Raw genomic sequence first — 60948 nt, 5'->3', positions numbered from 1 at the left:
CTGCGTCGACGCTCTTGCGAATAGCGCGTGGGCGGAGGCGGCCCACTCCCTGTTGCCAGCTTCGCGAAATAAGCATGCTGTTTCTTTATATACTGTGTACGGTCAACGTAATTTTACTTTCTTTTTCTTCGTGCCGATGTCTTTTCTCTCCTTGACGTCTGCGTTTCGTCAATGATCTCGAACGACAATCTTGAAGAATTTACCCGTCTCAGTCTCGGTTGTTACGACTCGTATGGTTTGCAATGGACGCATTTTCATTTCATAGTGCATTGTCCAGAAGCTGAGGCAAGCTTTTCTCGCCTGATCTTGCGACAAGGAGAGCTCGATGGTGCCTCTCACGGAGGAATATTTTTCAAGCTAGAGACGGCATTATATATATATATATATATATATATATCGAGAGAGAGAGAGAGAGAGAGTTTAGTTACTCTCTTCACGAATCTCTCCGCCTCAAACCCTTTTATCAATGGATGGAACGTTGCGATTGTCAAGCTCTCTCGTCACAAGTGTTTATCTTTAACTTAGCATTGCAAACTTTACGCATACCTGCAAAAGTATAGCTTGTGCTGAACTGACTGGTAGGGAAAAGATCACGCAACAAAACTTAGCGAAACAACCAACTCGAATTGCGCCGACCACCTCGAGCGCAGCACGAACTGTGCGCCCCTCTTGCTAAGTATTGATTGCAACTAAGAACCACGACACGTTTTTTTTTTTTAAGCTGTTACGAAATACCAATTTATACGTGCCATGGTGGCTAAAATCAGAACATGCAACGGTCAGCAGCTGCTAAACTCGAGTCCGATCCGTATGCTGCAACTTCGTTTCTCAAGATCACGGCCCCTGGTAGTTCTTTGTAAGCCACCAGCTGAAAATGCAATCTATTCTCAACCTCCCAGCCTTAGCCGGTGTACACATAGCTTGTCCTGCAGGTTCAAAGTGTGACGGGCAGTGACACCAAAAAAAGAAGACAGGGAAACTAACCACAAAGGACTAGCGCTGAGTACCAGCAACAACTTGTCGAAGTTTCCATTCTTTTGTTTCTGCTGTGCGAAGTCGATGACGTGGCTCCTTTCGCGGACAGAGTGCGGCTATGAATGACTACTTTGCGTGTCTCTTAATTCTCAATTCAAGCGCACGCCAGGGCCGGTTTCGCGTGTACGTCCACGGTCCAGCACACTTACGTAGTGCGCAAAGGCACTGGAGCACAAGCACCCTCCGGGGCCCGCGCTACGCCGGCGATATATCGGCCGCTGGTTCGAGACTTGAAAGGGAGCCGCCCGCACGCGCTGCTTACGCGAACGGCCGGAAACCGACGGAACTCTCGCTCGAAGTGAACGAAGCGCCCGAGTCCACGCTGGGCGCACGTGTTCCTCTTTCCCGGCCACGAGCGACGCGTGCACATAAAAAGATGGAAAGTGGCGTAAACGCGCCGCGCGCGAGTCTCCGCACTGCCGCCTACGCCTCGCTCAAAAGAAGGGGATGCGTTCCGTTTCCAAACAAACTTTCTTTTCTTTTTTTTTTCTTTGCGCGTACTCATCTCGCGCTATACGCACTGTGCGCGGTTCGGCGTTCGGCCAAAGGCGCGTAGGAACAAAGGCGGGGGGGAGGATGAACGGGCATTATCCTCACAAAACGCACGTGGTGCCAGGACAGAGAGCTCAGCGCGGCGTAGCGTGCGGTCGCCATGCATTCATCCGATGAAGGGCTGTGAAGCACACTGCAAGGACGAAAAAAGGATTCCGAAAAGGGAGCCTACAACCCGCGGTGATAGCTGATGAATCGATGGTAGATTCTCTTATCGAGCGGAACGCGATCGATTAATAAATCATTCAATCAGTTGGTCAGTTGGTCAGTTGGTCAGTCAGTCGGTCAACAAACCATTCGGTCAATCTCAAGACTGAGTCAGTCAGTCGGTCAATCAGTCAGTCGGTCGGCCGGTCACTCGGTCATTCATCCCACAGTCAGTCTCTTAGTCGTTCACTCAGTCAGTCACTCAGTCAGTTACTCAGTCAGCCAGTGAGCCATTCATTTAGTCAACGCTCAAGGGTCAGTTGGCCTGAAGTGCGACTCAAAGGTCGGTCAGTCACTCAGTCAGTCACTCAGTCAGTCAGGACTCAAGAGTCAATCAGTCCCTCAGTCAGTTACTGATTCAGCCAGTAAGTCAGTCAAGGCTCGAGAGACAGTCAGTCCGATAACTGACTCAAAAGTTAGTCAGTCACTCGGTAAGTCAGCCAGTGAGTCAGTCACTCAGTAAGTCAGTCAGTCAGTCAACACTCAAGGGTCAGTCAGCTTGAAGACTGACTCAAAGGTCAGTCAGTCACTCAGTCAGTCAGGCCTCAAGAGTCAGTCAGTCTGAAGACTCTCAGCCAGTCAGTCAGTCAGTCAGTCAGTCAGTCAGTCAGTCAGTCAGTCAGTCAGTCAGTCAGTCAGTCAGTCAACACTCAAGGGTCAGTCAGCTTGAAGACTGACTCAAAGGTCAGTCAGTCACTCAGTCAGTCAGGCCTCAAGAGTCAGTCAGTCTGAAGACTCTCAGCCAGTCAGTCAGTCAGTCAATCAGTCAGTCAGTCAGTCAGTCAGTCAGTCAGTCAGTCAGTCAGTCAGTCAGTCAGTCAGGCAGTCAGTCACTCTTAATCACTCAGTCAGTCAATCACTCAGTCACTTAGTCAATGAGTGACTTAATCGCTCACTCAGTCAGTCAGTCGGTCGGTGAGTCACTCATACAATCAATCAGACAGTCACTCAGTTAGTCACTCAGGTACTCAGTCATTCAGTCTGTCAGTCACTCTGTCAGTCAGTCAGTCAATCACTCACTCATTCAGTCGGTCGATCGGTGACTCACTCAGGCACTCAACCAGATAGTCGCTCAGTCAGTCAGTCACTCACTCAGTGAGTCAGTCAGTCAGACAGTAACTCAGTCATTAGACAGTCAGTCAGTAACTTCAGTCAGTCAGTCAGGCAATCACTATGTCAGTTAGTCAATCAGTCATTACTCAGTTTGTCAGTCACTCATTCGGTGAGTCGGGCAGTCAGACAGTCAGTCAGTGAGTCATGCAGTCACTAATTCTGTCTGTCATTCACTCATGCACTCAGTCAGTCATTCATTCAGTTAGTCAGTGAGTCAGTCAGTCACATGCTCACTCAGTTGCTGAGTCGCTCATACAGTAAGTGACTCATTCAGTCAATCAGTCATTCATTCAGTCAGTCAGCGAGTCAGTAAGCCACACACTCACTCACTCAGTTGCTGAGTCGCTCAGTCAGTCCGTCGCTCAGTCAGTTCAGTTCAGTCAGTCAGTCAGTCAGTCAGTCAGTCAGTCAGTCAGTCAGTCAGTCAGTCAGTCAGTCAGTCAGTCAGTCAGTCAGTCAGTCAGTCAATCTAACAAGTCGGTACGTACACTGGCTAACCTCTCTGTCTTCCCTTCCCTTTTGTTTCTCTCTCTCTCTCTTAGTCAGTCAGTCGGTCAGTTAGTGAGTCAGTCAAGACTCAATAGTCAGTCTGGTGATTGACTCAAAAGTTAGTCAGTCAGTCAATTTAGTCAAGTTCAGTTGAATCTGATCCAGTTCAGTAAAGTTAGGTATTTCCCATCACAATCTAGTTAAGCTGAGTCCAACCAACTTCAGCCCAGTTCAGACATTTCTTGTCCTGTTCAGTTGAGTCCAACGCAGTCAATTTGAGAATTTTATTGTCTCTTTTACTTCAGTCTAGGGCCACATAATACATTCGAGTACAATCTTTTCTAATCTGGTGCACTTTAGTCGAGTTCGACTCAGTCGAAATGAGTCCATACAAGCTGCGAGGTTGGCGGTGGTGCGAGATTGTAAATGCGCCTTATTTATTGTATGCGCCTAATTTAAATGTGCATTTATTCTACTCCTTAGCTGTTCGTGGGAAGTACGAATACTTAAGTGCATTTGTTGTGGCGATATAACGTATATCAACATGTATGCGAGGCTTATGGCGTGTTTATGGCCTTGGTTGTGGGCGCCTAAAGAGAGAGAGAAAGAGAGAGAACAATAGGTGAAAGGCAGCTCATGAGCTTTGAAAGCCATTCGAGCGCTTCTTCTGTACTTGAAGGCCACAGACTTGAGTGCCCGTCTGTAGACATGCTGTACCTAGCTTAGTGCATTTGAAAGTGCGATCAAGACTCATGTCTTCTCACTCTTAGTTTAAGTGTCCCGTTGGCTACCATCGCTCAGGTCCCTCCTCAGCTTCCAGGCGAACGGGTGCTTAAAATGTTTGCGTACGGTAACGGCAAAATTCCTATCTTATCACTCGCTATAGAGATTGCAAAAACGTTAAGCTGGCTACTGCGCGTCTCGCTTGATGTGGTTCAATCTGAGTGGCTGACATACGGGCATTCAGTTCTCTTTTATACACAGTAAACCCTCGTTATAATTAAATAGCTTTATTCCAAGCTTTTCTTCTTCCCTCGTTACCATGTCGTTGCCGTAGCTGGTCGTCTTGAAACAAGCTACCGCTTATAACGAAGTCAGTTTCTTGTGATGACCTTGTTACACCGAAGATCTGCTCTCTTAAATCCGAAGTGAACTGCTCGAATGTGAATTTCTTTTTCTTTTGTGCTTGCTGCTCACGTGGACAATTTCTGTGCATATGTGCATATGCATTGCTTCTGAGCATTTGTTACTGCTCCAAGTAGTCCGGCAGAGTTTGACAGCACATTGGGTTTTGTGGAACGCACACTAAATAAGCGTAACAACCTTCTCCAGGGCGACGGTGTGGGGCGCATTTTTATGCGTTATCTATATATAAGCGCTGTGGCGAAATACGCGCATATGTTTTCTGCTCAGCCGGATGGAGCTAGCGCTGATGTGAGTGCGGGACTATTTCCAGGAGCGTCGTCTCGGGCGCGCGTTTTTGGCCTGCCTAGCTTTCTCTCTCTCTCTCGTCATTGCCAGAGAACGTTGTCTGCGAGCGTAGAAACACAAGCGTTAACTCAATTAATGTCGCCATTTAGTCTTTCCTTAAAGCGAGATACGGCTACAAGATTGAGCGTGTCTCCGAGGCACAAACCGCACCTGCTGACTCGACGACAGGTTTACTGCCAGAGACAGAGTTAGTGCCGTCGGCCAGTTACCTGTACGGTGCCACACCGACTGCGAGTGAAAAAAAAAAAAAGAAAAGCGCTGCGCTCCTGCTTTACTGCCGTTAATGACGTAATGCGCACGCGCTGTTTTGGCTTCAAAAGCGCTAAGGAAAGGGAGAGGAGGATTCTAGGGGTGGAAAAGGAGAGACTGCGGACCCCAGAAGCGAATGGGCTAAGAGGGGTGGGTATATATACGACGCCAACGGATGCAACGAGAGAGGTGCGGACTGGGCGACGAACGCAAGCGCGCAGGCAAAACGTGGCGGGAGAGGCACTGTATGATCGACAGCGCCAGCTGCATGCAACGCGCTGGCATAAGGAACTGCCGTCGCTGCTGCCGCCGCCGCCACCGCGCCAGCGTCGGTCGCCGTGCCGGAACGGGACGTCCCAAATGGAGAACGGAGTCACTCGCTGAAGGAAGCGTGCAGCTCGTGCGGTTGCCCGAATGGACTGGTGGTCGCTCTCGGCATGTTGCTTGTATTATTCGTAGGTTTCTACTAAATTTACTTGAGACGTCTCTGGCGCTGGGATCATTCGGCTGTAGTATGGGAACGATGATTAAGGCAATGTTTTTTTTTTCTAGTCTTAGGATGGTTAGCGTGGGAGTTTCTCGTAATATTGTAATGATTAGCGCAAGATCTTTTGTTTTCTTATGATCTTTTTTATTTATGATCTTATCTTGACTTTAAGAATATAATGCCTGGTGTTTGTTGCTAACGATTGTGTAACGTTTTTCTTCAACCGTTGTACTTGCTCTTATGCATTTGCAATTTCCATGTATATTGTCCTACCCACACAATGCCCCCCATAAAAAGGAGCCTGTGGGTTATTTGAATAAATAAATAAATTATGATGCTTAAGATTTATAAATTTCCTGATCTTATGATGGACAGCGCAAGCTTTTATTGTAATCTTCGTGCTTGTGGCTGGAGACATTCTTGTGGCGTTAATTATTTCTCTTTATCTTCACATGTTTTCAAGAAATCACACGCCGTGGTGGTTCAATGCAGATGGCATTGCGCGGGATCGAATGAGGGGCGTGGCGGCCGCAACAAAGAGAGAAAGAAAGAAAGAAAGAAAGAAAGAACGCCCGTGTACTGTGCATCGGGCGTACTTTAAAGAACCTCCACGTGGTCAATGTTAGTCAGGAGTCCTCCACTACGGCTTCATAATCGCCTTATAATTGCCTCATATTGCCTTATAATTGTCTCATAATCGCCTCATAATTGCCTCATAATTGCCTCATAATCGCCTCATAATTGCCTCATAATTGCCTTATAAGCGCCTCATAATTGCCTCATAATTGCCTCATAATTGCCTCATAATCGCCTCATAATTGCCTCATAATTGCCTCATAATCGTACATTGTGGTTTTGGCGCCTGTATCTACCGAATATAGGTTTATATAATTTTTGCAGACAACTTGGTGCTCTAAGCGGCCTGTGTACACGCGTTTATAGCATCGTGCTTCGCGAGAACTAGGAGTACAATTAGTCTACAACGGAGGAAAAGGAAGCAAGATATGAAAGCATACACCTTTTCTTTCCTTTTTTTTATTAGAGTGACGCGAAACATAGCTGCGAAAGTGGGAGGAAAGGAGCAGTTAAGGAAGAGGGAAATGACGAAGTAATCGAATGCAACCCCTCCAGGAGCTTCATGTGCTACTGTGCGTGCCAAGAAAATTCCTCCAAATAAAAAGTACTCATGGAAGTAATGATCTTATACTGGTACATCTTCACACGCGGTTCGTTGCATTCGCGCCCTAAAGCTTTATTAATGCGCTCCAAGCATGTTAGTAAAACGAAATGCAAGAGAGAAATTTGGCACGTTTGTTACGGTGTTATACGTATATAGATGGTTCTCTTTGCGATCTCCACAACTCACACTTCTGGTGTCGATCGCTGTTTTCCTAGCACAATTAAGGGGAAACAGTTCGTCCTACGAAAAAAAAGAAGGCCAGCACTGCAGCAACAGGACAACTGAAAGACGAAACAACACGGGGGCGTTTCGTCTTTTAATGGGCGGTGCTGCTGCGCTGTTCTGGGCATGTTGCAGAACCAACCAGCCCAACTTCACACTCTCACATGGTCTCTATAGTTCCCTCATATATATATATATATATATATATATATATATATATATATATATATATATATAGAGAGAGAGAGAGAGAGAGAGAGAGCGTTCTGTGATTGAGTTCGTCTTTGTGGACGAACAAAATTGGATTAAACATTATGCGTTTGCATGTGTTTACTGTCACTGAGCATATAGAGCAATATGTTACAACCAAGCAACTTTTCAATGGACAGAATTATCGAATAACCAAATGGCGTAGAAACATGGGATTGAAGGTGTTTGAAGCCCGGAACGCAGGGTGGAAATGGTGTTGGTTAAGCATAAATAAATGAGGGAGAGGAGCAAACGGGAACGAGTGCCAAGAATAACCAAAACGCTTCTTTTCTTTCTACTTTCCTTCTTTTTGTCCCTGCAGAGGGAAGGGAGTGGAAATGAGATTAGTGAAAGGGAGCTTCACTGCAGTTTTTTGCCGAAACAGAAGTGATCACGTCTGTAGGGAAGGTGGAGGGAGAGGGTACGAGAAATGAGGCTTGGCGAGGGTCGGGGGCGGCGTTGAAAGCGAGGAGGTTGCAGATAAAGGACTTGTGCAGGAAGAAAGAGATCGAGAACGAGAGAGAGAGAGAACGGAAAAGCAAAGGGAGATGCGCAAAATCGAACGAAAAGCGAACGCGACGCACTCGCCCTCCCGTCGTCTTCATCGCTGCGACAAGAAACTACAAATACTGACAGCGAAGAGAGTTATGCGAGCGCGCGCGCACGGTGACACGCCTGCCAGCCGAGGCCGATACGCGGCGCCTCACTCGCAAGCTTGTGACGAGGACATCGAGCTCCTCCCGACGAGACGTCATATGCGCGAGCTTCGAGGACCCTCGACGTGCACCACGTCTCTCTCTCTCTCTCTCCTTCCCGCGTACGCCTCTCTCTCTCTATCTCTCGCTCGCCGCGCGAACTTGTGGAGGCGGCATTTGAGCGACACAAGGGCCGTCCCTTGTCCCCTAATGACTATTTAGGGCGCGTCATTAACTGCCGCCGGCAGAGACGAAGCGACATCGCGGCCAGATCTGTGCTCTCTCGCGTGCGCGGCACAGCGCAGGCCTCCCAGAGGAACCGAGGACCGACCGACGCGGCTTCGTACATAGAGGCTGGTTGCGCGGCGGCGGTGCGCTTTATTACTACCTTTTTTTTTAAACCGTCTCGCATATCCACACTACAACGCTTGCCCTTCCCGCACCCTGTCGTCCTCTTTACTTTTGTCTTGTACCGTTTCGCGCTCGGTTTCTTCCTTCCCTCTTTCCGCGCGTAGCTCTGCTTGCTCCTTTATAGTTCGTGCCAACGTGCCGCCGTCGTGCCACGAGACGCCGGCGCTTGGCGGCGCGAAGTTTGTTGGTGTGGAGGTGGGCTTGGGGAGCAGGCAGGCAGTGCACGAACTTGCGAGGAACAGAAAGAAAGGAGAGAGAGAGAGAAGAGGGCTGGCGGCAAAAGCTCGTAATTTGAACGTGTGATTCGACGGAGAGAGTGAGTGAGTGAAGGAGAAAGAGAGAGAAGGCAACAGGCGGCGCGAAAGCGAGAGAGACTGGCGCGATCACGCTAGATCAAGATTTTGCTGGGGAGGCTGGAAACGAACGAGGTTGCAGCAGAGACGAACGAGATATCAAAAAGGAACGAACTATAACGGTATATATACGCTATCAGCCTGGGCTCCCCCCCCCCCCCCCCCCAAGTTGCGTGCCTGCTTCTTTTATTTATCGTTTTGTGGGCAGCTGCTTTCGGGGGCTGTCTTTCAGTCGGACTTGTATGCGCAGCATGTCGGAGAAGCAACTGTTGTGGAAGTTTGTGGCGTGTCCCGTGAAAAATGAAGGCGAGGGGTCGCGCTGTACTATGCAGAAACCCCCGTTTGAAAGAATGGTCCTTCTTTGTCTCGGTCCAGGCTACAGGCACAAACTGCTTACGTCATGCGGAGGGCCAGAACCGTTTAAAGCTGTCCTTTTCACCTCTGTAGCTTACGCCCGTAGCTGGGTGCTTGTAGACATTTTGAAACAAGCACATGTGCAAGCCTGTTCGTTTACTTCAACGGCTAAACGATAGCTTGTGCTGACGGTTTCAGAATAGGTTTATTAATGGTTGTAGTTAAATGTGCCAGAAAAATACGCGATCCTAATTAGCTTGCATCCGCAAGGAAACTGGGTGGACCTGAAGGAACGCCGGTGCGTACGTATTTCTTGACTGTTAACCACAGAGCGAGCTGTATGCTCGAAATCGAAGAGAGCATTGCCTTAGTGGTAATACGACTACAACCTGGCATAAACATACAAAATTAAATGTTTTTAAGCAGCCTACAAAATTGAAATGTTCATATGGAAGTACAAATGTCGTCCCTCGTTTGTGGCGAACGTTTATGACGCTCGCGATCACAGTAGGCACCGGACGGCCGTGGTAAGGCCCCAGCGGGGCGTCAGCGACGGCTGGCGCCCCGCTGGTTAGAGCAGAAGTCAGAGCACCGGCATGTGAAGCAGACGACGGGACGAAGGCGTCCACGGCGCTTCCAGTGATTTCGCACTGCGGTTTTTAAGGCCTGACGTACCGGAAAAACGAATTTGCCAGTGTCTGCGTTTGAGAAAGGTCGCCGCTTGCACGAGGGCAGGCCCCATTGATGGCACCGGGTATTACATAAAGTATAAGACTAGCGCAAACTGCGACGCAAATGCATCCCGCTAACAGAGCTCACCGCGGTAAGCTAGGACGTGCCGCTCCAGCATTTATATTCCGGGTGTTATTTCCCTGTGCACGTTAACATTGTCGCGTACTGTAAATAAGTGATGAGCACAAGAAGAAATTCACAGACGATGTATGAAAAGTGTATAAAATACATACCACTGGGTATGTATCATGGGGCCGCTGGATGTGTGATACTGGGTATGTGCCCCAGGAGCCAAGGGGCACGTTCCGATCATCAATGAACCTTTTTTGGCGTCAGCTTGAGTCACTGCAAGTATCGCAACATTCACACCTACACGGTGGCGTTCACGTAATGCGATTCTTCTTGAAAATCAGGGTCGGCGTCGACGTGGCGTTTTCCTTTATTTTTTTTTTTTTTATCTCGAAAGGCACGTTCTTGCCAGCTATGACCTTCAACATCGCGTTTGTGGTCTTTGGGGGCTTTGCATGGGAGACGTTCAGCCAAAGGGCTTTCGCTGCTACCGAAGCGGTGGACGAAGACTGTTCTGATTTTCTCGTTAAGCATACAATGAAGAAGCATTTGTCAGAAGACTACAAAGATTGCTGGAGTGACTGCAGTGGTTATGAGCGGTAAGACGTAGGCTTGCGCGTATATTATTTGGCTGCAATGACAGTGCGAGCACTGTGACCGTGGATTGTTACACGGTGGGTCCGAAACCCCTGACAGAAGACACACAGCAGCGCGATGTTCAAACGGAATGATGCCGTCCCTGTTGTTGTGTGAGCTGTGCGCTGCTCGACCTTTATAATAATGAAGTAAATGAAGGATTTAGGACGCCCCAAGCACTTCGTCATAAAGGCGTTCGAGTGTATTACGCTTCTTTCAAACGACTGGCACGTATATACGCCACGTCCCACATCGCACGAGCTATAGAGCACCAGTGTGCGCTCCATATTCCATTCGGCCACTAGGATCAATGACTTTCTTCCTTGCGTCACTATCGGGAGCGTGTCAGTTGGTCCCATTCTCGCCTCGTAGCAGCTAACGCTTTGGAACAGTGTGCTAAACTGTACCCCCGCCTTAGGGGTCGGCTACCATTCACCAGTCCTTTCCTCGTTGCTAAACGCTTCGAATATGCGGCGAGACATTGTACTTCCTTGGGGTTCGGCAACAGGTTGTACCGATTCTTTCTGGAGTAAAAGAATTAGCCGACTATTACGATACTCCCTATTTCAACATCTATACGCGTTTTCATTTCATGTTATATTGGCTGGCGCGGACAATCATTCTCGTGCGGCGCATTGCAAACGCAGCAAAGTGTGGCGCGATTGCCTCGCCAATCGAGAGATCGCGAGAGGCAGCGCACCTCTCGGTGGGAGCGATTCACAGCAGCCGCCGCAGACAGACCTCCACTCATGCAGTGGTTTGTTTACATTTATGGTAACGGTCGACGCACTCTCCGCATGCCATCGGTGAACAGACAACGGCGCACTACTCTGGCGCCATCTCGCAGCGGTCGTCGCCGCGGAGACCGTCTAGGCTAAAGTATAAACCCCATGCAAGCGATCTTGCACGCGACAGCGACAAGCGACGCGATGGAGATGGCTGTCGCGTTCGCTCGTCGCCTACAAGTTGCACCCCATGCGAGCGATGACTTCGAGCGACGTCTCCCCAATGTTGCCGGTATGGGGGCAGCAATATAGGCGCCGAAACTAGCGTGACGCGTGCTTTATTAACTTAAGTTGATGTATTTTACTGTAAAAAGCAGCATAAAATATTTCTGAAAGTCTTGCAGTAGGTTCTTATCCTTGCACGTATAAAAATTCAATCGTTTGCTCGTTCCCTGCGACAATCGAAAGTACTTGAGTTATGTACATCCAGTTCCGGCTTCGCGCTATTGGCTAGTCGCTCATAGCACTTCCGGGCGACGAGCGACGAATTCTAGATTTGCAGAACCGAGCGATCGCGCGACAAGACCGAGCGATCTGTTCAAGCGACAGCCCGATCCGTCGCGCGAACCCGTCGCTCGTCGCTGTCGCGCACAAAATCGCGCTAATGGGGTTTAGCCTTAAACCCCATGAGCGCGATTTTGTGCGCGACAGCGACGAGCGACGGCTTCGAGCGACGGATCGGGCCGTCGCGTGAACAGATAGCTCGGTCTTGTCGCGCGATCGCTCGGTTCTGCAAATCTAGAATTCGTCGCTCGTCGCCCGGAAGTGCTATGAGCGACTAGCCAATAGCGCGAAGCCGGAACTGGATGTACATAACTCAAGTACTTCTGATTTCCGCAGGGAACGAGCAAACGATTGAATTTTTATACGTGCAAGGATAAGAACCTACTGCAAGACTTTCAGAAATATTTTATGCTGCTTTTTACAGTAAAATACATCAACTTAAGGTAATAAAGCACGCGTCACGCTAGTTTCGGCGCCTATATAGCTGCCCTCATACCGGCAACACCGGGGAGACGTCGCTCGAAGTCATCGCTCGCATGGGGTGCAACTTGTAGGCGACGAGCGAACGCGACAGCCATCTCCATCGCGTCGCTTGTCGCTGTCGCGTGCAAGATCGCTTGCATGGGGTTTATACTTCTTGCGCGGCACCACGCTTTTCTTCTCACGCTTTAACCATACCTTCCTCCTCCGCTTTCCTCCTCGCGCTATCTTCGCTCTCGCCGTTTTTCATCCCCCGCAGCGCTCCGCGTTCGCTCTTTCATCCTTCGCTGAGCTCGTTCGCTATGTTACGCCGACGCCGACGGTCAACGCAGGAACGGGCGCCTAAGCGCTGCGTTCTAAAATTATGGGGAAAAAAAGGAACTCTCCCTTCTTGAGCTGCTTCGCCGATCGCACGTGTGTCGGTAAGTTCTCGTTCTGCGTCCATTGCAATTATTTGCAACTTTGCAATGCTTCGTCGTTCTTAATGTATTAGAATCTAGCCCAATCTTCAGTCATGGTCCATTTCGCACAACTTAGCGCGACGACAGCCGCCGGTAGCGGCAAGTGTGAACACGCCGGTGCGTTTGCTTCCGCCGTCGATGCGTCATGTACGGGACGCAACTGGAGTTGGGAACCGCGAGGAAGGCAAATATACCCCAGGAGGAAGACTGATGCACTGATAAAACGGCAGAATGGCGACTACAAATTTGAGTGTGCGCCTACGTAGCCGAAGTTCGGGAGCCGTCACAGCTGCGAAGACGAAGACAGGCAATTGCCATGGGACACGAAACTCTTGAGTATTTAATAGTTCCAAGACCAGTGGAAAGCAGCGTCGGCAATGCACAGTGCTCAACGGCTGAAACGCAACATCCGGAGCGCGCGGCTGTCACCGTCTGTCTCTCTTTTTTCTTTTTTGCTACGCTACAGGTGAGCTCTAGGTGATCGTCGTGGGACCATGAGCAGTCCCAGTGCTTTACGAAGGTTCTCGCTCTCGCAGTATACCACGATGCACCAGCCCAGTGTCCTCATGCGCGTACACTGTAGTCGGTGCAAAAAGTGCCGGCGACCTGCTGCTTCGAGTATCGCGTCTCAATTGCTGAGCACTGTACGCACGTACCGTTGCCTACAGACCGGGCGCATCCAGTCTTTCCACCGTTCCATCTGGTGATGCCGCGATGAAAAACGATTGAAGTGAATGGACTAACCAGCTTCAGTCATGTTTCAGTAACTGCTCGTGCATCCAAAAACACATGTTTGATCAGAATTGGTTTCACGGGGTATTCCGCCAATGCAAAACTAAAAAAATGGAAACAAATTTGACGACGCCTAAGCTTCGCCTTTAAGAGTGGAATGCGATAGCATTCAAAAATCCCTGAGTGCTTCTCACGCTTCCCGGCAACTGCAGCTTGTGTAAATGTAACGTTTACTGGGAAACGCTGCAGCGAACGCTATGCACGAAGACGAGCTTTGTGGTTCTTTTTCTTTATGTTTTCTTTTTTGATGGTGTGCAAGGAACTAAACAGGCCGCACTGCTCCTGCTAAGACAGACTTCAAACGGCAGCTGGAAAACGCTATGGCGTTAAAAGGGGTTTGTGTTTGAGGTTCCGTGTAATAGAATTATGTTTTTTTCTATATTCAAATTACAACCCAAGGCTATCATGTCTGTAGGTTATGCGTAAGTCATATTTCACGATTTCTATCCGTATTTTACCTTGAGAAATTCAATAAGTTCAGTAATTTCCTTGCGCCACATGGAGGGCCTTCGAGGTTGGGTATGCGTTTCTTTTTGCCGACGCTGGATGCCGGACGCAAACATATTGTTTTTGTTTTTCTACGACCCGGGGCTCTTAAGGGGAAGCTTTAGCTCGGGCCCAACTCTGACGCGGCCTATATTCAAATACATGTAAAACGCAAAAACGTTTTTATGAGATAACCCCTGGACCAACACTAAATAAATTTGCTGCATTTGAGAGAGAAAGTTAAAATCTAGTGACTGTTGGAAGCGGAATTTCGATTTAGAGCTTGAATTTTGTTAAAAAGATTTTAAATATTCGACCATATGAAAACTATAGAAGCACGAAGTTTACAAATTCATAGCTCTGCATCAAGCACAGATATCGCGGTTCTGTAAACGGCATCCATTAGATCATTCGAAGCGGACAAATTTGATATGTCAGTTTACATCTTACGTGAACTTATTACGTTGGTTACAAGAGTTCTGCAATAGTTGTATTTCCATATTACGAAACTTTTTTATATTCATGCGTAACATATAAATTTTGTCCGCTTTAGATGTACTATTAGATGCAATTCATAAAATTGTATTATCTTTTTTCGTTGTTGAGTTGCAGAGCTGTAAACTTGATAGTTTCGTTTTTGGAAAATTTTCAAATTTTGCCCATATTTAATAAAATATTGACGACCTAACTCAAAAATTCGAAACCAATAGTCACTAGATTGTAAGTTTTTCTTTGAAATGCAACAAACCTCGTCAAATTGGGTGCAGTGGTTGCCGAGAAAAACGAATTCTCCTTTTACATGTATTTAGATAGAAGCACCCGAGCTAAAGCTTCCTCTTCACGCTATCACGTTGAAACGACGGAACATATTAAAGCAATGTAGATGGCGCTGCTGCGAGCTACGGTGGTTTAATATGATTGAGCCACTACATTCGTGGCGCCGCCGTGTGATATCGCTACTGGTCCAAACTCATCTCGTGTCCGGTGCCTATATTCACGTGAACATGACAACGAAAGTGATTGCGAAAAATAGGAGTACGTGCAAGTGCTGCAATATATATATATATATATATATATATATACATGTTCCTGTGACTATAGGCACCGGACACGAGATGAGTTTGGACCGGTAGCGATATCACACGGCGGCGCCACGAATGCAGTGGCACAATCATATTAAACCAACGTAGCTCGCAGCAGCGCCATATATATATATATATATATATATATATATATATATATATATATATATATATACATGTTCCCGTGACTATATATAAGTGATTGCAGAAATCTCAGCAAGGAAACATTACATGGTCTAAAAAATATGAGTACACAGATAAACACATTCGAAAGCGGGGAATAATTTAAAATAACTTTAGTTAAGCATTTCACAGCCTCAGTCTCGGTGTTTATTCAGCAGCCCTTATTGAGCCGCCGTCACGATCAAATCAACAATAATTTCGTAAACTTTCGGATATTCTTAATTCTTCAAGAAATTACTGATGGGCGCGCTGCACTACATAGCAAGTGTTCTGATGGCCATGCCCTCAGGATTTTGTCTAGCTTTATCGACTTCGTTTACTAATGTTACCACTGAACTCCGTCACCGAAATCCACGCCACTCTTTCATACCGCGGCAGCAGCGGGCGGTCGTTAACCGCGCCCGAAATAATGCCGAAGGGCCCACGGCTGTGGACGCATACAATGCTGTCGAAGCCGCAGGATCAAGTTAACCGTGGTGAGCGTTCCTGTGTATAGCTATATGATTATTCCTTCTCCTTTTTTTTTCACGCAATGCGGCAAGTGTCGAAGCTTTGAAAACAAAGGAATCGGCAGGACAACGCTACCCTTCGCGGCAGCTCAATGATTGAGGCGTTGCGGTGATGGGCCCAAGGTCAGGGGTTCGACGCCGTCCTCGGCGACCGCAATTCGATGAGTGGAGGGGGAAGGAGGGGGCAATGCAAGAACGTTTTGGTATTTAGATTTAGCTGCACGTTAAAGAACCCCGGGTGGTCGAAATTAATCCGAAGTCCCCCCTCACCGGCGTGCCTTATAATCAGCTCGTGGTTTTTGGCACGTAAAACCCCGGGATTGAGCAGTGAAAGAGGTTAACTAGCAACTGGGGAACATTACTGGGGAAGCGCGCGACGACATTTGTAAGCGCTCAACTCTAGCCACCTGAACAAAATAAAACATAATTGTAAAAGGAGAGGAGATAGAAAGAGCGCAATGACATGCGGCGATAAGGACCTGTGCATAAATGAAGAGCGGGACATGCAGGAAAAGCAATAAAAGAACAGCAAGGAGACATTCAGATGAAGCGAACACGCAGGAATCCGTACGATTGACAGTTTCTGTGATGCGGTTCATTTGCTGTTCAACGAAATACGAATGGGCATGGGCATGGGCATGGGCATGGGCAGCACACGTAATGAGGAGGGAAGATAACCGATGGTCATTAAGAGTTACAGAATGGATTCCAAGGGAAAGGAAGCGTAGCAGAGGGCGGCAGAAAGTTAGGTGGGCGGATGAGATTAAGAAGTTTGCAGGGACAACATGGCCACAATTAGTACATGACCGGGGTAGTTGGAGAAGTATGGGAGAGGCCTTTGCCCTGCAGTGGGTGTAACCAGGCTGATGATGATGATGATGATGATGATGATGATGATGATGATGATGATGATGATGATGATGAAATGCGAAGCGTCCAGTTGCGTTTCCTTCACAGGTGTAGTCTCGTACAATGATGATGATCTTGATACACCACACAGGTCACAACTGTAATATCACGCAACGTTTATGTTTATGCACTACACCGCCCGCAAGCTACGACGAAGCGTAAACACCGAGCCAGGTGTAGTGTGTCGGGTCACGCAACGAGAATCACGAGAGTCAACCGTTGGAGCCAGACGGAGCGCTGCAGCCTCACGATGTCCTGCAACCACGTGACCACCTCCCGCGTCACAGCTTCACGACCTATACACCTTGTGAGAAACGAAACCGAAAGTGATTCGTAGAAGGGTTATTATATATTAAATCGTTTAAATCATCTGGGACGCTGTGAGTCTTGACAGAGTGAGTCTAGATTTTCTAGAGTTTCTGTAGGTGGGACTTTCATTAACGCAAAAGTGAAAGTGATAAATGTCACACGTCGATATATCAATACAAATTTCGCGCTTCTTTATTTTGACCTCTTCCGCGGCCGACAAGGCTACGCCAATTTAGAATCTCGTCATCGAGCAGACGAACGAGGATAAGTAATGATCACCGCGGCCCCGGATTAGGACTTGAGAGTACTATCATTACCTGACCACAAAAAGAGTAAATATAAAAAAAAGAAAGAAAAAGAGAACAGAACATTCGAGTCTTGTAGTAATCTGCCAGTTTTCACGTCGGAGCAAAACAACTCGGATGGTCGAAGTTGGGAGAAAAGAGAAGTGAGGGGAGGGTAAGTTGGGGGCGTTCTATGCGGTGCTCAAGAGAACGCATGGACGCAGTAGTGCGTCACAAGGGTGTTTTAGCGGGGAACGAACAGAGTGGGTACGAATTGAAGGGTGCCGCGCGGCATGTGTTATAAAAGCAGGGTAGGCGCGGGAAACGTGGTGTGCTGAACTAACACGCCTCCACCTTCTTCGCCTCCTCCCCCCCCCCCCCCCCCCCCACACCCCATCCCGCTTTATCCGAGGATGTTTCTCTCGCTTTTCGTATGCCCGGGGTCGCGCGCCCCAACCACAAATCAACGCTGGAAATGATCCGCCGTGCCGCGACCGGGGATGACGTTAATGGCCGCGTATATGCGCCAGAGATAAGCGGGACGCACGCGTGCGATACCGAGGCGATGATTCTTTATTTCCCATTTTTTCACTTTCCCTTAGCTTTTCTTTTTTTCTTGTTCTTCTTTCGATTACCACCTCCCCGACCGAGGGAAACACTTAGGGCAACCGCCTCCGCCGTGCCAGACGAAAAACAACGCTCACGGCGCCGCGAGAATACAAGCAGACGACAGGACAAATAAGCCGCGGCCTTTCGAAGCAGACGAGAACCGCTCGCCGCGTTTTATGGCAGCCGAAGGGAGGATATATCCGTTTCAAGGATGTGAGAAATAGTAGAGCTTCTCGAAGATTTGATAATCGTTATCATCGATCGAATTCGTCAGTGTCTAGACATCGCCTCTTTTTATGAGGCAATGGTTTTACGACTAAGGTCTCTTCAAATGTGGTACAATAGTTCTTTTCTTTAAACACCTAGCCTGTCACACCCTCCAAGGACAATTCGAGCTGTATGTTTACTCATGCTAGGGAGTAATTGCTAATAGCACGTTTTTAAGGTTATTTTGCGTCTAGAGATAAGCTAGGGTCTCACTCACTCACTCACTCACTCACTCACTCACTCACTCACTCACTCACTCACTCACTCACTCACTCACTCACTCACTCACTCACTCACTCAATCAATCAATCAATCAATCAATCAATCAATCAATCAATCAATCAATCAATCAATCAATCAATCAATCAATCAATCAATCAATCAATCAATCAATATCGGGCCGGAACAACAAACTAGTGTGCTCTAGCTAGTGTTAAGCACGAGGTCGAAGGTTCGATTCTCGACCGCAACGGCCGCATTCACATGGGGATGCAAAGGAAATACGCTCCTGTGCCGTGCTTTAGATGCACGTTAAAGAAGTACAGGTGGTCAAAGCTTTTCCATCAGTTTGGAAGCGACCCTCATAACCCACTCTGCAGCTTCATTCAGGGCGTTAATCGTCATAACTGAATTTAGTTTACCATATTACAGAGCCACGTTACTGGCGAAAATCCGTGGCACAAAGAAATGAGTTGCGTATTACAGTGTATTAACTAGGCGTTCAATTTACCACGTGAAATACACAACTGTATGGACGTGGGTAATTTTGGCAGACATAGGATATATAGAGAATTAGACGATACAGGCATGGATAAACAGTGGATGAATGCACCAAACGCAACGATACAGATAGGTGAAACTGAACAAAGACGAAAACAAGGCATCGATGTTTCAAAGGGGTTATAGCTTACCGCATAGCTTTTTGCCAAAGACTCGTCTGGCCTTCAGAGTCGGAGCTGGTCAGTCAGGTCTTCCCGCTGCTCGGTGGTTGGTTCTTTGATGGGCGGTACGTCGGCGCTGATATGAATATACATAAATGATATGAATATATATGAAGCGCCTATATGAATACAACAATCAAACTTGACCGGGGTAGTTGGAGAACTATGGGAGAGGCCTTTGCCCTGCAGTGGGCGTAACCAGGATGAGGATGATGATGGTGATGATGCTGCTGATGATGATGATGACGACGATGACGACTGCTGCTGCTGCTGCTGCTGCTGCTGCTGATGATGATGATGACGACGACGGCGACGGCGTCGGCACTGTCACATTCCCCATACCGTACGGCACACGGTGTTGGGCACCTTGCAATGGTTGCATTCCTTGTAGCTCGCTTGGTACATTCTGTTATAGAAGCATGGGATACATCGAAAGGAGATGGTCTGAAGTCTTCTGAAGTCTACCGGCTTCGTCTCTACTCAGCCTGGCGTGTTGGTGGAGGATTGCGTCTTCTGCGTCGTCCAAAATATATTAAAGGACAAGCATTACAACAGTAACAGTGGGTTGCAGGCGTCGAAGGCAACGAAGATTCACTTCGCAGAGACGATAAGCAGCGACTGCAACCGAAGTAGTTCGCACCCATAGCTGGCGGACCATTTGTTTGTAAACTACGAGCTCACCAGTCGACTCTTCTTCTTTTCTTTCTTTCTTTCTTTCTTTCTTTCTTTCTTTCTTTCTTTCTTTCTTTCTTTCTTTCTTTCTAAGGGCGCGATTTTGTTTAGTATTCAGCACAGAAGACTCAATACGGCCCTGGGTCTTCCCTTTGGCGCCAGCCGACACTCACAAAGAAAAAAAAAGAAATCGCGATGAAAACGGGAGGTCGTAAAACCTATCGCGCAAACAAAGCTTTAGTGCCGCGATCGAAGGGCGCTCTGCAAAGGATACTTTTTGTCAGTGTGAGTGTTGTTCTGAAGGACCAGGCGCGTTCAGGCGATAATGCCATGATTCGGGGGTTTGCCGGTAGCAAATAAAACTGCACCGCTACGGAGGTCCAAGTCGTAAGCTACTACTCTGTCATATACACGAGTTATGGTTTGTGGAAACGCACGAGTGCCTAAAACGAGCGAGGGTATTTGTTTCGGTGCTATCACTTTGCAAGTGTCGGCTGAGATTTAACGTGCTACGACGGCTTGCACCCAACCGAGGTGCAGGCACAGGTAACGATACTTAGATGATCAATTTTTATTATGATAGCGCGAGAAAGCGTTACACATTTATTACAAAATAACCATCAATTAGGCGATTATGATAATGATGATGGTTGTGCTGCTGCTGCTGATGATTTATATTGGCCTCCCATATGAACCAGGGTGGCCACACATCGACGCCTAGCACGAGTGAGTGAGTGGTGTGTTACCACATCGTAAGCTATTACGTTCTGTTTACATCTCCATTTTGTGTCGCTAAGTTCACCTATTCCTGTGGCGATCCCTTATCCATGTGTTCCCTGATATTTTTTCTCCATCATAAACTCAACGAGCCTACTTCAACCGCTGACCAATACACGAACGCTCCCATCACCTTTGAAACCAAGCGCTTCAGGACGGTGGATGTTTCCTATGGTTCTGACTGGGTGAATGTTATGGCATTTCATTATAATGGCAATTACAATGGGACATCAACAACTAGCTTGCCCGAGCTGAAAACAGGCGTATCCTCAGCATGAAAACACATTTTTTTGCAAATATTTTATTAGAGAGACCCTAATGTTAAAGTGCCTAAGGCAAATAAAATCTACACGTCAAGCCACACGACTCAATGAAACCGCATTCTTACTCGTCCTAGAAAACCAGTTCAAATTGCGAATGAAGTCTGAAGTACGGGACTGTATGGAAACCAGATATATTTGGAGTTAATTATACGTGCGCTCGAAGGTGATTTGCGAAGAAGCTCTTCGTGCATTGGAATGTTGCAGAGGACTTAGTAACTTCGACTACTCCCTTATCAGCGCACCATAGCCGCACACTACGAAAGCACAAGTCAATTCCTAAAGTGATCGACGACGACTCCCCTATCAGCTCACCATAGCTGCGCATTGCGAAAGTACATGCCAATTTCTAAAGTGATCGACGAGGACTCCCCTATCAGCTCACCATACCTGCGCATTCCGAAAGTACAAGCCAATTCCTAAAGTGATCGACGATAACTCCCCTATCAGCTCACCATACCTGCGCATTCCGAACATACAAGCCAATTCCTAAAGTGATCGAGGACAACTACCCTGTCAGCTCATCATAGCTGCGCATTCCAAAAGTACAAGTCAGTTCGTCAAGTGATCGACGACGACTACCCTGTCAGCTCATCGTAGCTGCGCATTCCGAAAGTACAAGCCAATTCCTAAAGTGATCGACGATAACTCCCCTATCAGCTCACCATACCTGCGCATTCCGAAAATACAAGCCAATTCCTAAAGTGATCGAGGACAACTACCCTGTCAGCTCATCATAGCTGCGCATTCCAAAAGTACAAGTCAGTTCGTCAAGTGATCGACGACGACTACCCTGTCAGCTCATCATAGCTGCACATTCCAAAAGTACAAGTCAATTCCTAAACTGATAGACGACGACTACACCATGAGCTCACCATAGCTAAGCATCCCGAGAGTACAAGCCAATTCCTAAAGTGGTCGTCGATGACTCCCCTATCAACTCACCATAGCTGCGCATTCCGAAAGGACAATTCCTAAAGTGATCGATGACGACTGCCCTATCAGCTCACTATAGCTACGCATTCCTACAGTACAAGCCAATTTCTTAAGTGATCGACAAAATAAATTGGCACTCCAGTTATTTGTGTGCTTCGACGCATAAGACGCGCTAAAATATATTCCAAATGGGATATACTATCCTAAATCACTGGCTACAATTTGTGCTTTGCAATATGTGTTGTAAAGGAATTAGTAGTAAGCTTAATCAGTTCTGTTTGGCCAATTAGTAAATTATGCCATGACAATGTCTGCTGCACATCTGTTTCTTTCTGCAATTCATCAAGGACTAAAACTTCATCATCTGCCACAGGGGATACTAGACATCTTTTGAAAGGCTTCGCAAAGATACCCGGTGCAGACTATATGTAGAAGGGGTCACATGGGAGAATGCATATCGTGCCGTCTGCTACGCGAGCCAGCGTCGGCCGAATCCCGACGTTGCAGACGATGGAGCGAAGAGCAGACAAGCAACCATATATGATGCGTACGGATCAGGTTTCACGGATCACTCGCAATTTCTTTTTTTCGCTGCTAGCTCTAAGTGAGCGTCTGTCTCTCCAGCGGCAGCGGAATGCCAGCGTCCTTACGGTTCTCGCACGCCATCATACCCAAGGCTCGAGGTCTCTTCGGCGCCGCAGAGAAAACATGCTCGGACGAGCCGCAGGCGCCCCGGGTCGCTCTCTTCGCATGGCTCCGGGACGTCAGACGTCGGCACCCAGTCTAGACAATTCCGCGCAGCAGATATTCACTTCGTACAATCGAGAGCGTATAGTCCGTCGATCGGGGCAGATAGCCGATAGTCTATTAGAGTTAAAGTGAAGAGAAGCGCAGTCGAATGCTGCAGAGAATTGCGCGGTGTGATGAAATACGAAAATCCGCTGGCAGAAGAAGGTTTCAGCTAGCGCAGGCAGGGGTAAGTGGATACCAGCGTGTTCATTTGGGCTGATTGGTACATCTTGCAAACAGCAGCTTTAAACAGTGCGATAGAGCAAAAGAACCACACGACAGAGTGTCCTGTCCTGTTGTTCTTTTGCCGCCTCCTGTGTCGTGCTGTTTAAAATTGGATATTGCTGGGAGAGGTCTTCGTCGTACCCAGTTGACATGAATATGATGGTGATGATGATGGTGGTGGCGGTGGTGGTGATTCTGTCAATCTACAAAACGTTTTCTCGAATTCGCCACAAGAGACACTCTTGTTCCCAAGCACAGTCCGACATTAAGGAAAATTACATCAACCTCTTTGTGGCTGCCTGAGGCCATTCAAGAACACATTTGTGCAAAATATAAGTACATTGTTACTTGAGCAAGAGCATAATCAAGATGGTAATTAACTATAATTAGGTTAACTAATTAACTACTAGTTAATTACTACTACTAATTAACTATTAGTTAATTACCGAATATAATTAACTACCGGCAACTAAGCATTCTCTCAAGTGTGTGAGATACGCTACTATAGGCTGTGCGTTAACTTTCATACGCCGAAAACGGAATTTGGAGTTATCAAACCCTGCGCAGCAAAATGCATACGTTGGGCATTTCAGCGATAAGGATACGTTACCGACGGACGATGGAATCAAGGAAAGCATATAGCATAGGAAAGGCGCCTGAAGGAGGCACCACATAGCGTGGCGCCATCTCTCGAGGCGATGCAAAACCCTCGTCGCGGAACTCGCGGACCGCTGGCGTTCAAAAGAGCACAAGCAAACCTGTCTCAGCAACAAAAGATAACAATGAAGTATATGGTGCCATGTATCTGCCTTTTGAATATCGCTATTGGAAACGACAAATAAAATTTCGGCGTACTATAAGTTACAGCTAGATGACATTATTATTTGTTTGAACACATATATACAATTGACAGGAAAGGGAAAGCGAGGAGCAGGCTGGAAACTGCCACCGGAAGGGGCTCAAAGCCTGCCTACTCTTCAGAAGGGAGGTGACAGCAACACAGAAATGGAAGATAGGAAGGAGGGGAGGAAAGATGAAAGGAAGAGCAACAGGACACTGTGGGTATTGCGAACAAACATCAGGAAAAACTCGGAAGCTATATTTTTTGCAACTCGTTTGGGCAGTAACTAGCGTATGTAATTCGGTCCTGCGCAAAATATTGGGGGCCTGAGGCCAACTGGCTGCCCGTATATCTCGTTTGTTCTCGCAACTTGCCCGGATGTTGTCGTTCGAGTTCCCGGATAACGGCTCTGGCTTTTGACTCAAGGTCACTTGAAGGTCGCCGACAACGCGAGCTAAAAGCATTTCATACTTAAAACAGATAAATGAAAGTGGAATAATATACAAACTTGTAACTTGTAGGAGCAGAACCCACAGCCTCTGGCTATCGGTTACCAATTAAGCTACTGTGGCTGCTATTCTCCCACATTCTACATTCTATTCTACACTCTTTGCTATTTGTGGATGGTCGGGTGTATCAACACTTGCGTGGTAGCGAATTGAGAGATCGTCGTGTCGGTTTTGACTCAGACCGACTGTTAGGGTTCAGTGTATCCTTTATCGACTAGCCTGCCCCTACACATGCTATGCATTTCAACGGTGTCGGGTTGGCCTTTGTAGCGCGACTGTAGGCCCAACCGCCTGGCGTCGAGTATAATTAGCGAAGCTGTTGACTTCCTCAGAAACCAATCAACGCATTTGCGTTATTATGTCGCAGCTCCTTTATTTTTGTGTGTGTGTGTGAAGCATCCGAGTTTTATTTACGGTGGCTGCTGCTGCTGCCGAAGTCTTACTGAATAGCTAACCAACTGAAAAGAAAGGAATGACGTGTCCGGTGATGGGTATTCAACATTCATATTCCAGAGCAACAGCCCTATGCTTTAGCCATTATGCCACACTCTTGCTTTTTCTTTCTTTCAGGGTATCTATCGCAGCGCACAAACGGCTCTTCTGGGGCGGCGCAGACACCTTCGGAGAGCCCCGTAAAGTTACTATTTACACTTGAGGCACGATTTTCCGGCAAAGGTCAAGCTTCCACAAGAAGCTCCAAAATTGTGGCAAGGATAAACACCTTACCGGTATAAAACGGCACTCTGGACCAAATTTAAGTTTCTTCACAAATATCAACACATTCATCTGCATCCTCATTCCCTGCTATATCTGGCGCCAACTAGTTGTGACGATGTGTACCCTTCCACATGTCTTTACTTAAAGCTTATGGATGACATGCATGTTAGAGCGAAACGCAGAAACTATGATTTCCCCAGCAACTAATTTCTAGCCAACTTATTAGTCTATACTCGGACGCGCAAATCTCTCGCGCCAACACGAACTACCTCTCCGAGACGATTTGCGAGTGGGTCACGTCGGGTAGTTCCAGCGAGAGCACGTGCACAGAGAGCACGTGTTCTCTGTGCACGTGCTCTCCGCGACCACAAGTGCTTCACGGGCTTTCCTTCAGGTCGCCAACGCATGAATGGAACTAGCGAATAATAGCCAACCATAGCACTAGCTCTCTTTCGAGTGACTAACGTCGCAAAGCAACAAGTCTCTTATAAAGAAAAAGCGTGAACGCACCAGTTCCTCCCAATCTTCCCTCGGGAGAGTCGTGACGAGAGTACCGCCTTTTGGGGATCGGCCCACATGGACCAGTCTGTTCCTACTATGTACCTAGCGCTAGATAGGGGCTGCGTGACACTGCACCGCTTTGAGCGTCAACAAAGGTAAAACGGAGCAGGCTTTAACGTTTATCAGCCGCGCTATGAAAAATAAAAATTTTAGATCAGTCGAAATGCTACTACTGTCGCTGTCACACTAACGTTGTCGCCGTCGTCTTGCAGCTGTCTTCACGCGTGTGCTCGAGTCACACACTGTTGTTCGCCTTACACAAGCAGGTTAGACCATCTGGTACAGCGCTTTGAAGAACGCCAAACGCCACCTGATCGCTTGCTACCTGACATATGCTTCGAATAACTTCGATTCTCACAGTGCGTGGCATCGGCATTCTTTTTCTGTCTCTTTGCTACAGAGTTGAAGTACAGCGAAGCGCTATGTGGTCGCGTGTTTCGAGACTACAATAAACGTGCTCTCTTGCGTGTGCCTGTGGTTGCTGCTGCGATATACGTGAAGCACTGCACCGTACTCGCTCTGTCGCCGAGGGCGCAGCGACAGAGGCGCCGACGAGTCGCCGTCAAACGTCACGACAGGGGGGCTGAGTCGGACGTCGCGTAACTCCGCCACTTCTCTTGAGCGCTGGGGTTCGTCAGTTCTTCGTTCCTTTCTGTTCGGCGTTCTTTCTTTCTCTTTTTCTTTCTTTGCTTTTTTTTATAGGAAGCGGGGGGGGGGTGAGGCAGAGTGCCTGCTTGGTTGGTCACAATGGGGCAGTACGTTGTTTTTTTTTATTGATATGATATAAGGAGATGTTGACTCACAATTTAAGGCGCCGGCTACTCCTCATCTCTTGAATGGTTCCATCATATATCATACAAGGTTCAAGATTACATATCAAATAAGCTTTTCACACAAGCACCGGGACTTGTAACGCAACGCTTTCACAGGAACACAACGACGTAAGGAGCACATGGTACATACGATATACACGGTAAATGTTTCCACAGTTATGCAGAGAAAAAGTCTCAAATATACAAACGATACAGTCGCCTAATAACAGTCTCTTGTCAGTGGATGGCACATACATCGTTCGTTCTTGGTGCTACGCTGAGGAACGGACTGGGGAATGTCGATTACAAAATTTGCACCCGATAAACATGTACCCATCTTGTACCGAACTCCAAATGTTGGATTTGTAGCAGGACCTTTTATAACACTGAATGATTTGCATATGTAATATATTGTAGCGTATTTAGAACTGAAGTGAAGTAGCAGGCAGCAAGTGCTTGCCACCTTTAACCTCATTAACACTCCCTATGACAGGATACAACTAAAAAAAAACAGCAATTGGCAACCAAGGCACACGGACCGCGCTGGGTTGTGTTACTCGCCCAGACAATCACAGAAGCAAACAAAATCGTCCTCATGCGACCTCTTCAAAATGGCGTCGTACTTGATACCTACGGAGCTTCTACTGTTCTTGAAGAGTCTTTTAATGGACGGAAGCGATGAAGTGTGCGACAGACATGGACAAAGTGTATGGAGTCTGAGCATTTCACTTTTTAAAAGTCCGCGGTACAGTTCATTCCATTGCTGAGCCCGTTTTACTCATGAAACTTAATTAATTTAATTTAATTATGGGGTTTTACGTGCCAAAACCACTTTCTGATTATGAGGCACGCCGTAGTGGAGGACTCCGGAAATTTCGACCACCTGGGGTTCTTAACGTGTACCTAAATCTTCATGAAACTTCAGTGCTAACTGAAGTGAAACTTGATCTTAAATAGTTGCAGCGAAGCAAGTGTCTTATCTCAGTTCAATAAAGAATTAAGCTTTCACCGTTCCACTCTAATAGACGAGTGAAAACCTATAAAATGAAGCGCTAATAAATTTATTTTTGTTCTTACCACCTCATTTAGGTAACAGGGAAAGCTTGAAGCACAACTATTTGCAGCCTCGCGGAGGAAAAGTGGCTGGCGGTTATGAGGGCACGCACAGGCCTTCGCTGCAGGCTTAAGTTGTATCCGAGTATAAAGCTGTCCGACAGGAGTTTGGACTGGAATGCGCAACTAAGCTTCCAGCGAACGAGTGGCAGGACCGACAAATGGATGTAGGGGCGGGGACACCGACCAATAGACAATGAAGAAAGGCTCGGCTTCGGAAATTCACTATGCGACTGTGCTTGTGAGTAGCGAGAAAGAGAGATGGAAAGAGAGAGAGGTATGTAAAGAAAGCAGGGATTTTAACCAGTCAACAGTCTGGTTGGCTACCCTACGCTGGGGGAAGGGAAAAGGGGAAAAAAGAGAAGGGAGAGAGAGAAGGTATAGAGACGTGCACAGACAGTCATTGAGTCAAAGCCGCTCCTGCAAACCTGACGTTCTCAGAAAGCCCAAAAGTACCTTCACTGCCTTCTGAGCGGATGATCGGTGGGGACGGTGCTCTAGTATATGTTAAATGAGAACGCGACTTGTGCTAGAAAAGCGTAACAATAGCGTAGGACAAAAATAATCCTGCTTCCTCTACTGTGCAAATTTTTCCCAATGTGCTAGAAAACCAAATAGAGCATTCAGGCGCCCACAAACTACTTAGACAACACTCAGAAGCCCGAAATTGGATCTCCTGTCTCGATCCGTCCCTTGTGTCCATGCGGTTACGCCATGCCACCGTTGCCGTCATTGGATCATCACGTTACCTCAACATCCTCAACTTAACCCTCACCGTCATCATCATCATCATCATCAGCCTGATTACGCCCACTGCAGGGCAAAGGCCTCTCCCATACTTCTCCAACTGCCCCGGTCATGTGCTAATTGTGTCCATGTTGACCCTCCAAACTTCCTAATCTCATCTGCCCACCTAACTTTCTGTCGCCCCCTGCTACGCTTCCCTTCCCTCGGAATCCAGTCCGTAACCCTTAATGACCATCGGTTATCTTCCCTCCTCATTACATGTCCTGCCCATGCCCATTTCTTTTTCTTGATTTCAACTAAGATGTCATTAACGCGCGTTTGTTCCCTCACCCAATCTGCTCTTTTCTTATCCCTTAATGTTACACCTATCATTCTTCTTTCCATAGCCCGTTGCGTCGTCCTCAATTTAAGTAGAACCCTTTTCGTAAGCCTCCAGGTTTCTGCCCCGTACGTGAGTACTGGTAAGACACAGCTGTTATAAACTTTTCTCTTGAGGGATAATGGCAACCTGCTGTTCATGATCTCAGAATGCCTGCCAAACGCACCCCAGCCCATTCTTATTCTTCTGATTATTTCACTCTCATGATCCGGATCAGCAGTCACTACCTGTCCTAAGTAGATGTATTCCCTTACCACTTCCAGTGCCTCGCTACCTATCGTAAACTGCTGTTCCCTTCCGAGACTGTTAAAGATTACTTTAGTTTTCTGCAGATTAATTTTTAGTCCCACCCTTCTGCTCTGCCTCTCCAGGTCAGTGAGCATGCATTGCAGTTGGTCCCCTGAGTTACTAAGCAAGGCAATATCATCAGCGAAGCGCAAGTTACTAAGGTATTCTCCATTTACTCTTATCCCCAATTCTTCCCAATCCAGGTCTCTGAATACCTCCTGTAAACATGCTGTGAATAGCATTGGAGAGATCGTATCTCCCTGCCTGACGCCTTTCTTTATAGGGATTTTGTTGCTTTCTTTATGGAGGAGTACAGTGGCTGTGGAGCCGCTATAGATATCTTTCAGTATTTTTACGTACGGCTCGTCTACACCCTGATTCCGCAATGCCTCCATGACTGCTGAGGTTTCGACTGAATCAAACGCTTTCTCATAATCAATGAAAGCTACATATAGTGGTTGGTTATATTCCGCACATTTCTCTCCTCCTATATGAACCCTCACCGTACGAAGACGCAAAAGAAGTGAAGCTTTCACCACAACCGCCACTACTAGCGATCGGCCTTTCACTCATTTGAGGAAATGTGCAGTTGGGGGTGCAACAGATGCAACAAGTGCTGAGCTATCGCGAACATTCTCACACTGAGAGCGATATGTGTCTGCGAATGCATTTCGGAGACCGCAGTGCAGGCGTTACTGTAGCGAATGAGCATTATATTACGAGCGTCGCAAATAATGGATTGTTCTTCAGACGACACTAGACTACGCTGTCAGCTCCTGCTGCTTTTGCAGTAAATGAGTTGGAAGCTTGAAAAAACAAAAGCTGCTGAAATCTGCAGTCTCTTTCCTCGTTTAATTTTTCTGCTAGCCTGACATAGGTGTCACTCGAATCCTACGAACTTCCTAAACGCACTCCGACATACGCGTGTTTCAGAAAATTTGCTGGGAGAGAAAGAGAGAGAGAGAAAGATGAAGAGGAAAGGCAGGAACGTTAACCAGATATTAGTTTCCGAAGTAGGGTATGAGACCGGGATAGTTGGTATTCCATGCTCAAGTGAGTGGCGCAAGCGGGGACACGGGACACAAAAAGACGACAAGGACAAGCGCTTGTCCTTGTCGCCTTCTTGTGTCCCGTGTCCACTCTCGCGCTAGTCACTCCGGTTTGCTACCCTACACTGGTTTTGGGAGATAGGGGTCAGAAAGCGGACAGAGAGGAAAGGGTTAGAAAAGCGTAACGAGAACGAAGATAAGCGATTCCCTCGAGATTATTTTTACCGCGCAGGAATGCACCTTAAAAAGGACTCAAGGGTCAGCGAGATCGCGCTCTCATAAGGACGCTCGTTTCATGGTTTTCTGATGGTGAGGTGCACACAGCCACGTGATTCGTGCTAGCGGCCTAAGGCTGCTACACAGTTGCGCTCCCCGGCAGCTCAGCATCGGTTTTCTGTGTTAGTATAAAGAGTTAGTATATTGGCCATAAATTGTTGTCAGTGAATTCACTACGACGTTGAAATTAGGGGCGTTATCCATCTTGCATGTCTGGATCCGGTTATCAAATGCTCGTAAGACGGGCTACTATTAACTATTGCACGCACAATAATCAATCGCCTGACTCTTTCGGATAAAAAAAAATTTAATAATGGCCATAAATTCTTGTCTATTTACTGCCTTGGGAAATTTTCGAAGTAAAGGCCTTTCTGCTCAAACCAAATAAGAAAAAATAACCTAATTCTTGCATGTTCCTCCTTAGTTTACCAGGAATGTTGAATGCATGTTCTGGAACATCCAGTGTATTTTCGTGCTGGAGATTTATGTTGTGCATCGCCCCAAAGATAATATTCCTTGAAATTTGCCATACACTGTAAAAGAATTTACACCCTTAAAAGAGAAAAAAGGTGTAAATGTGTCTATAACTCACACCCTTAAGGTGTGATTTATATAACGGACACCTTCGGGGTATGAGTTAGACACATTTATACCCTTTTTCTCTTTTAAGGGTGTAAATTATTTTACAGTGTATACGGACATAGTACACTCCGAAATACGAATATCAAAGATAGATTTATTAATTAGTTAATTCAATAATTATTATCCATTTTAGCTCCAAGCACCTGTCGTCCGATTCTCTACAACGTCAAAATGTGAAATAACTGAAGGATGATGGCTTGTGAAGTGAAACATTTCCACTAAGGATGGAAGGGGGGCGGGAAGGGCGAGCAGAAGCAAGAAATATTATCATAGTATTTCTGATGTGCTGACATATAAATTATAGAAAACAATTTACTCTTGTTCACATGCATTCCTCAGTCACCGCACAGATAGTGATCTATAGAAGAAAAAAAAGTTTTTCTTTGGCAGTTTTGTGATACGATGCGAAACGCATTATACTTTGACAAGCTCTTTGTGGTCTTTTCTCTTTTTTTGCGAGAAATGAGCTAACAAAGCTACAACTTTGTATTTATAACCTTAGATGTTATGCACTGATAAATTACTGATCAGTCTGGCGCATTTTCTTTCTTGCTTTGTAATCCCTGTGGCATATATTCTAGCTTTACAAAAGCTTTAGCACCGTTAATGTCCCTGTATATTTATGAAATTACTGTACTGACCATAACGTATTATGCTTCGTGCTCTACCTGTAATAACCCCTATTGGTATTGATGGTATATTCTAAATAAATAAAAAAATAAAAAAAATAAAAACATAAACAAATAAATAAATAAACAAATAAATAAATAAATACGGCCACTGAAACCAAATGGACAAACATCCGCAAGAACAAAGTGAGATGGATGAGATGGAGGATGCGTGCCGGAATCCGAAGAGGGAGGCCAGATAGAGACAAGCCGCCCGCTCACGTCATCGAACCCGACCGCGTGACGACGTGCGCGACAAGTCGACCCCCTACCGAGCGCGTTGATTTGTGGTGCAGCGGTCGCGGGTGCTGCCGACGCGACGGCCCAGGCCCGCCGAGCGCGTCTGGCTCGGTGGTCGAGGGATTCGTGTGCGACTCACCATCGTGGCTCCACGTGAGAAAGCATGCACGGTGACAGAAGGCAGATAATTTTACTGTCTCGGTGAATATTTTTTTTTCCTTTGAATGCAATTTTCGCATGTTAAGTACCCCGCCAACCCTCCTTTTCGCAGCTTTATATATGTTTGTTTTATAGCACTAAGTGGGTTACCAGCGAATTTAGGGGAACAAACTTGCAGATCATATTCCACTCTGACGGGGGGGAAAGGGGGGGGGCAACTACGTTGCCTGCGTTGTATATGCACTGTACCGAAAAAAAAGTAGACACAGCCGAAATTTGCATGTATGAGGAAACAACGATATGGCTAAATTGTCGACTGTAGAACTAACACCCTTATTATGAAGCCGAATAAAGCAATAGAAATGGCATAATCCGTGCGAGAGTGTGGTTGTACGTGAGCGTTCGCCTTGCGGATCGCTAATTACTGCTTAATACAAAAAGCTTATAGTGGCCGCGCGTTATTGTATTCCTGAAAGCGAATGGACCAGCGTATTTAAATTTACATTCGCGTCAAGTTTATTTGCTCGAGTTACAACAGTGTACATCCGAATGATGATATGAGATTGAAAAGTGACATGAAATGGCACGAGGTGTGTACGGGAGTGTTCACCTGTACCTTCAAATAGGACGACTATTTGAAAAATGTAGTACGGCCGTTCATATGACACGTTAAAGCACGAGCATGGTGATCAACAGATGTATTTTTCTATAGCTTCCTCCCTAAATGTAAGCAGGCCGTTTTTGCCCCTCCCGGTGCCTGTTGCCTGACTGATCCCTTCCTATTTTTCTAACTGTCCATTGCATATGTGCGTTTCCATACCAAGTATTCGTATAATAATTTGTGAGTATTCCGCGAGCAATGGAATGAAATGTTTATTTCTCTCACAGTTAAAGCAGCCAGCAAGAGGGGACGCAGGCCAGAAAGCTGCTTTGATGCTGCGTGAAGAGCGCTCGGCGTCGGTTGATCACATGACCGTATCTCCAGAATAACGAAGAACTCGATCTAGCTTCGTATAGGCTCAAGGGCTAATGGGTCGCAGAACCGGGCCGGCCCACTAATTTACAATTGCTAGTCAGCACAGCACGGGCGCGGCATTTCCGGAGGCGCCCGACGTTTGTGCGCAGGCGCGAGTGAGAGCGCCTGGGAGAGAGAAAATCTGGGGGATTCTGCTCCTCGAATATCTGATTTTGCCTAGGTACTATGGAGGAGAAGTTTCCTTGCTCGTGTTGTATGCGTTTGTTCCCTAGGCGTTCGGGCATTGCGGAGCGGGGCTATGGTGGCTCACCATAGCGGTGAGCCACCATAGCGGGGTACGCTCCGATGGTGGCTGCCGGTGCGTGCGGTGAAGCAGGTGAAGCAGTGGGGACTAACGCCCCATTTGATGATCGCTGTGTCTAAAGGTACGTCAGACAGGCCCTATCACGCCTGTGGCACTTGTGCTGAGTCAGCAATGTCGGATTATACCTTTCTCGCGCCTTACGGCACTCTAGCTCCCCCCACCCAAAAAAAAAAATGATTGGTTTTCCCGGGGAAGCAGTAGGGATCGTATATAGTGGAGGCCGGGCCTGCTCTCCTGGTACTCTATTTTCTGTCCATTCGAGCATAGGCGGAAAGTTGCTTTCATATTTCCGGGGGGCAGCTTTCCGTGTGACCTCGAAGAATGGTTCACTGAAGTGACGGCTTTACGTGAGTTTTTACAAGACCTCACAGTGGGAGACAGTTCAACTTCACAGCCCGAGTCCCTTCGCACCACCAAGAATCTGGTGTCTTTCGGTGGTGGCGTAAGCTTCCTTCCTGTAATTATATTATACTTCGCTATCACTAGTACTGCTTCGCCGTTCTGACGAAACTGCAGCCTCTCTTCTTGTTCTTCTTATTTCTTTAATTTTTACTGTGAGGCCGAGTATAAGCACTGCTGCGAATGACTGCTATTGTTTCTGATTTGGACTGAATCTGATTTGACGTCATTTCGCTTGCTGAGATAATTATATATATTTTATTATCTCTTCATGCAGGTAGCGATGTTTCCATCCCTAAAAAATGATGTAAATTATTAGAAGAGCTTTTTTCATGAGTCGTTAGCGTTGCTTACTGGAAAGAGAAGCAATATTAACATACATACCATTGACGTGAATTTCACATGGCTTTAATAAAAGAAAATGTCGAAGGTGTCACTCAAGTCTGCAGGTTTTTTGATGGTCAAGGAAGCACGCAAAGCAATTTGAAGCGTGTTGAAAATTAAGCAACATGTTCATTCTCTAGGCATCGGCCATCCATACCGTTAGGAATAATTGTTTATTGGCTACCTGCTTCTCTTTAAAAAAAATATAGTAAACATTCTCCGATGTATACATTTCAATATTTTGTGGCTGCGCATGATGTTTACAATGGCAACTAAATAAATATGTCAAAGTGAGAAAATGCGAATGAGGCTGCTGCCGCTGGTGCTTGTAATGCATTTGTAATCCTGTTGTCAGGATTTGCAGAAATAAAGCGAAATTACGATGCAATAAGCTTTAGACGCAATAGAATTTGCAGTGGAAAGGTAGAGGCAACTCAAAAGAAATCTCAAGTGATGTGGGTGACAAAACTCTGGTGATGAGACTTTGGGGGATGGGTGTAGGCTTCGGCATCGCCAGGCGAGGCCCAGAAAACATCAGAGAATGCTCCCCCCACCCCCCCCCGCGCCGTAATCGGTGCCTATGCCGTCTAATTCCGTTTATGCAGAGTCTGCTTCATTTTCCCCGTGTTCTGTTTCAAAAAGGAAGGCCTTTTCAGCCATCCCCAGTGCAGGGTAGTGCTACCGGGCTGCAGCCTGGTTAACTTCCTTGCGTTTCCTTTATGACTTCTCTCTCTCTCTCTCTCTCTTGTGCTGAAACTCTGGTTAAAATCGGGTGAGACGATGAGTTAACTTTAAAACTTCATGAAATGGAGCAACAGGCTATATAGGCTTGCCGCCAGGCAAACATCCCCAGTTTGTTTTATTTTTATATCCTCCCTCTATCCTTCATTATCCAATCATGGTAGAAGTTCACAGGAAGATGAAGGCTCGAGGTAATGGGCGGTTGTTCCACACGTATTGTGGCCAGAGCCAACGTTTCTACAAGGAGACAAGTCTCCGAGAGGGACTTGACGAATACATAGACCCTTTAATCGAGCGTTGGCTCCAGTGATATTCGGCGCGTAACCACTACTGGTTCCTTTATAAGCAATATAACATTGCTCGAGTAGGTGGCCGTACTGCAGAAGCATGGTCACTTGATGAGATACGCCAACGACTACGGCAGCGACACCAAAAGACAACAGCAGGACCACCAATAACAAATGGAGGCTTCCGTCCAAGAACCCGCCGCTGCACAACCTTGCAGTGAAGGGAATAAACTCTGCAACAATAAATCTGGCCGTTTCAAATTCACACTAGCGAATCTACGGTCGCGTGTGCCCATCACAGAGGACCGCGTACTTCCACCCCGCTTCGGAATCGCGAACGAGCGCTTTTTTTTCTTGCCTCTCGTCTTCCTTCTTCCGAGAGTTGCGGGGGCTGAGTCGAGGAGACCCGCCGATTACAGGAACTCGCACAGATTCGTCATCGCGCGCGCGCGTGCTACGAAGCTCAGAGGGAACCGCGTGCCGCGATGCCTGGCGCGGCTTACGGCTCTCCAAAAATATGAGCGCAAAATACAAAGAACCGCGAAAGCCGTAGCTCAAGCTCCCTTCAACATCAACAACAACAAACGTTGCCGAAAGTCAAGGCGAGGGCAGACAGACGACGGCAATTAGTCGTCGCAGTCGGCGGCGGCGTCTGTCCATTTTCCGCGCCACGTGACCTTTAACGGCGCCGCCATCTTTGACGCGTGGACGGCGCTCATCATCGTCGTTGCGAGACGAGCGGGAGTGAAGCGGACGGCTACGCCTGATCGGGTTTCAAAAAGAAGGGTGCCGCCGCTCCCGCCGCCAGGGCGGCACTCGCGTCGCGCGCGACCAGCCAACCAGGAACGCCTGGTGTGTCGTCTGCACGCGAGAAGCGGCAGTTCTAAGCAGACGCACGGCGTATACGCGGGTTAGACTGACGCGCCCTCGTGTGGGTTACGGATTCTTACTGTTCAAAAGAATGCCGCACTGATGACCATTTGCCTTTACTTCACTTTATATCGTGTGCGTCTGTGTGTGATGTGTGGCGTTTCGGTGGAGAGAGGCGCAATGCGAGTGATCAAAGAGGGGGTAAACTAGCGGCAAGTTCATGTTCTATAGGAGTCTCGTCTTACCGAACCAGCATTCCTGAAAGTTCAATGACACGTGAGCCACGCGAAAATTCGCAGTAGAAATATGGGTTTGAAAGGTCTTGCGAAGTTATGGACGTTCTCGTTTATGGAGGGGGAGATTTTTGTTTCTGCCGGTTCGTGGGGTAAGCTGATTTCAAAGTTAATCCGAGAGCCGTACACTTTGCCTTCTCTCGTAGTCTCTGCAGGTCTATCGAAACGTTAGGCTACCTGGCTCACTTATTCATTTTCTGACTGATTCACTCACTCACTCACTCACTCACTCACTCACTCACTCACTCACTCACTCACTCACTCACTCACTCACTCACTCACTCACTCACTCACTCACTCGGGCTTCTCTCACACCTCCACTGTCCCTACTGTCGTTGAGTTACCTACAGTCAAGAATTGAGATCAGGAATAAAAGTTGTCTAAAAGGGGCAAATTTCCCAAGTTTTGTGACTTAGATCTTCAATTCCAAGCGCATCACCGAATTAAAGACGGCAACGAATAAACGACAGATTCCGCATCCCAGCGCCGCGCGAGCATTTTCTTTTTTGTGACGTAGGTCCGCGGGCCCTCTCTGAGTGGGTAGTATGAGTGCTCGTTTTACCTGCGTAGCTATAGACAAAGAACTAGTGGACGACTGGAAGTGGGAGTCCGCTTCCCCCAGCTACATTTTGGGAAGGACGAACATCTCCGAGCGTCCTTGAGCTCTGACTCACGCAGTTAGGTACAGGCGCGCGGAATCCATTCGATATCTTTTTTGGAAACACAACGCTAGATTGGGAAGTCATATAACACCAATTATGACGGGCATTCATAAAGAAATGTGCGAGCTGCAACGGCTCTCTTACACACACACACACACACACACACACACACACACACACGCACGCACGCACGCACGCACGCACGCACGCACGCACGCAGAGGATGAAAAGAAAATACTCGGACGTCGTCAAAGCCCAAACGCACAACTACAAAAGCGCATATGACACGCGCAAATTGCCTCTTTCTCTCTTTCAAAAAGCGGGAGAGTAGCTTTGCGCGTACTGGCCGCAGATCGCATCGCGAACGTAAAAGAGCCTCGCATCGCACGATACTCAAGCGTACCTGATCTTGCGTTTGCAATATGGCACCGCATACGAGGGCCTAGCGGATGTGTGACCCCAGGGAGACAGCAAAGGTTACTCACTCGTCTTCTCTCTCTTCTCCTCTCCCCAACGCAATTGCCTTCTTTTAGCTCGCTCGCGTAAAGCCTGCGGTCCTTTTCACGGCACTGCGAGCGACGAAATTGTGTAAGACAGACGCGCGGATAACACCTTGTTCGTGGTCGAACCCTACCGGCCACGGTGACCTCGGTCTTTCGGCGGCGTATGCCGGAGGTCGAACCGGATGATCGTTCGTAGTACATCATTTGTTGATGCTTTATGCCCTCGGTCTGTCCATACACCATGGAGCGTAATACTCCTTAAAAAACCGCGAGCTGTTAGCTTATCCGTGTTACTTTTCTTTTTTTTCGTGTTTCTCTCGCTACATGGGTCGTTGCTTCTCTTGTTCGTCATGAACACTGGACCGATTCGTCTCTGCCAGCTACGTCGAAGGCTTTGACCCGCCAGTCAATCGGTGTCGTGATTTCCCGAGCGAGATGGGTAGGTCCCAACACGACTCCGGAAGGCTGGCTCACTGCGCTCCCCTAGCTGAAACGAACGAACGAACGAAAGAAAGACAGTGAGAAAGAAACAAAGAAAGAGGGAAAGGAAGAAAAATTGTGCCGCGGCATTCACACACGCGCAAGCCGGTACCGCAACGAAAGAGATTCGGCGCTGCTTTTTCGGGTAGGAAAGTAGTGGTCCAGCCTCTTCCTGCGCGTACGCTCGTTTGTGTCTTGTGGCGCCCCCTGTAATCGAAAGCGCTGGCTCGCTCGCGCGCGTGCGCGCTTCGTCTGTTCGGGTCGGCTACGTAACAGCTGGCCACGGTGAGCACGGCGGCGAGTAATGGGCACCCACGGAACGTTACGAGTGCGATATCGGAGCGCGACGACTCGCCGAGTCGAAAGACGTACGCTCTATGTACAGGGCACCCTGTAGGGGGCAGCGTCGGCGTGCCAAAAGCCGGACGTCGGCTCCATTACCAATTTGCAGGCAAACGGCTTGTGCGGCGTGCGGCGGGGTCCCTCTGAAACCGTCGCTGTACAGCGTTTCTGCGAGTAGCCGCGGACCACAAAAGGGCGCCCGAAGTAGTGCTAGAAATATGTGAAAGTTTTAACCTGGAAGCATATGTATTTTTTTTTTATTTACAGAATACCACGGGTAGCATATATTATGGAGGTTACGAAATTCCGCCATACTGTCGAATTCGAAATCTTGCCAATTCCGGTGGGCCCACAGGGCTGCTACGGCCTCTGTGATTGGCTCAAAACGCCACAACTACGGAATACTACATTATGGCAGTATTTTTACGACGTCTGCAATCGGCGTTCCGGGTTAACTGAGACTTAGACGTGAGGATGGATGGATGAATAACGTTGGACGGACGGACGGTTGGAGGGATGGATGGTGGATGGATATAAGAAGGAATAAATTGACGAACTGCTAGAAATTATCTACCTACCTACCCGTATTAAAACATTATGTTACTTTGCTTAAGCACTTAATATGAACCCTTTGGACCCTTGTTGCGCTCTAAAGAACCATGCAGCTTGTTCGAAATGTATCGTCACGTAAGAAACTACGTGTTCTTATGCTGTGTATTCCCTGCCTTTATGTCGCCAATACTCGTACTGCCCCCGCCCACGACGCATGCGCGGGTCGCGCGCGGAGGTTTAACACTGTTCAACAGTTCGTTTGCCTGCAAAAATTTAAAAGAAGACGAAGCGAGTCGGACCCGCTAACGCTATATACGCTCAATAATAGCCTCGGTGGCGGCGCAAGGTCAGCATTCTGCTTCCCCGCCTCCTGGCATGAGCGCTGTGCGCACGTATAAGCGCACTGACGTTCCTGCCGAGCTGTTGTACGTTTTCTCTTGTCCGAGCGGTAAACGTCAAGTAAACCTACGTTACTACCGAATATATTTCACTTGGCGCTGTCTACAACGTCAACGTTTTCGCAACGCGATGGTGCACGAGACGAGACCGACGGGAAACCGTCGGTCTCGTCTCGTGCACTATTGAGTTGCGACGCCTGCAACGCCTATGGCGGCGCTCACCGCGCCTAGCGTTGTGAGACGCCTGGTAGCTGCCAGGGCGCTGTTTCTCCTGCACATGGATCAGGAGTTGCCTCGAGTGATGCTTTGTGCGAACATTGTTGCAGCCGCGTGTAGTTAGAACACCGCCCGACGGGGGTTAAAGCACAACGATGAACCTTGCTATCCCCATCAATGTGTCGTCAAACAATTTTTTTCTTTTGTTTTTCTTTCGCGATATACCAGTTTACAGCTTTAACTGATACAATGGAACTGATACAATGTTGACGATGGTTTTTCAAAACCATAGTCACAAATCTGACTTATATTGCGGAGTAGCGCTTAATGCACCGATGTAATCCGCTATACATGTCTCGATAGGTGTAGTCTACAGGACCGGGATACCTTTGATTATCTGCTTGAGCCAGAGCTGCAAACTTGATGCTTTAGATCTCCAGAATTCTGCGCTTCTCAATAATATAAAAAAAGGAGCAATGACACCTTAAACTGAATATCTATATACTTCACTCAATCGATAAGTTTTCTTTTTTTTCAAATTTTTCTCAAAGCCCGATCAAATTTAGTGCAGTACACGCCGAGTGATGCCATTTCTCATGTATTTAGATTTGAAATGCTGAGGTAAGTCATTCCAATCAGTCCTTCCACCAAAGCTTCGAAAGGAAACGAGTAAGTACACTTTGCGCACTCTGGCGACAGCCTTGAATGGTGTATCGTAAAATTTAAAAGCCCGCAGTTGATTACCAGAGTTGCGATGAACCACTGGTAGGTTCATCTCAAATAGTGTCAGTCGCTTTTTAATAGAATTGGAAGCCTTCTTACAACGATTCAACCCGGTGGATGAAATATGCCTAGTTGGAGACTTCAACATAAACGCTCTTTGTCACACAAAGGGTGCGGTATCGGACTGCTTATCCCTTCTAGCTTCCCACGGGATTGATAATACGATAAACATTTCAACCAGAGAAGACCGGGTAAATGGGCATGTGGTCAGTTCATGCATAGATCATATTTTGGTTCGTACTTCAAATTATTCTTTAGATTCATGTGTCATAAAACAGCGTTTGGCAGAACATTATATTGTGGCTTGCCACTTTGTGTCGTCAACCCCATTAACAACACGCGCTTGCGTGGAGGACTCGATAGCAGCGTTCAGATTTCTGTAATAGACCATCGTAAGCTCGATGACCTAATCAGGGCATTTGATTGGTCTACATTAATGAACAGAAAGGCTGCACATGTCTACGACTGCTGTTGTGAACAAATACAAACATTTGAAAACTTGGCAAGAAAAACTGTAAGAAGGAAACGCCGAAAAATATCGTAACTGGATAAATGCTAACGTAATTCGTGCTATAGCGGAAAGAGATGTCTTGTGGAAACGTTAGAAACGTTCCCCCCAAAATGTAACACTTCGCGCTGAGTACACAGCAGGTAGAAACAGGGTAGTTGCCCTCATTAGATCGGCAAAACGGCTCTATTTTTTACATCAATTTAATCTAGCCTTGAAAAACCCAGAAAAGACTTGGTCTTTAATAAATCACCTTCGAGGAAAAGCAGACTCGAGATCTGCCATTCATTCGTTTTCGAACGACCCCGCAACAACGGCTAATCTATTTAACCGTCATTTTGCTCGTTCGTCTGACGGAGCTAGTCAAGGGCATGCTCTGGACTGCATGCTCCAAAAATCTATATCTGCCTCAGCCTTCCTGCCGAAGTTGTCGGAACTTGACTTACGTAGGATTATTTTCAGCTTCAGTCAGAACAAACCACCCGGTCTTGATGGCCTTTCAGCGCGCATGCTCCAAAGAAACTTTGAAACCCTGTCGGGCATTCTTCTTTCTATGCTTAACGGGTTTCTGGACGATTCTTCTATTCCTGAAAGACTCAAAACTGCTTTAGTCAAGCCACTTCACAAAAGAGGAAAAAAGGATGTAATTGAAAACTATAGACCCATATCCATTTTGCCTGTACTGTCCCAAGTGTTAGAAAAGTTTCTTTTAGAAATAATGCTTTCCTTCTTTAATAAATTCTCGATTTTGTCCCCTCATCAGTTTGGTTTTGTCGCCGGTAAAGGTACTACTACCTTACTTTTAGAATCCATTCCGGATGAAATTTTTTCCGCTTTCGACCAAAATTTGTTTAGCATTGCATTATTCCTAGATATTAGTAAAGCCTTTGAGACAGTTAACCACGACATTTTGTTGAACAAATTACATTTATTGGGCTTCCGGGGGCCATTTCATGACATCCTTAAAAGTTATCTATCGAACAGATCGCAAACAGCAGTATTAGGCAATCACTCTAGCTCTATTTTGCCTATTAAAGCTGGAGTCCCTCAAGGGTCCATCATAGCCCCGCTACTGTTTAATATTTTCATGAATGACCTTGCGTCCACTGTTTCAAAATGCACAATATTTCAATACGCCGATGACACCGCTCTACTAGCAAAGCATTTATGCTACAAATCAGCAATCAATATGCTACAAAAAGATGTCTATAACGTAATTGATTGCTTTTCTAAAAATTTTCTTGCAATCAATAATTCAAAAACAAAGCTGATTTGCTTCAGAAATTCCTTGAAGATGACGTCGATAGATAAACATATCTTTTTGCACAATAAGTCATGTTCGCATTGTAGCTGTACTCCAGTGGAATATGTGCAGTCTATAAAATACATGGGCGTATTTTTTGACTCAAACCTGTCGTGGGAATCGCATTTAGCGTATTTATGTAGTAAACTCTGAAGCGTTGCCTGGGTACTCTATCACTGCAAAAGTATAGTTCCTTTCTCAGTAAAAAAAAAAACTATTGTCAACGCTCTTGCGTACGGAATATTAATGTATGGCATCACAATTTTCGCCTTCTGTTCTGCGCGTTGGGAGAGCCGGGTGGACGCTCTTTTAAAAAACATGCTCCAAAGTGTAGCGTATAATTCGCCTCTGCTTTCTTCTCGGAACATATTTACCGCCGTAGGTTTTCTTCCATTCCGCTCATTCTTTGTTGAAACAGTGGTATTACGTCATTTTTGGGGCTCGGATTTCAAAGTTGAGCATAAACCTGTGCGCATGCTCCGTTCGGGCTTGCGTTTCACTGTGCCTCGTTCCGCAACGAGATACGGTGAGGCCCGGCGATGTGTGTACGTTCCTAGTCTGTTTAACAATCTACCAGAGGGCATTTTCACAGCAACTTCGAAAATATCACTGAAGAAGATGATACGTGCTCTGTAGGTTAAACATGTTCCATATTCACATTGCTTTGCCTTCTTATCTCGGGTAACAGTTATGTGGAAATTGTTTCAAAGATTCGAATTCTTGCATTTTGTGTTGTCTGTTTTGTTCCTTTTATGTAAGCTTGAACTCTAGGTACTGCTGCAATAAATTCGCGCAGCCAAATGTAATGTCGCGCGCTTTATGTAACAGCGTCATTATTTTTTTTTATATGTGATTGTTTTCCTATTTCAATGTATTGCCTTGCCAATTCTGCAGGGCCATGTCCCACAAGCCCTTGCAGGCTTATACAGGCCTGATTATAATGCTGTATATGTGTTATGGCAATAAAGATATTATTATTATTATTATTATTATTATTATTATTATTATTATTATTATTATTATTATTATTATTATTATTATTATTATTATTATTATTATTATGCACGTAAGTGCATAGTCTTATATCACTTATTGTGTCTTTGTAATGCCTTGCAATGCCTTACGCATTGCTTTTTGTCGTTTCCACGCTACATTACGCGAAGTACTGGGTTAATGACCTGCTGTTTCTCCACGTGCATGCGCTGCGTAGTACCGCGATATGGGGGCTTTGTAGGCTTTTCATATGTGATGATGATGACGACGATGATGACGAAACCATGGTTGCCAAGAACAGCGACACCGTGCGCGGGACCATGCCCGGGAGACGAGCGCTTTGCGGGCGCGGAGATGCCGCGGAATCACGTCCGGGAAACGCAACTCTCTCGCGCGCGCTGGTTGAGCCTCCTTATTACACGGCGCCTCCAGCTCGCGTCCGATGCTGATTACAGACCCGCGTTGGGGCTGTATGCTCCCGCGCGACCTTTCGGGCGAGCTTTAACGAGATAAGAAAAAAAGAAGGGGAGGGAGAGTGCCGTGCTTAGGACCAGCGAGGTGTTGACGTCCGCCTTTAACGTTTCGAAAACCACTAACCGCCCCAGCTGCCGCCACCACCGCCCGCTGCCGAACAGTGGGCGACGTTCGTACCGTATTTCCTCGTGTACTGGGCGCACTTGTTTTACTGCAAAGCTGTTAACGGCAGTTACCTTTTCGTGCGGTGGAAGCGAATGTCAATGGTGACTTCAGGTGGCGCGTCATACAAGGACTATACCACCCAACCCCTGTATAATAAAGGTATCTCTCTCTCTCTCTCTCTCAGTATCAAATGTCAATCTTTGAAGAGACGGCAACGCAGCTTGCGTCGAAAACCCGAAGCGGCCGTGTATCACCAGTGGTGCTATTCCAGACATCACCGAATTCCGCCATATTGTCAAATTTGGATAATGATGGCATTGTGAGCCAATCAGAGAGGCCGTACAGCAGCCCCTTCGGGTCCAATCAGAGCCGACAAAATTGCAAATGTGACAATATGGCGGAACCCGACAAATGTCCAGAATGGCAAACCTGGGCATCATAAGTGTCGGCGGCGGTGATGAGCTGATATCATGCCAGCAATGCAGCCCCTTATATCATGGCCGCCGGAATGCGTGATCAGGCGCCTGCCTAGCACGCAGGAACATTCTTCGGATATAACGAATGGCGTAAAAGTGCTAAGCTTGGATACAGCGGAGCATTTGAAACGTCATGGTAAGATTTCGGGCAGCAGGAAAACAGACCTCTATAGGACTTCCGAAGGGCTTGAAAATGGTCTCACTGCAGTGCCGTTGCGTTTGATGTATGTGTTGCTCGGACGGGCATACATCCGTGAATGTATTTTGATGAGTAAGATAAAATAAAAAAATATATATTTAAGATTCTTGGCAGGGTGTGGTTCTAACATGAGTCGGACGTAAGGCTGCCCTCTCTTATACCGCAGAGGTCGTCGGGATTGATGTGCAGAGAATGCAAGCACCGATTATGCACACCATACACATGCACAATTGTTCAAGATTTAGGAGCATTGATCAGAGTCACGCCTCATTCTCCATCGCTTACGCTCTTGTCCCTGCGTCCTCGTCACCGGAGTGTGCCTACAGCTTATCTGCACTCCCTCAAAAATTGTCGTCCACGGTGCCGCCCGTACTATTAGTTATTCAATCAACTTTGAAAACCTTAGCGACGGTATCGACGGATACCTAACGCTTCGAGTCCTAAACCTAGTTTTCGGTGGTGCTTTCTTTTTTTTTTTCAAATTTCTTACCTCAAAAGTGGGGGCACGTGTCTTTTACGAGTAAATACGGTATATGTCGATTGACGAGAGCTTCTACAAGGTGTCGTGTAAGCGCTCTTTCTTTTTTTTCTTTTTTTTTTTTTTTGTCCTGAGCAGCCGCTCACGGGCACGCAAGTTCATATCGCGCGGTCGCATCGCGACGTATGCTCTCTAATATCGGTCCGGTAGACCATACCGTCGTGGGCCTACGTCCGTCGCTCACGAGTTTCAAGCGGCCGAAGGGGGGCGGGCGGAGCTTCGCCCCGCGACCGGACAGTCTCCGCCCCCTTCGACAATCACAGCCTTTAACGCTAGGCGCCGCCGCAGCCGACAAGGATCGCATCGAGTTCGTGTCGCTGCGCGCGCATCGGGAGGCCGAAAATTACGAAAGGGAAACCCGAGCGAAACGACAGTGCAAGGGAAAAGCAACAAACGCAAAAAAATAAGAGAACGGAATTATAAAACGGGCTAAGAACTAGAAGCGAGATCCATAAAAGCGCGATTCGTCACCGCTAAAACCCCTTAAACTTCGTAAAGTAGCGACACTCTCCTCCTCCGCCTTCACTCCTCCTCGTTTCTCCTCTCTTTCACGCTCCCTCCTCGACCGTGGCGCCGCCTACACTGCTCGAGCGTAGCAACGGCGCCAACATGCGCTCCTCGCCACTCCGTGGACGCTTCTCGAGCAAAAATGGCGCTGAAGCAACGCGCGAGGGCCCACGTGATACTATTAGGCCAATAGCGACGCGGCGTCGGCCAGAGCTTGCGAGGAGGAGGCGGCATTCTTCAAAGCGTGGCGCTACTTCGCGAAGTTTAAGGGGCTTTAGTCTCCGCAGGTTTCATACGGTTCAGCGTTAAAGTGACGCTAGCAGGAAACGTTAATGCGGCACGTCAGACACATTTGCTGACGTTTGCGTTAGTCGAATTTTTGTTTTCGCTCGAATCGTCCGAATCGAAGGGCCATGAAACGAAGACGCATTGAGGCGTTCAAGCGCATTTATTTCATGCATACGCGATTGCTTACACGTACCGCTTAGATGTGAAAACGCGAATTCTCGAGGCCTCGTGACATACGGGGATGCGGACGCAAGCGGTGGCTTTGCAGGCTATTTCGACGTTCTCGCGAGTGGTCAGCTGTGCATCGCGAGCAGACTTGCATGCGCACAGAGGAGTGCGAAACACAGCGGTGAGAGTGCCTAACGCTACGGAGTACGCCTCTGAAGAACGCGCGATTAACCAATCGCCCCCGCACTATGCGACGCGCGTGGCTATACGGAAAACCTACCTCCGAGTCGTCGGATGCGGCGAGATGTCCTCTGTGTTTTGTAAATGTCGTTTGCTCTGCAGATGTTCTTCGTGTTTTGTCTTTACGTGCGTCGAAGCTGTGCGGGAAGCCTGGCCTCCTTTTTTTGTCTACTCGTCGAGACACAGACGCCAAAACCCGTGGGAAGAGGCAAAGAAGCTTGGTCTACATGCTACAGCTGAGTGAGTGTAATGCTATATAGCCTTATAGTACTCAGAAATACAGTTGTTTCACTGCCTACGAGCTACTGGCTCGCGTCACAAACCAAGCACGTTAAGAGAGAGAGACTATTAGAAAAACAGATTTTTGCCGGCGCGTATGCAAACGCTGGCATGCTACTCTGTATAGGGATGGGAAATTGGGAAAAAAATTCCATAGGAGATTGGGAAAAAAAGAGAATAAAAATAAATATGAAATGCGCAAATGCACCTGATACTAATATTTACAGGTGACATGGCGGGTAAATTTAGGCTTTTGTATATGAAATGTTCAATCTTTAAAGCTTTCCTATTAGACCAATTTCTGGCAGGTATTTGAAGAACAAATCCAAAACCCGCCGCTGTTTTGAAGGGCCGTGCATTGGACCTAAAATACTGGGTAATGTTAACGGATCGTGGCAAATCATGTCCATTTGTTGCTCAAAAAATTGTCTGTCGTCGCGGTACGCGGGGCATTCTAGTAATATGTGCTCCATTGTCTCTAAGTTGGCGCAGTTATCACAGTAGGGCTTAGTGGTAAGCCCTATGCGGCACAAGTTATTGGTTCGTGTATGCCACGTTCAGTCGAAGATGATGGTACAATGGTACAGGTAAGTGATCGTGGAACTTTCGGTCTCATTTCTGGGTCAATATAACGCAGGAAGTTATCTTGGTGAAGCGGCCGATTCCAGGTGCGGTCTTTTTCTTACTCCAATACCGTAATTTCCAAAGAGAATTTTTGCAAAAGCCGTCGCTTCAAACATGGCAAAAAATATGCCGAGCACGTAAAAGCCGTTGTGAGGACACGTGTTGGCCACTGTAATCAGGATCAGGTCGCCGGGTAACCGTCTTTGAAGACACAGACTCCGTGATCCGCCCAGTTTGGTTACAGCATCTTCGGGATCGAACTCGTTTGCTGTCACTCTGCCTCCGTCATCGGCCTCACACTTCACTTGAAAAGAAACCGACAAACGGACAGTCAGGAAAACTGTGGAGAAAGTAGGCAGAGAAAGCTTCACTTTCAAAGCCAGCAGTAACTTCAGCTGTTTATCCGGCACGTAACTCATTTACTGAGCACTTAACACCTGAGAAACCTATATGGTTGTTACGTTTCGCCTACAACGCGCGGTAATGCCGGCGCGGATGCAACGGACGCCGGGGCTTTGTTCAAAGCGGCGGACATTTTGGCCCGTTCGACGCCGCCGCAACGCCTACCCGCCAAGCGTGTCCAGGCGTGTTTCAGTGCCACGTGTCTTCGTGTGTGCGTGCGTGTGTGTGTGTGCCCACGCTTGTCAAAGCGCGGCAGCCGGGGAGCGGAGCTCCCCAAGTGAAGGTTGGCGATGCGTCACTACACTCGGTTCAGCAGGTCTCTCGGCTCGGCCGTGCGCGCCGTCGTGGGCTCATGCTCCGCCGTCCCGTGACCTTCATCCCGTGACCTTCATCCCGTGACCTTCCCTTTTGGACCGCGACGCCGAGAGTATAAGAGCAGCTGCCCCCGGACGCCAGGAGAGAGGCTCCGATTTGTACTGTTGAGTTGCGTGCTCTCCCGTCTCTCCACTTCGGTCGACCTGACCGGCCGCTCTTTTGCTATGTTAGAATAAACAAGTTGTTCTGTTACCAGTCTTCTCTTGCTTTGCCGGGACCTTCGGATGCTTCCAGTGCCCCAGGCCGCCAGGCCAACGCTACCCTTGGGGCTTGCGACCCATTGGCAATAACGGGCGTCAGAACCGAGACCCCAACAACTCGTGCCAGCGGTGCGATTCCTACATCTGGTTGCCAGCGGTGAGATCGCGACAACGGAGGCCAGCAGCGAAGAGATGCGGTTGACTGTATGCTGAGCAGCACAACGACCATCCGGGAGCAGTGCAACGAGCCCTGTGTGACGACTGGTTGCCTGCAGCGGAACGACTGCGCTGAAGTCTTGGCTGCGAGGTTTGGTGAGTGCGGGACTTTCTTCTTCTGAGTTTTGCCAGGCTTTTGTTAGTGTTAGAAACAGAGCTGGTAATTGGGGTTGTCGTTGCTGCCGGGTTAGTTTGCGGCAAGACAATAGTAGGCAGTAGAGAAAGCAGCATTCAGAGCAGCCATGGATTTGAAGTCGTTGCGCAAACCGAAATTGCTGGAGCTTGCAAGAGAGTTGGGTCTGGATGTCTCAGACAAACTCAGAAAACCAGAACTGCTAAGGGCTATTCTTGAGTTAGAAGCTGAGGATGACGAGCTGTCGGAATGCCTTGAGACCATTGAGGAGAGGGAGACGGCAAAAAGACAGGAGCGCGAACTTAAAGAACAAAAAGAGAAAGAAAAAGAAGAGCGCGACCGTCAACACGCTTTGGAAATGAAGCGTCTCGAGTTAGAAATGGAACGCGCTCGTAATGGAAGTCAGGCACACGGTGCAGGAGAACGAGTATTGTTCAAGATGACTGACCTGATGCGGCCGTTTAAGCTTGGAGAGGACATTGGTTTGTTCCTGGTTAACTTTGAGCGAACGTGCGAGAAGCAGGGGTTCTCTCGGGAAACGTGGCCACAGCGCTTGCTCACTTTGCTACCCGGCGAGGCGGCCGACGTAGTCGCTCGCTTGGAGAGAGAGGAGGCAGAGGATTTCGACAAAGTGAAATCGAGTCTGCTAAAAAAGTACCGGCTGTCAGCGGAGGCGTTCCGTCGGAAGTTTCGGGAAAATGAGAAAGGCAAGAGTGAGTCATATACAGAGTTTGCGTACAGGCTTATGTCAAACATGCAGGAGTGGCTCAAAGAAGAGAAAGCGTTTGGTGACCACGAGAAAGTTCTGCAGTGTTTCGGGCTAGAACAGTTTTATAGTCGGTTACCTGAGAACGTGCGGTACTGGGTCTTGGATAGGCCAGACGTTAGTACGGTGGCTAGAGCCGCTGAGTTAGCCGAGGAGTTTGTGACGCGTCGGGCTCGTGGAGCTAAGGACGGTCAAAAGGGTGAATTTGGCTCCAAGTTTGAGAGGCCAAAGTTCACGCCCATGAGAAAGCGGTTCGAGACGAGGCGAGCAGGCGTGTGTTATACGTGCCAGAAGCCGGGTCACTTTTCGGCGCAGTGTCCGACCGAACGTGAGGAGACGGCGGCAGCCGAAGCCGAACGCAGAAAGCGGTTCGAGACGAGGCAAGCGCGCGTTTGTTATACGTGCCAGAAGCCGGGTCACTTTTCGGCGCAGTGCCCAGAAACAAAACCAAAAGTCGTGTTTTTTTCATTAGGCAGCACTGACGAGAACATCAAGCTTCTCGAGCCTTACATGCGAGACCTCCTCGTGAACGGGAAAGAGTGCCGAGTGCTTCGCGATACCGCAGCTACGATGGATGTAGTTCACCCCTCTTACGTAGAACCCGATATGTTCACGGGCGAGTGCGCATGGATCAAGCAAGCAGTGGAAGCTCATAGCGTGTGTCTGCCGGTAGCAAAAGTGCTTATTGAAGGACCTTTCGGAGCACTTGAGACGGAGGCCGCAGTGTCATCTATGCTGCCCCCCCAGTACCCGTACCTATTTTCGAACAGGTCCGATCACCTCCTGCGCGAGAAGGGGCTTTTGTTTGGTGAGGCTAGCGTTCAGGCCTTAACCAGATCGAAGGTTCGGGAGCTCGCTGCAAAGGCGGTAGTTGCAGGGCCGACGTTGTTGAACGATGAAAAAGGGTCAGAGGCGCAGCAAGCTGGTATTCAGAGCACGCCCGAACGGGATAAAATTGAGCCTGTAGCGTTAAAGGCACCAGATACTGGAGAGGAAATTCCCGATGCGGGAAAGTTAGAAGAGCTTCCGGTCGAGCTTCCGGGACTAGGCTCAGTGACGAACAGGAAAGACACCGATCAAGTCATTAGTGACTTAATAAGTAAAGCATCGCTGTCGCCTGAGCAGAAAACCGAACTACACCAGCTCTTACAAGAGTTTCAAGGTCTGTTCTCTGAGAGGCCTGGTAGGACTTCTGTCCTTACTCATGACATAGAACTTACCTCCCCAGAGCCAGTACGATCCAAGGCGTACCGGGTGTCACCCCGCCAGAGCGATATTATGGAGGCTGAGGTAAAGAAAATGCTACAGCTCGGTGTTATTGAAGCGGGTGAGAGTGATTATACCTCCCCTTTGATTTTAGTTGAGGTACCGGGCAAGGAACCTCGTCCTTGCGTCGACTACCGCAGGCTTAATTCCATCACTAAGGATCAAATTTATCCGATCCCTAACATCGAGGAGCGCCTTGAGAGAGTGAGTAGCGCTCAGTTTATTTCCACCCTAGATCTTGTCAGGGGTTATTGGCAGGTTCCACTTACAGAAGAGGCTAGTAGGTATGCGGCGTTCATTTCACCAATGGGGACATTCCGTCCTAAAGTTTTGAGTTTTGGTTTGAAGAACGCGCCATACTGCTTTTCAAGCCTCATGGATAAAGTGTTGCGGGGACAGCAAGAATTCGCTTTACCGTATCTAGACGACGTAGCGATATTCTCCGCATCCTGGCCTGAGCATATGGCGCACTTGCGGGCAGTGCTAACCCGCCTGCGCGATGCGGGCTTGACAGTCAAGGCTCCCAAGTGCCAGTTAGCACAGGCCGAGGTTGTCTACCTCGGACACGTGATTGGTCGGGGTCGTCGCCGCCCCTCTGAAATAAAGGTGGCCGCTGTGCGAGACTTCCCGCAACCGCGCACGAAGACCGATATTCGGTCGTTCTTAGGTGTCGCCGGCTACTATCAGAGGTACATCCCCAGGTACTCTGATATCGCGGCTCCCTTGACGGATACTCTAAGAAAGACAGAGCCGCAAACAGTCGTCTGGGATGAGACGAAGGAAAGAGCTTTTAGCGCCCTAAAGAGCGCCCTAACAAGCCAGCCTGTGCTACGATCGCCCGACTACACAAAAGGGTTCGTTGTTCAGTGTGATGCTAGTGAGCGAGGCATGGGCGTTGTACTGTGCCAACGGGAAAATGGAGAAGTAGAACACCCCGTCCTGTATGCTAGTCGTAAGCTGACCAGTCGTGAGCAGGCGTATAGCGCCACCGAGAAAGAGTGTGCGTGTATCGTGTGGGCCGTTCAGAAATTGTCATGTTACCTAGCCGGCTCGAGGTTTATCATTGAAACGGATCACTGCCCTCTCCAATGGCTGCAGACCATCTCTCCCAAAAATGGCCGCCTCCTGCGCTGGAGCCTCGCTTTGGAACAATATTCCTTTGAGGTGCGTTACAAAAAGGGGAGTCTCAACGGTAACGCCGATGGCTTAAGTCGAAGCCCCTAACGTGGGAATCAGCCTCAAAATTGCTTGTTACTGATGTTTTTCTTCCTGAGGCAGGATTTTTTTAACCTATTGCTTTTGTATAGTGTTTCAAAGTGATGATGTGCTTTCTAGTGCAATTTTCCGATTTGTGGACGCGTTCTGAGTGCTGCTAAATTACTGTAAGGAACTAGGCAGCAGTATAAAAGGGGAAAGAGCCTGGCAGGGCTTAGTGAGGGTTGTGCCGTGCTTGCTGACTGAGCGGTTGACTTTCGGCGTAGTTCTAACGCTTGCCGGAAACGAGAACAAAAATGTCAACTCTCCCGAAGTCACTTTGCAGTGTCCTGTGTGCACCTGAACGTGAGAACGAGGCTTTCTCTGTGCGCTGCGCTCAAGAAACGCCAAAGGACGCCCGACTTCGGTTATGAGCATCATCGAGCGACATCCCTCCGGACAGCGGATGCAGTCCCCTGACCATCGGGATCTCCTTCCCCCGGCGGGGCGGTCTGTTACGTTTCGCCTACAACGCGCGGTAATGCCGGCGCGGATGCAACGGACGCCGGGGCTTTGTTCAAAGCGGCGGACATTTTGGCCCGTTCGACGCCGCCGCAACGCCTACCCGCCAAGCGTGTCCAGGCGTGTTTCAGTGCCACGTGTCTTCGTGTGTGCGTGTGTGTGTGTGTGCCCACGCTTGTCAAAGCGCGGCAGCCGGGGAGCGGAGCTCCCCAAGTGAAGGTTGGCGATGCGTCACTACACTCGGTTCAGCAGGTCTCTCGGCTCGGCCGTGCGCGCCGTCGTGGGCTCATGCTCCGCCGTCCCGTGACCTTCATCCCGTGACCTTCATCCCGTGACCTTCCCTTTTGGACCGCGACGCCGAGAGTATAAGAGCAGCTGCCCCCGGACGCCAGGAGAGAGGCTCCGATTTGTACTGTTGAGTTGCGTGCTCTCCCGTCTCTCCACTTCGGTCGACCTGACCGGCCGCTCTTTTGCTATGTTAGAATAAACAAGTTGTTCTGTTACCAGTCTTCTCTTGCTTTGCCGGGACCTTCGGATGCTTCCAGTGCCCCAGGCCGCCAGGCCAACGCTACCCTTGGGGCTTGCGACCCATTGGCAATAACGGGCGTCAGAACCGAGACCCCAACAACTCGTGCCAGCGGTGCGATTACTACATGGTTGAGCTCCGGAAAATATAGAGAGAGGTGCCAGATTTATGTCACTGTGCCTTATATTAAATTTCGCACTTGGACAGTGATATACTACCAGCAAAGTGACATCAAGGGTCTCAAGATTTGTTTGTTTGTTTGTTTGCTAGTTCGTTCATCCGTTCGTTCGTTCGTTCGTTCGTTCGTTCGTTCGTTCGTTCGTTCGTTCGTTCGTTCGTTCGTTCGTTCGTTCGTTCGTTCGTTCGTCCGTTCGTTCGTTCGTTCGTTCGTTCGTTCGTTCGTTCGTTCGTTCGTTCGTTCGTTTGTTCGTTTGTTCGTTTGTTTGTTTGTTTGTTTGTTTGTTTGTTTGTTTGTTTGTTTGGTTGTTTGTTTGTTTGTTTGCCTCCGAGAGTGGCTCATACCCACTATGGGGGACTGGCCAAGAATCTGGTGGTTTCATAAAAAGGATTATATGAGTCTGAAAAGAATAACCACTGAGAAATTTTGAATAGCTAGCAAAGAATGAAATCAGATAAAATTTAAGAATTAAGCAAGGAAATCGTCCCGATTCAACTATACACCTCACAACAGCTGCACATACGTCCCTATTATAATGTCCGCAGAAAATAGGCTCCCGAAGATAGAATAGAAAACGTTTCCAATATAAGCATCTTGGCATTCTATTCCCGCACGATTTATCCTGGTCCAAACATCTTGAAGCAACCTGTTCTAAAGCTCTAGCACGTCTATGTTACCTAAAGCGTTCTCTGCGCTCAGCCCCTCAAGAAGCAAAATTGCTCGCTTATAAAACCCTAGTGCGGTCCATCTTGGATTACGGGCGTGCCATTTGGAATCCATACCTGAAATCCGACATAAAAAACAACTTGAATCCGTCCAAAAAAAAAAAAAGCTATCCTATTTATATGCCAGTGTTATGACAAGGACTTCTCCGCTTCTTCTAAGCTGCCCTCGTTGAACCTTTCTTCGCTGGTAGAGCGGCGTAATGTAGAAAATTTTATACTGTTTTACACCATTGTCAACTCTGAACGTTGCTCATCCTTTGAATACATTAAGTTTGCTAAAGCGTCTAACACACAGAATTTTCACCCTCTGAATATAACACTCCTGTACGGCCACCACTGGCCAATTCAAATATAGTTTTTTGTTCCTCGATCCATTGAATTGTGGAACCAACTTCTCCCTAACGTACGAAAATTGACATTTGATAATTTTGTTAACACAATCACAGGTTGATGCCCATGATTCGTAAAACCATGTGTTGATATGCATATATGTATGTACTGAGACCATTTTTCCCCCTAACATATTCCTTATACTAGTGCTTCGCTCTGTGCCTTTGATTCGTGTACCCCCTTTTGCTGTGTGTGTGACACCCTCGATTTTGTACCCCACTCCTGCGATAACCCTCTTAGAGTTGCAGTATGTATAAATAAATAAATAAATAAATAAATAAATAAATAAATAAATATCGGGAATCGTTATATTCAGATTGCTTTCTTAGTGTATTCTGGGCTTTCTTCTCTTTTCCTTCTTCTTTTTTTAAGGCAATGTCCGCAGAAGCATAATTAAAATTAAAGTGCTGGCTTTGAATTTCCGAAAGGGCGCAGTCGGCTAGGCAGCATGCGAGGGGGGGCGAATTTCTTACGGCCCCCCTTGGGGTTCTTTAACGCGCACTCCCAAAAAATTGCGCGCGAGCGTTCTTTGCGTTCCACCCCTATCGGAACGCGGCTACAGCTGTTGCGGAGGATCGAACCCACGACCTCGTGCTTAGCTACGCAACGCTGAGCTACCACGGTACTTCAGAGGCGTCATGATATCCGCAAATAATAGCAGGACTGTCAAAAGGGGGCAGTGGCAGAGTTGCACGTGTTCTCCATGTAGCATCTGTTTTCCCGTACAGCACTTCCAGATGGCAAGGAAGGATGGGCAATTAGAAGCCCCCACGCGCGCCGGTGAAGAGCGACGACCATTGCGTGCAAATTTACTTTTCTGTCATTCCTGGAGAAATGCTCTTGCGTATCTTCATTTCAGACGATCGACAACTTTGCAGCTATATGCAAGTAATATGTAGCTAACGTGAACCAATGAGAGAGAGAGAGGGAGGGAGGGAGGGAGGGAGGGAGGGAGAGGGAGATGAAGAGGAAAGGCGGGGAGGTTAACCAGATATTAGTATCCGGTTTGCTACCCTAAGTTAGGGTAGCAAGTTTCCGAAAAGCAAAGGAGATGAAACTACCTGCCTAACCACCTCCGCACTCCCAGTATACATTGTAGGTGCACCTGTTCTCCGTTTGCGTCAGTACAGACGCTTGCAGGAGAAGGATTCTGTAACGATCCATTTTTGTCTTCCGTGGTCCTTACGGACTATCCCCGCCCAGGGCGGAGCGGCCACATTAGAGTCAATGGCGAAGGGTGGAATGAGAATGGAGCACGAAAATGATCACGTCGAACTCCAGGTTTCTAGACTATTTCCAGTTGTCGGATAGATAGCATGTCCAAATTAGATATAATGGTTGTGCACGTTGTCCAGCTCGAAGGTGACGTGTTGTTTCTTCGTTTTCTTTTTTTTTTACTTATTACGCTTTCCTTTCTTTGACCCCACGTACCACGAACGCCATTCCTCATCGAGGAAATTCGCAATAGCTTGATCACCTCATGTCGGGCCGTGAAGAATGCGTATGTACAAAAAAAAAAAAAAGAAGCGGCGCAACCAATCTCACGTTGACTGTCCACAGTAATGCGTTTAGCATTAGATGAGCGCAACGACACAACGTGTTGCCACTGTCGAAACGAGTTATGTGCCAGGCGTGTACTGCTGCGGGATTCTTCTTTCCCGTTTCCCTAAGAACACTCGGTGCCATCTAGCGTCGCCGCCGCGAAGCCTGCGCCTGGCCTCCGAGATGCATGGCGCGCTGGTGCGTGCGAACGCCGAAAAAAAAACGCGTCATACGCCAAAGGGGCTCCTCTCTCGCACTTCTTTCTGGGCCCGTTGCACCATCTAGTGGCACTGCTGAGAAGTCCGCGCGTGACCTCAGAGACGAGAAACGTGGCGCGTGGGTGCCTGCGAATGCTGATAATTGTTCTGTCGGGTGCAGCACACTTAATTGCGCATACTCAGTGACTCAATTTGGCGAGAGGGTCACTGAAGAGCGGCACACACGCGGTGCATTCATGGCGCTAATCAATAATTATTCATGTAATTAATAATTATTATTCATACTTATTAACCGGTTTGCTCTGCCATCAACAACTGAAACGTGGCTCCAGCATGTCAAAAACCATGTTGTCTTTGCGTAACATTTCCCGCGTCTAAATCGGCCTCCTGAGGTTTCAAACTCGGCGCATCAATAACGGCACGATGGCTTTCCTGGGGTGAAAATTTAAACCTGCCTACTGTCCCGTCTTTCCGACGCCGTGCGCAGGTGATTCCTCACCGACTGTTGTTCGTGTATTCTGATTTGGACTGGTATCCCGCTTGTTAGGTGGTTGTTCTTTTCGGCAAATGACGTGGCACAGAATAAAGGGAAAGTATCTGGCTTACAAAAATAGACACGGAAGCTAGTAACAAAGCCAATAAAAGTGCGTGAATCAGACGGTAAGCCAAAGGTAAAGCCGCCCACTCGGATAGTTAACCTCCCTAGCTTTCCTTTCTCCCTTCTCTCTCTCTCTCTCTCTCGCCTACTCGGACTCAGATCGTTGAGGGATCGGCCCACCGCGGGTCCGCAAACTGCAATCGCGCCCCGACCGGAAAGAAAGCAGAAGTTTCCTGGTCAAGCCGTAGCATTACGAGCCCCACAGTACCACGCCCCTCTCAGAGATCCTGCGTTCACGTGACCTTCTCGCGCAGAGAGCGGGGGTGCTAAATCGCAGCGGAAACATTAACAAAGGGCACCGATGCCTCCTTGCGTCCGCTGCGCGAGCTACGAGGTGTCATTGGTGCTTCATGCGGCGTTCGTGCGTATACAGACGCGCGCGCATCAGGCATATATCGCAAGACGCGATCTCTATTCTCTTGGGTTGGCGCTGCGCGAAACTCTAGTTGGATTTCGCGGGGATAAGTGGTGGTTCTTTTCGGGGATAAAGTGCGTGATTACGGGACACGCACCACGTTCCATATGTTGGCGCTTGTAAGCCACCCCGTCCCGGCATTTTTGCCGTTTTGGTTTCCTTTGTTTCTGGTCAACATCTAAGACAGACCGACAAATTGCCGCAGGTGGGGAACGATCCCACAACCTTCGCATTACGCGTGCGGTTGTGGAGTCGTTCCCCACCTGCGGCAAGTTGTTTTTTTTTCATCCACTTTCGTTTCCATTAATTTATCGTTTCTTTGTTTCCTTTATTAAGCACAAGTAATTTCCCCTATGTGGTCCTTGGTGTCAGGGTTTGTTGGCTTCTTATGATACGAGAGCTTGACAGTGCACGTACAACGATGATGGGCCAAATCCTGTCTTGCACCGCCGAGATGGTGTTCGCGCTGACCCTGCATACGAATGTGATATAAGTGGGCGGCATTAGTTTTGTTAAGTCATTTAGTCTCACAAGGTTGATGCAGTGGAAACCGCAATGAACGGAAGTGGCCCAATATGGCTTTTTTGCAGGTATCGTTTCCGCCCTGGCGAGCCTCCTTCGTTGGTTTGCAATGCAGCGCAGTAATAGGGAGTGTTTATCGTACACTACGCAACTTGTTGTACAGAAAGTCGGGGAAAAAATAAACGTGTTTCACAGACGCTAACTCTCGTATTTAGAAATGCAGCTTAACTCGACGCCCAAGCTTCGCTTGACTTAAAGAGGAAGCTTTAGCTCGGGTGCTCCTATCTAAATACATGTAAAAGGAGAATTCGTTTTTCTCGGCAACCACTGCACCAAATTTGACGGGGTTTGCTGCATTTAAAAGAAAAACTTAAATATAGTGACTGTTCGTTTCGAATTATTGAGTTAGGTTGTCAATTTTTTATTAAAAATTGGCAAATATTAAACATTTTCAAAAAACGAAACTATCAAGTTTACAACTCTGTAACTCAACCACTAAAAATGATAATACAATTCTGTGGATTGCATCTAATAGTACATCTAAAGCGGACAAAATCGATATGTTACACATGAATATATAAAAAATTTAATCATAGGGAAATACAACTTTTCCAAAACCGTTGTAACCAACGTAACAAATTCACGTAAGATGTAAAATGACATATTGCATTTGTCCGCTTTGAATGATCCAATGGATGCCGTTTACAGAACCGCGATATCAGTTCTTGATGCAGAACTATGAATTTGTAAACTTCGTGCTTCTATTTTTTTCAAACGGTCAAATATTTGAAAATTGTTTTAAGAAACTTCAAGCCCTAAATCGAAATTCCGCTTCCAACAGTCACTAGAATTTAACTTTCTCTTTCAAGTGCAACAAATTTCATTAATATCGGTCCAGGGGTTATCTCAGAAAACGTGTTTTAGTTTGACATGTATTTGAATAGGCCGCGTCGGAATTCCTCTTAATGGGCCCGAATTAAAGCTTCCTCTTTAATGAACTTTGTCGCATTTGAAAGGGAAAGTTGAATTCTAGTGACTGTTGGAAGCGGAATTTCTATTTGTGGCTCGAATTTTGTTTAAAAAATTTTTAATTAATCGACCGTTTGAAAAAAATAGAAGCACGAAGTTTACAAGATCATAGATCTACATCAAGAACAGATATTGCGGTTCTGTAAACGGCATCCATTAGATCATTCAAAGCGGACAAATTCTATATGTCGTTTTACATCTTACGTGATTTTGTTACGTTGGTTTCAAGCGTTCTGCAAAGTCTGTATTTCCATATTACAAATCTTTTTATATTCATGTGTAACATATCAATTTTGTCCTCTTTAGATGTACCAGTAGACGCAATTCAGAGAATTGTATTATCATTTTTCCTTGTTGAGTTACAGAGTTGTAAAGTTGATAGTTTCGTATTCTGAAAATTTTGATTTTCGCCAATTTTTAATAAAATATTGACAACCTAACTCAAAAATTCGAAACCAACAGTCACTAGGTCTTAAGTTTTTCTTTTGAATGCAACAAGCCTCGTCAAATTTGGTGCAGTGGTTGCCGACAAAAACGAATTCTCCTTTTACGTGTATTTAGATAGGAGCACCCAAGCTAAAGCTTCCTCTTAAATGACCTTTGTCGTGAACGTGCCTGGGAAGCTCATTGCGTTTCCTTCGGCGGCTGAACAACAGGTGACATTCAGATCAAGTCAAGCATGGGCTTCAAGTAAAGGCGCAGTTCTGAATACGGGCCTAAGGTACTGTGGTATATAACACTGTGTATCTATAAGCGCACAAAATTTGTAGAGACACCAGAAACCGGAGCGCATTGGTTTACATACTGAACCAATAACGTTAGCTTATTTTCTCGACGCCAAGTGGTATTGCGTGTTTAAAACAGCGTTCTTTTTTTTTCTTCTGTACAGATGTGTCTTCGAGTTCCTGGTTTCAGGATGAAACATGAATATCTAAGGCAAGTTTTATGGGTGATCCTGACATCAAGGTTCTGCCAAAGACGATATGTTAGCTTGAGACAACGAGCTTTCATTTTCCGACCACATCAGCACTTACATTAGCAAAGAAAAAGCATTCAGGTTTGAGCAGGCTCCAGCTGGCTGGGCTCTATTTCAGAGATGAAGAAGAGCTGCAATATGCTTTTTTTTTTTACGTGGAGCTTGTACTAAATTCTTAGGTGCGGGGAGCAGCTTTTTTTGTTTGTCATCACAGCGCTATTTCTCTTGGACTACAAATCATGCGCAAAAGTTTCAAATCAGACTTTACCTTGTCGACATCCTTGGGGTCTGATATACGTAAGTACGTAAGCAATGTTCATTTCCGAAAAGGCATCATCAACTTGGGCCCCACTGGGCAGGTGCTCGTTCTTAAGCAATCCTCCAGCAATGGTACGTGTGCCACTGTACCAAAAGTTGTACAGAATCTTGAAATATACTTAGATGTATGTCGTACTTATCTCTGCGTACACTGCTCATCAATGGTCTTCCCTCGACGAGCATCGTACACTGAGTTTGTCCTCGTGTTAAAATACGAGCTGTAGCGCATAGTGTCGTTCGCTGCTGCTGCTACCGTGATAACTCCGACAAGCGTTGCTTCAACTGGATTATTTCAATATTTCTGTTGTATCTGCATGTTCTTATTTCCACCTTTTTTTTGTTTATGCGCCTATAGTAAACTTGTTAAATAAATCTCAATCGTGCCTTTAAAGTTGCCAGATGTATGCCTCGCAGAAGCGATAACTGTGCGTCGAAATTATGAGAATGCTTGATCCTTGAATGCTGAGGTGGCGGTCTTCCTTTGTTTGTTTGTTTGCTTATTTGTGTGTGTGTGTGTGTGTGTGTGTGTGTGTGTGTGTGTGTGTGTGTGTGTGTGTGTGCGCGTGTGTGTGGGTGTGTGTGTGGGTGTGCGTGTGTGCGTGCGTGCGTGTGCGTGTGCGCGCGCGCGTGTGTGTGTGTGTGTGTGTGTGTGTGTGTGTGTGTGTGTGTGTGTGTGTGTGTGTGTGTGTGTGTGTGTGTGTGTGTGTGTGTGTGTGTGTGTGTGTGTGTGTGTGTGTGTGTGTGTGTGTGTGTGTGTGTGTGTGTGTGTGTGTGTGTGTGTGTGTGTGTGTGTGTGTGTGTGTGTGTGTGTGTGTTCCATATGATCTAGGCTCAACGTTCTGAAAGCGTACATGGTCCTTCAACACTGCTTTTCTTTTTTCTCTACCTCGCGCTAATCTATGACGTTGAGTCCCCCACTGCATCATATGATATTCTTCATGATTCACGTCCATCAGCAGGTTATTTTTATTTCAAGTAATACAACGGGGCACCAAATCTATATGGCGGGAGGGAAATGAAGTAGGAGAAGGTAAATTTACTTCCAACCTCTCATTTCTGATCTAGTGGCTAAACATAACTACTTGACAACTGGATTTCGCGCTGTTTAGTACAAATAAAGTTACGTTTGTTTAGTAACACTTTAAATGTTTATATAGTTTCTTTGGTTTATAATGCACATTTCTATTTCGCTAAAAAAAATTTATGAGACATCGCTGCGCTGCCGGTGTAGCAGCATAACAAACGATCGAGTGAGCAGAAGAAACAAAACCAAAGTGATTCATACAGGAAGGTAACCTATTCACTATCGTAAATTAATTACTACACTCTGAGGATTGCCCCTATTTTATTATAGAATTTCAACGCCTAGGACATTGATTCGACAAAATAATAAAAGAAAAATGACGAAAATGTCATGTGACTCAAGTCAGAACTTTTACTCCAGCCGGATCCCCAGTGAGAAATGCGAGAACGGGCACTTCGCTATGCTCACGGATTCAGCGCAAACGTTGAACTACATA

At 47.3% G+C, this 60948-nt stretch overlaps 1 pseudogene; it reads left to right on the top strand.

Annotated features, from left to right (window-relative positions):
• Positions 1-770: 770 nt before the first annotated feature.
• On the top strand, positions 771-59054 carry LOC126529461 (uncharacterized; annotated as a pseudogene).
• The last annotated feature ends 1894 nt before the right edge of the window (positions 59055-60948 follow it).

This window comes from Dermacentor andersoni, chromosome 8 (assembly GCF_023375885.2).
Source record: "Dermacentor andersoni chromosome 8, qqDerAnde1_hic_scaffold, whole genome shotgun sequence".
NCBI classification, from domain to species: Eukaryota; Metazoa; Arthropoda; class Arachnida; order Ixodida; family Ixodidae; genus Dermacentor; species Dermacentor andersoni.
This window is presented reverse-complemented; position numbering and strand designations above follow the sequence as displayed.